The sequence below is a fragment of the Brassica napus genome, unplaced genomic scaffold, assembly GCF_020379485.1.
Source record: "Brassica napus cultivar Da-Ae unplaced genomic scaffold, Da-Ae ScsIHWf_567;HRSCAF=849, whole genome shotgun sequence".
In the NCBI taxonomy this organism is placed as follows: Eukaryota; Viridiplantae; Streptophyta; class Magnoliopsida; order Brassicales; family Brassicaceae; genus Brassica; species Brassica napus.
The window spans coordinates 97,940-170,028 of record NW_026016628.1 but is presented as its reverse complement, the minus strand read 5'-3'; the positions used below and the strand labels follow the sequence as shown (position 1 = coordinate 170,028).

The following is a 72,089-nucleotide window of genomic DNA, read 5'->3' as shown; positions in this document are numbered from 1 at the left end:
TGCCTTACCACAATGTAAGGGACACAAAGACTCTGGATCATGGCCCTCATGTGATGTAAGGTTGATCACATCTTCCCTTGCTCATCACTCTTCATCTTGTACTCTTCTCACGATCTGACCTTCTTCTAGCTTCATATGGAACCATCAGATCATACTCGCACTAAGAGTATCAAGAACTTGTGGAGCCTTGGCTGCTTCTTCTTCTAGAGTCTCCACCTAGTTCTAAAGCTTCATGATCGGATGGTTCAGTCTGTAGTATCAAGGCTGCCCTGCTTTGGCCGCCTTGGTGATTGCTTCACCATCCTCCATCTTGCTTCACAAACCAGTCTGCTCCTCTTCTTGATTAACCGCCAAGTGCTCTCATCAAGAAGCCTTCTCAACACTCCCCCTCAAGCTTGACCATGTGGAACAAGTCAAGCTTGGAAGGAGAGCTTCTTGATCATCCATCTTTGCTCACTGCTGTCCACCTTCGTAAACCAGCATCTTTGTGATCATTGAAGTCTTCTCAACACTCCCCCTCAAGCTTGACCATGTGGAACAAGTCAAGCTTGGGAGAGCAGCTTCATGATCACACCATCAGACCCTTGCAGCACCTTCTGAACTCGCCATCTCCATGGAATGCTTGTGGAACCTTCAGCTCCCTCTTCAGACTGCTCACACTGGAAGCCGCCTTGATAGAGTAGCTCCATCATCTTCACACAGCCGAGAGTGCTCTGAACACTCCCTTGTTCTTCCCACAGCCGGATGACTCCTTTTCCATCAGTTGCTTGCCATGGTCTTCCTTCTTTGCTCACTTAACTCCCCTCCTCAAGCTTGGATAGAATGAGGGTCCAAGCTTGGAAGTGAGCAGCCGTGAGTCTTCACTAACCAGTGGCACATCACCACTTCAGTAACCGCTCTCCATTGCTCATGACAATGGGCAATGCCTTCCTCTTTCTCTTGGATTGGTGATGAACTAAGAACACTTCTTGTATACCTGAAACACCACTCAAACTCCAGAGAAGATTAGACATAGGTGCATTGGGTCAGTCCTTGATTCCACATCAAGCTTGAACCCAATGTCTCACTAAAGCAATGCAAGATCAAACAAGACACCCAAGTTTCAAATCATTGCAAGCTAATCTCTCTAAGTACTAGCATGATCCTACAGATTCATTGCGAGATACTTAGGAATATCTTGACAGCCCCTTACTCAGCTACTAGACATGAATCTAGTGCCTCAGTGTAAGGTAACTCCAAGACCAAATGCACTAGCTTTCAGTCGGTTTCTATATATGTATGCAAGCAGATTCAATCAACCACACAAGCAACATTATGAACCGGAGCTAAGCCTATTAAACAATCTCAATCAACTTAACAAGTCTCTTTAAGCATCCTGGGATAGATTCTAAATTCATTTCATTTCATTTAGCAATCTTTAAACAATCCTCAGGTTTTCAATCACATCACAACACACAACCAGATTTTATCACAAGCTCATTATCACTTAAGTTTTAAAGAATCGCTTACTATCAAGGAACCAGGTTGGTCCTTGTATCACTCTCGGATGGTAAGCTCATGAACTTGAGGATATGTGAGTCTGGATCGTTACCCATCTCCTGCTCCTTCAGTTCATGACTTCCTCCTTGTTTCTCTAACTCAAAGACCCCTCCTTTCTCCTTCTCTTCTAGGCGCCATCTTCTTGGCAGCTTGCTTGATGAACCGGATGGTAAAGCTCTTGGACAAGGCACCTTGGATGAAGTTCGCGAGGCCTCTCCATACACCTCTGCTTCCAATGAGTCTCTCCATCAGTATGGACAGGAGAAAGGATAAGAGCCACGCCAGCTTCAGTCTTCTACTCCATGGAGAAACTGAACTCGGATGTGAAAGGCTTCAAGGGTTGGATTTGAGCTGAGGTGAGAGCAAGTGATTTGCGGAAGCTACAGCTCAGGTTCTGATGAACCTGGCTCTGATACCATGTGAGCTTTTTAGAGAGAACTACTCTGGTTGGATGTGTGACTGTGGATACACTCCAATGGAGTTAGATGAGACTTGTTCTTGGTGATTTGGTAAGAGATTGAGAAGAGAGTGTATGCGTGAGTGTATGAGTGGTTTTGAGATTAGGGAGACTAAGAGATTAAGAGAATATAAGACTAAGAACAGAACTGGATGTTATTAGTAACCAGAACAATGAAGTGGAGAGGGGAAATCCCCCTTTCTCCCTTAGTGTTTACAATCCGACATTAGCAAGCTTATATATGAGCTTTACTCATTGCACAAATCATAAACCCTAAGCTACAGATAAGACATGAAGGGTGGAGATGCTTTAATTTGAATTGGACGCTCAGGATCAGGTCTTGTGGTCTTTGCAAAGTGTTGGAACCGCCTGGTTGGTTAAGGGAAAGCCTTGGCTGGAAATGCTCCTCATTGGCTCATGTATCTGCCCTCTTCTTTGGCCAGATACATAGTCAAACCTTGCTCTTCCTTTCCAGCTATAGCCAGCCTGTCTTGGACTGCCACAGCCTATCACAAACCAGGCGCCAATCTCCTTTGCACACACAGCCTTCTTCTTTGTCTTCTACTCTTAAGAGTCTCTTTTGTCTTCTTCTCTTAAGAACTGACCTGTGCCCTATTTTTGCACCAACTCTAAATAGGCTCAGATGGTCGAGATACAAACTTTTGGGTCGGCTTGGTCCGTACGGATCCGTACGGTCCGTACACTTCCGTACCAACTCCGTACGGCCACGCCCTAAGTTTGCCCACTCGACCACACACCTCCAAACTCCTTCCATGCCTTCTTAAGATCAGTCTAAGCCATTCTTGGACTTGACTTCACCCATGATAGATGCTTCAAGACACTCCTGAAGCTTTGCTGAACTCTTCTCAAGGTCTTCAAGGGCTTGCCCTATTTATGAACAAGCTCCATTCTTCTCTTCAGTTCAACATAAAGTATGTAATCAGGACCAAATGGATCAAGGAAAATAAACACTTCCTCACTTCTCTCTTATGTTTTCGAAATCTCTCTCTCTCTCTCTCTCTCTCGGATTCTTAGTAAAACCCTAGCTATCTCTTCTCTTTGTTCTTGATAAATCACACAAGCCACTCTTATAACTCATTCATTTTATCATGGTATCAGAGCAACAAAGCTCTTGAAACCCTTATCTACTTCCGCAAAACAAATCTCTGTTTCTTTTCTTGCCGGTCTTTGAATCCTCAAGATGGAGAACAACAACAACAACAACAACAACAACCGCATCAGCATATCTGTGACTCTGAAGGGGATTAACTACCTCTTATGGGCCAGGATGGTGAAAATTGCCCTTGGAGGAAAGGGTTTGTGGAGTCATGTCTCAGCAGAAGCGGCTCCAAAACAAACCAACCAAGGAGAAGATGGACAGGAAATGGTGGTAGCTGATGAAGACAAGTGGGCTCAGGAAGACCTCATGGTTCTCACAGTGCTCCTCAGCTCTCTTGAACCCGCCATCATGGAGTCTTACTCTTACTGTGAGACTACCAAACAGCTGTGGGATACACTTTACAAAGTGTATGGAAATGTCTCCAACCTCACAAGAGTCTTTGAAGTGAAGAGAGCCATCAATGCGCTCAACCAAGGAGATGTGGAGTTTCAACCACACTTTGGCAAGTTTAGGTCTCTTTGGGCAGAGATGGAACTGCTAAGACCACACACCACTGACCATGCCACGCTTCTAACCAGGCGTGAGGAGGACAGAGTGTTTGGACTGCTGCTCACTCTTAACCCATCTTATGGGAGCTTGATCAAGCACATCCTAAGAGCTGACAAGCTACCTGACCTGGATGAAGTATGTGCTCAAATCCAGAAGGAAGAAGGCTCAGTGGGCTTGTTTGGTGGCAAGGGAGACTTAAGCATGGCGCATCAAGCAGAACAAGCAGTGGCAAACAAGGCGGCTTACAAACAAGATGAGAGGAAAGGCCTGACCTGTGACCACTGCAAGAAGAAGGGTCACTTGAAGGACAAATGCTGGATACTCCACCCCCACCTTAAGCCCAGCAAGTTTAGGGAGACTCGCTCCCAATACCAAGATGCAAGGGCCAACTTCTCAGCTGATGGTGCGGAGCCAACAACACCAATCACCATGGGCATAAGCAACCTAGGTGTGGGAAGTGCAACTGCCTCCACATCAGGCTATGCCACGCCAAGGGCCAACCTGGATGAGACCATCAAGAAGTCTGACTTAACTGCTCTCATCAAGGCTCTAAAAGAATCTGGTATATCTAAAAACCTTGGTGTTTCTCTTAATGCTTCACATACTGCTAATGACACTATAAGAGTTTTTAAATCGGCTAAGCCCTTAGTTATAGATTCTGGTGCTTCTCATCACATGATAAGTGACTTAGAACTGATTAAAAACATAGAACCGGCCTTAGGAAATGTGATGATAGCAAATGGAGATAAAATCCCAATAAAAGGTGTAGGTAACCTTAAACTGTTTGATAAAGAAACTAAGGCTTTCTATATGCCCACCTTTGCTTCAAATCTATTATCTGTTAAGAAAGTAACTAATGATCTCAATTGTCAAGTTACATTCACGCCTAACAGTGTGTACTTTCAGGATATTGATTCTAGTAAGTTGCTTGGCAAAGGTGTTACCAAGGGAGACTTGTACTTGCTTGAGGACACAAGATCCACAACTGATTTATTTCCTGCTTTTCATTCTGTTTCTGAATTCCCTAAAGATGTAATATGGCATGCTAGACTAGGACATCCTCATTCTCATGCCTTGAACATCCTGTTACCTAGCATTTCTTTTAAAAGTGATTGTGAGGCTTGTATCTTAGGAAAACATTGTAGAACTGTGTTTCCTAAATCAAAGACTCAATATGATAATTGCTTTGATCTCATACATTCTGACGTATGGACTGCCCCATGTGCATCTAGAGAGCAACATAAATATTTTGTGACATTCATTGATGAAAAATCTAAATACACATGGATCACCTTGTTGCAATCTAAGGATAGAGTGCTAGAAGCTTTTAAAAACTTTCAGAGCTATATAACTAACCATTTCAATGTTAAGATCAAAATTCTTAGATCAGATAATGGTGGTGAGTATACTAGCACAGCCTTCAAACAACACCTAGCCTCACATGGAATCATTCAACAAACTAGCTGCCCTTATACACCTCAACAAAATGGAGTTGCTGAGAGAAAGAATAGACACTTGATGGAAGTGGCGAGGAGTATGATGTTCCATGCCAATGTACCTAAACGTTTTTGGGGAGATGCAGTGGTCACGGCCACCTATCTAATCAACCGCACACCTACAAGAGTCCTCCTTGATGCCACTCCCTATGAGGTACTAAACAAATCTAGATCATCCATTGACCATTTGCGTGTGTTTGGGTGTGTGTGTTTTGTTTTGATTCCAGGAGAATTAAGGAACAAGCTAGAAGCAAAGAGCACAAAGGCTATGTTTATTGGGTACTCCACACATCAGAAAGGGTACAAATGCTACGTACCAGAAACAAGGAGAGTCCTAGTATCCAGAGATGTTAAGTTCATGGAATCCAAGGCCTACTATGATGAGAAGAGTTGGGGAGAACTCAAAGATCTATCTCATTCTGCCTCGGACAGAGCTAACAACCTGAAAGTTCTTATGGAAAGACTTGGCATCAGCTTACCAAGGGAACCAGAAAAGAGCCGGGATACTACCCCTCAGCATGATGGAGCTGAGGTACGAGATAATGAAGTCTCTCATCATGATCATGAGGGGGGAAATGGAGAAAAATCTGCGCAAGATCAACCTGAACAATCTGCGCAAGCTCAACCTGAAGAAAACTCAGTATTGTCTCATGATCAAGATGAGATGGAACAACCAGAAACTGAAGTTCAAGGTAGTGAACCTGAGCAGACACCAGCCCTAAGAAGAAGTACAAGGATCAGGAGACCGACTTCAGATTGGGTTAAGACAAGAATCTACTACAATGCTCAAGCCGTGGCACATCCAGTAAGTGGAGTATGCACCCTTGCTCAATATCCAGAAGAACATCAAGCCTTTGTGAGTTCATTGGACCAGGAATGGATACCAAAAACGTATGCAGAAGCTATGGAGGATGATGAATGGAGGAGCTCAGTGGATGATGAAAGGGGGGCCATGGAAAGGAATAACACCTGGTATGAGACAGAGCTTCCAAAAGGAAAGAAAGCCGTGACTAGCAGGCTCATACATACCATCAAGTACCTTGCAAATGGGAAGCCAGAAAGGAAAAAGACCAGACTAGTGGCAAGAGGTTACACACAAGTATATGGAGAAGACTACCTAGACACTTTTGCACCAGTAGCCAAGCTCCATACTATCCGGATCCTCCTCTCATTGGCAGTGAACCTAGAATGGGATCTTTGGCAAATGGATGTGAAGAATGCATTCTTGCAAGGTGAACTAGAGGATGAAGTATATATGAGGCCACCTCCCGGAATGGAAGAGATGGTGAAACCAGGGAATGTTCTCAGACTCAGGAAGGCTATCTATGGCCTGAAACAATCACCAAGAGCTTGGTACCACAAGCTAAGCACCACACTAAATGGGAGAGGCTTTGTGAAGTCTCAAGCGGATCACACACTGTTTACTCTCACCAGCCAGCAAGGGATCGTTGTGATTCTGGTCTATGTGGATGACATCATCATCACTGGTAGTGACAAGGAAGAGATCAGCTCAACTAAGACATTCCTCAAGACCGCATTTGACATCAAAGACCTAGGAGAACTGAAATATTTCCTTGGCATTGAGATGTGTAGATCAAGGGAGGGATTGTTCATGTCCCAAAGGAAGTATACTTTGGACATCCTAAAGGAGGCAGGAGACCTTGGAGGAAGAGTGGCCAAGACACCACTAGAAGAAGGCTACAAGGTTATGCGTGAGGGGGAGTTTGATGCAACTCCCTTTGAGGATGTCAAGAGGTATAGAAGATGTTGACATGAAAGCATGAATGACATAGAGGAAGAAGAAATCAAGTCAAGACATACATCCGGAGTGATCAAAGTAAGCTTGTCCGTACAAGTGTGATCTAACTTGGCGTGCAAGGCAAGAGGAGACTTATCTGTGATCAAGAAGGATGTTATACTTGCCTTAAGATATTTAAAAGATGTCGGCCAAGAGAAGGGATCCGTTGAAGAAGAAGACAAGGTGGTTCAAAGGAGAGAGAGCCGTTTGGTGCTGTCGCTTTCCACCTTGGCTGTGCGCAACCTGCCCTTGATCAGGCCTCTTTGTTTATTCTTTTCTTCTATGTCAACTTGCCATTAGTTTATTCATTGTTGCATCTATTTAAAGTATGTAATCAGGACCAAATGGATCAAGGAAAATAAACACTTCCTCACTTCTCTCTTATGTTTTCGAAATCTCTCTCTCTCTCTCTCTCTCTCTCTCGGATTCTTAGTAAAACCCTAGCTATCTCTTCTCTTTGTTCTTGATAAATCACACAAGCCACTCTTATAACTCATTCATTTTATCATGGTATCAGAGCAACAAAGCTCTTGAAACCCTTATCTACTTCCGCAAAACAAATCTCTGTTTCTTTTCTTGCCGGTCTTTGAATCCTCAAGATGGAGAACAACAACAACAACAACAACAACAACCGCATCAGCATACCTGTGACTCTGAAGGGGATTAACTACCTCTTATGGGCCAGGATGGTGAAAATTGCCCTTGGAGGAAAGGGTTTGTGGAGTCATGTCTCAGCAGAAGCGGCTCCAAAACAAACCAACCAAGGAGAAGATGGACAGGAAATGGTGGTAGCTGATGAAGACAAGTGGGCTCAGGAAGACCTCATGGTTCTCACAGTGCTCCTCAGCTCTCTTGAACCCGCCATCATGGAGTCTTACTCTTACTGTGAGACTACCAAACAGCTGTGGGATACACTTTACAAAGTGTATGGAAATGTCTCCAACCTCACAAGAGTCTTTGAAGTGAAGAGAGCCATCAATGCGCTCAACCAAGGAGATGTGGAGTTTCAACCACACTTTGGCAAGTTTAGGTCTCTTTGGGCAGAGATGGAACTGCTAAGACCACACACCACTGACCATGCCACGCTTCTAACCAGGCGTGAGGAGGACAGAGTGTTTGGACTGCTGCTCACTCTTAACCCATCTTATGGGAGCTTGATCAAGCACATCCTAAGAGCTGACAAGCTACCTGACCTGGATGAAGTATGTGCTCAAATCCAGAAGGAAGAAGGCTCAGTGGGCTTGTTTGGTGGCAAGGGAGACTTAAGCATGGCGCATCAAGCAGAACAAGCAGTGGCAAACAAGGCGGCTTACAAACAAGATGAGAGGAAAGGCCTGACCTGTGACCACTGCAAGAAGAAGGGTCACTTGAAGGACAAATGCTGGATACTCCACCCCCACCTTAAGCCCAGCAAGTTTAGGGAGACTCGCTCCCAATACCAAGATGCAAGGGCCAACTTCTCAGCTGATGGTGCGGAGCCAACAACACCAATCACCATGGGCATAAGCAACCTAGGTGTGGGAAGTGCAACTGCCTCCACATCAGGCTATGCCACGCCAAGGGCCAACCTGGATGAGACCATCAAGAAGTCTGACTTAACTGCTCTCATCAAGGCTCTAAAAGAATCTGGTATATCTAAAAACCTTGGTGTTTCTCTTAATGCTTCACATACTGCTAATGACACTATAAGAGTTTTTAAATCGGCTAAGCCCTTAGTTATAGATTCTGGTGCTTCTCATCACATGATAAGTGACTTAGAACTGATTAAAAACATAGAACCGGCCTTAGGAAATGTGATGATAGCAAATGGAGATAAAATCCCAATAAAAGGTGTAGGTAACCTTAAACTGTTTGATAAAGAAACTAAGGCTTTCTATATGCCCACCTTTGCTTCAAATCTATTATCTGTTAAGAAAGTAACTAATGATCTCAATTGTCAAGTTACATTCACGCCTAACAGTGTGTACTTTCAGGATATTGATTCTAGTAAGTTGCTTGGCAAAGGTGTTACCAAGGGAGACTTGTACTTGCTTGAGGACACAAGATCCACAACTGATTTATTTCCTGCTTTTCATTCTGTTTCTGAATTCCCTAAAGATGTAATATGGCATGCTAGACTAGGACATCCTCATTCTCATGCCTTGAACATCCTGTTACCTAGCATTTCTTTTAAAAGTGATTGTGAGGCTTGTATCTTAGGAAAACATTGTAGAACTGTGTTTCCTAAATCAAAGACTCAATATGATAATTGCTTTGATCTCATACATTCTGACGTATGGACTGCCCCATGTGCATCTAGAGAGCAACATAAATATTTTGTGACATTCATTGATGAAAAATCTAAATACACATGGATCACCTTGTTGCAATCTAAGGATAGAGTGCTAGAAGCTTTTAAAAACTTTCAGAGCTATATAACTAACCATTTCAATGTTAAGATCAAAATTCTTAGATCAGATAATGGTGGTGAGTATACTAGCACAGCCTTCAAACAACACCTAGCCTCACATGGAATCATTCAACAAACTAGCTGCCCTTATACACCTCAACAAAATGGAGTTGCTGAGAGAAAGAATAGACACTTGATGGAAGTGGCGAGGAGTATGATGTTCCATGCCAATGTACCTAAACGTTTTTGGGGAGATGCAGTGGTCACGGCCACCTATCTAATCAACCGCACACCTACAAGAGTCCTCCTTGATGCCACTCCCTATGAGGTACTAAACAAATCTAGATCATCCATTGACCATTTGCGTGTGTTTGGGTGTGTGTGTTTTGTTTTGATTCCAGGAGAATTAAGGAACAAGCTAGAAGCAAAGAGCACAAAGGCTATGTTTATTGGGTACTCCACACATCAGAAAGGGTACAAATGCTACGTACCAGAAACAAGGAGAGTCCTAGTATCCAGAGATGTTAAGTTCATGGAATCCAAGGCCTACTATGATGAGAAGAGTTGGGGAGAACTCAAAGATCTATCTCATTCTGCCTCGGACAGAGCTAACAACCTGAAAGTTCTTATGGAAAGACTTGGCATCAGCTTACCAAGGGAACCAGAAAAGAGCCGGGATACTACCCCTCAGCATGATGGAGCTGAGGTACGAGATAATGAAGTCTCTCATCATGATCATGAGGGGGGAAATGGAGAAAAATCTGCGCAAGATCAACCTGAACAATCTGCGCAAGCTCAACCTGAAGAAAACTCAGTATTGTCTCATGATCAAGATGAGATGGAACAACCAGAAACTGAAGTTCAAGGTAGTGAACCTGAGCAGACACCAGCCCTAAGAAGAAGTACAAGGATCAGGAGACCGACTTCAGATTGGGTTAAGACAAGAATCTACTACAATGCTCAAGCCGTGGCACATCCAGTAAGTGGAGTATGCACCCTTGCTCAATATCCAGAAGAACATCAAGCCTTTGTGAGTTCATTGGACCAGGAATGGATACCAAAAACGTATGCAGAAGCTATGGAGGATGATGAATGGAGGAGCTCAGTGGATGATGAAATGGGGGCCATGGAAAGGAATAACACCTGGTATGAGACAGAGCTTCCAAAAGGAAAGAAAGCCGTGACTAGCAGGCTCATACATACCATCAAGTACCTTGCAAATGGGAAGCCAGAAAGGAAAAAGACCAGACTAGTGGCAAGAGGTTACACACAAGTATATGGAGAAGACTACCTAGACACTTTTGCACCAGTAGCCAAGCTCCATACTATCCGGATCCTCCTCTCATTGGCAGTGAACCTAGAATGGGATCTTTGGCAAATGGATGTGAAGAATGCATTCTTGCAAGGTGAACTAGAGGATGAAGTATATATGAGGCCACCTCCCGGAATGGAAGAGATGGTGAAACCAGGGAATGTTCTCAGACTCAGGAAGGCTATCTATGGCCTGAAACAATCACCAAGAGCTTGGTACCACAAGCTAAGCACCACACTAAATGGGAGAGGCTTTGTGAAGTCTCAAGCGGATCACACACTGTTTACTCTCACCAGCCAGCAAGGGATCGTTGTGATTCTGGTCTATGTGGATGACATCATCATCACTGGTAGTGACAAGGAAGAGATCAGCTCAACTAAGACATTCCTCAAGACCGCATTTGACATCAAAGACCTAGGAGAACTGAAATATTTCCTTGGCATTGAGATGTGTAGATCAAGGGAGGGATTGTTCATGTCCCAAAGGAAGTATACTTTGGACATCCTAAAGGAGGCAGGAGACCTTGGAGGAAGAGTGGCCAAGACACCACTAGAAGAAGGCTACAAGGTTATGCGTGAGGGGGAGTTTGATGCAACTCCCTTTGAGGATGTCAAGAGGTATAGAAGAATGGTTGGGAAGCTTATCTATCTTACTATCACAAGGCCGGACGTGTGTTTTGCTGTGAACCAGGTGAGCCAACACATGCAAGCTCCTAAGGTACATCATTGGAACATGGTGGAAAGGATCTTGAGATACTTAAGAGAGGCGCCAGGTCAGGGAGTGTGGATGGCTTGCAATAAGAGTACTGAAGTTGTTGGGTATTGTGATGCTGATTGGGCTGGAGATAGAGTTGATAGGAGATCAACCACAGGCTATTGCACCTTTATTGGAGGAAACCTAGTCACATGGAAGAGCAAGAAGCAGAAGGTGGTCTCTTGCTCAAGTGCCGAGGCAGAGTACCGATCTATGAGGAAGCTTACTAGTGAACTCATATGGATCAAGGGACTGCTAAAGGACTTGGGCATAGAGATCTCCACGCCAATGACTATGCATTGTGACAATCAGGCAGCAATACACATTGCATCAAACTCTGTGTTCCATGAGAGGACTAAGCATATAGAAGTGGACTGTCACAAGGTGAGACAAGCAGTGGAGCAGCAAGTGATTCTTCCATGCTAGACAAGAAGTGAAGATCAACTAGCTGACATGATATGATCATGGACCGGCACAAGGATGGAGATAAAGAGTTCAAAGACCAATCAAGGGAAGAAGATGATGCCTTAGTCATTCCACCAGGTCCCATCACTCGCGCCAAAGCTAGAAGACTCAAAGAAGCTGTTGGAAGTCTACTTATGATCTCATGGAAGCAAGAAGACGGTCTTGATGGACGTTTGATCAATCAAGACACTCTTATCACCATTCAAGCAATGGTTTCAAACTGATCATCATCTAAGCAAGTGCTTGTGTGTGCTCTTTTCCTAGCCTTTGGTTTTGTCCCATTGGGTTTTCCAAAGGAAGGTTTTTAATGAGGCCACAAGTTACTTACATAAACCTTAGATGATGTATCACGGTTCCACCTTAGGTTATTTTTAAACTATGGTTTTTATTTCATGTTTTAAAAACTCTTTTCGAATTTGAATAAGTCTTTAGTCTTTGTTGTAGTTCCAAGGGAGCCTGTTCCCTTTAATGATCTCGAGAATATGGAGCCTGTTCCATACTTCTCTATATAAGTGTGTTTGCGTTCTCTCTTTTAATCACAATCCTTTTTCTACAAATCTATCAGATTTCTTTGTTCTCTCTTTACTTCTCATCAAGTCTTGAGTGAATCTCGTTGGTGTGTCATATCCAACAACTAAGGGTGTCTATTTTGGTGTGTAATATCCAAGCTAGTCATCTAGGAGTATCAAGGAGCCATTCCGCAACTCTTTGTGTCACCAAACGATCCATCACCTTGATAAACTTGAGTCTCTGATTCGTTTATACAAGGATCTATCCAATTCAATCCAAAGAAGCATCCTAGGAGTTCATTAAGTGGTATCAGAGCTGCTTTGGATTGGGAAGTTTTCGATTTCTCTTCTGTTTCAAATAAACTTTTCAACTTCTTTGATTACCATTGATAGATCTGCGATCTGTTGTTGTTTCTCGTATCATCTGAGTAGCATATCACCTGATTGCTAATCGTCTGTGTTGAATCCTATTAGATCTAAGTGTTCTTATCATATTTTGAATCAAACTCATCCGATCCGTGTGAAGGAAGTAATCGAATCGCTTGATCTGTCGAATCACTTGCTGAATAACTTGATTTGTGTTGTTTCTGTGATAGATCTGTTCTTATTTGTCTTGAATCTGATCTGCATAAATCCAAAATTGATAGATCTAATCTTAGTCTTGTCGATTTGAATTCTCTAATCCGTGATCTGCAAGTTTTCTATCTTTTGAATCTTTTGAAAGTTGTTTCCGCGTCGACTAATTGTTCTGATTTGATTCTTGTGAACATCTTACTTGTTTGAGTGTTTTCTGAATCAGGTACCATGGTGAGAGAGTCGGAAGATGAAGCAGAACTCGTGAGACAGAACAAGTTATTGAGAGATCAGATGACTGAGCAATTAAACCAAACGATGATCACTACCGTTGCTGATATGATCAAGAGCAGTATGAAGGAACTTCGCGATGAAATAAGGCAAGAGATAAGGCAAGCTACGGGCCAAGGTCATAGCAATGAGTCTAGACGAGAAAGACGTGATGAAACCCCGAGAGAGCATGCTGAATCACAAGAAACAGACCACTACTATGAGCGTAACCGAGCCACGCACAGCAGTTCCTCTTCTAGAGATAGTAGAAGGAGACATAGAAGAGATCATGATGAAAGGAGAACTTACAGAGATGATCTTGCTGGTTTAAAGCTGAAGATACCTCCTTTCCATGGCAAAGTTGATCCGGATGCTTACTTGGAATGGGAAAAGAAGATGGAGTTGGTGTTTAACTGTAAGCACTACACCAATGCCCAAAGGATTCAGATAGCAGCAACTGAGTTCCATGACTATGCGCTGAGTTGGTGGGACCAGCTTGTGACTACCAGGAGACTTAACCAAGAGTATCCCGTTGAAACATGGCACGAGATGAAGGCTCTCATGCGTAAAAGATTTGTGCCAAATCACTATCATCGCGACTTGCACCAGAAGTTAAGAAGACTCACCCAAGGATCTCGATCTGTTGAAGAATACTATCAAGACATGGAGCTGTTGATGCTGAGAGCTCGTGTTTCTGAAGATAAAGAAGCTACTATGGCTAGGTTCTTAGGAGGTCTCAACCGAGAGATACAAGATAATGTTGAGATGCAGCACTATGTGGAGATAGAAGAGATGCTTCACAAAGCTATACTAGTTGAGCAACAAGTTAAGAGGAAGGGCCATTCTCATTCTCGTTACAACACCAGACTTCAGGGAACTAAAGAAGAAAAGTCTAGCTATCAAAAGGAAAGCAAACCGCAACTGAAAGAAGACTCAAAGCCAAATTCCTTTTACAGCAAGGATAAAGGAAAGGCCGAGGTTTCAAGTGCAAGAGCTAGAGATGTTAAGTGCTTTAAGTGTCAGGGTAGAGGCCATTATGCAAATGAGTGCACCAATAAAAGAATCATGATTCTTCTTGAGAATGGAGAGTATGAATCTGAGGATGAGCTTTCAGAGTCTGAGTGTAAGGCGCTTATTGAAGAAGAATATGAAGAAGAACCCGTGAAAGGAAGGTTATTGGTGGCTAGAAGAACTTTGAGTTTGCAAAGTAAAGCTGAAGAGCAAGAACAGAGAGAGAATCTATTCTACACTCGGTGCCTTGTGCAAGGAAAGGTCTGTAGTCTTATCATTGATGGAGGAAGTTGTGTGAATGTAGCTAGTGAAACTATGGTAAAGAAGCTTGGCCTCCAAGTACAGAAACATCCAAAGCCCTACCGGCTTCAATGGTTGAATGAAGAAGGAGAAATGAGGGTTTCTAGTCAGGTTTCGGTTCCCATTGCAATTGGAAGGTATGAGGATGAGGTTCTCTGTGATGTATTGCCTATGGAAGCTGGACATATCCTTCTTGGTCGGCCATGGCAATCAGATAGACGAGTGATACATGATGGCTACACCAACAAGCACACGTTTGAGTTCAAAGGAAAGAAGACTGTGCTGGTTCCTCTAACACCAAAGGAAGTTCATCAAGATCAACTGCAGCTACAAAAGAAGAAAGAAATAGACCTCAAACCTGAATCAAAGAAGCAGCATAGTCTCTATGCCAAATCGGGTGAAATCAAAAGAACTCTCAATGCTCATCAATCTATTCTTTTACTTATCTTTAAAGAGTCTCTTTTGAATGTTACTGACCCAACACCGGTATATCCGAGTGAAATTAAGTGTCTTTTACAGGAATTTGAAGATGTATTTCCTGAAGATAATCCAATTGGTCTTCCACCTCTTAGAGGGATTGAGCATCAGATTGATTTTGTTCCTGGTTCTACACTTCCAAATAGGCCAGCTTATAGGACTAATCCCGTGGAGACTAAAGAACTGCAAAAACAAGTTGAGGAGTTGATGGCAAAGGGGCATATCCGTGAGAGCATGAGCCCATGTGCAGTACCAGTGCTTCTTGTGCCTAAGAAAGATGGAAGCTGGCGCATGTGTGTTGATTGTAGAGCCATCAACAACATCACTGTAAAGTATCGCCATCCTATTCCTAGATTAGATGATATGCTTGATGAATTGCATGGTTCCTGCATATTTTCTAAGATTGATTTGAAAAGTGGATACCATCAGATTAGGATGAAAGAAGGAGATGAATGGAAAACTGCATTCAAAACTAAACATGGTCTTTATGAGTGGTTAGTCATGCCATTTGGATTAACCAATGCACCTAGTACATTCATGAGATTAATGAATCATGTTCTTAGATCATTCATTGGCATATTTGTTGTGGTATACTTTGATGACATCCTTGTATACAGTAAGAGCTTTAATGATCATATAGGACATCTTAGAGCTGTTCTTGATGTGCTTAGAAAGGAATCTCTTTTTGCTAACCTTAAGAAGTGTACTTTTGGAACGGATCACTTGGTTTTTCTAGGCTTTGTTGTGAGTGCAGATGGAGTAAAGGTAGATCAAGAGAAGGTGAAAGCAATACAAGAGTGGCCGATTCCTAAAACCATCAGTGAAGTGCGAAGCTTCCATGGATTAGCTGGCTTCTACCGACGGTTTGTAAAAGATTTTAGCACCATAGCCGCTCCATTGACTGAGGTGATCAAGAAAGAAGTTGGATTCAAATGGGGAGAAGCACAAGAACTTGCCTTTCAATGCCTAAAAGAGAAGCTTACTAATGCCCCTCTTCTTATACTTCCTGATTTCAATAAAACTTTTGAAATTGAATGTGATGCTTCAGGAATTGGAATTGGTGCTGTTCTTATGCAGGAGAAGAGACCCATAGCATATTTCAGTGAGAAACTAGGAGGAGCGACTCTCAACTATGCTACTTATGACAAGGAACTCTACGCTTTGGTGAGGGCTTTGCAGACATGGCAGCATTACCTATGGCCCAAGGAGTTTGTCATTCACACTGATCATGAGTCTCTCAAGTACCTTAAAAGCCAAAACAAACTCAGCAAGAGACACGCAAGGTGGGTTGAGTTCATTGAGACATTTCCTTATGTCATCAAGTATAAACAAGGTAAGGAAAACATAGTTGCTGATGCACTATCCAGAAGGTATGTTCTCTTGAACACTCTTGATGTTAAGCTATTAGGATTTGAGCAGATTAAAGTAATGTATGAGAATGATCCTGAATTTAAAGATGCTTATAAGTCTTGTGAGAAATTTGCTGCTGGACATTACTTTAGGCAGGATGGATTTCTTTTCTATGATAATAGACTTTGTGTGCCTAATTGTTCTTTGAGAGATTTATTTGTTAGGGAATCTCATGGAGGAAGCCTCATGGGACATTTTGGTGTCGCAAAAACTCTCAAGACCTTGCAGGATCACTTCTACTGGCCGCGGATGAAAAGAGATGTGGAAAGACTCTGTGAAAGGTGTGCAACTTGTAAACAAGCTAAGTCCAAAGTCCAAAACCATGGTTTGTACACGCCTTTACCCATCCCTTATCATCCTTGGAATGATATCTCTATGGACTTCATTGTTGGATTGCCTAGAACTCGTACTGGTAAAGATTCAATCTTTGTGGTAGTTGATAGATTTTCTAAGATGGCACACTTCATTGCTTGTCATAAAACTGATGATGCATTGCATGTAGCTAACTTGTTCTTTAAGGAGATTGTGCGTTTACATGGCATGCCTAAGACTATTGTATCTGATAGAGATACTAAGTTCCTAAGCTACTTTTGGAAAACTCTCTGGTCTAAACTAGGCACTAAGCTATTATTTTCTACTACTTGTCACCCACAAACTGATGGTCAGACTGAAGTAGTTAATAGAACTCTTGGTACACTCTTGCGTGCAATTATAAAGAAGAACTTGAAATCATGGGAAGATTGTTTGCCTCATTGTGAATTTGCATATAATCATGCTGTGCATTCTGCTACTAAGTTTTCTCCATTTGAAATTGTTTATGGGTTCAATCCCATCTCTCCTTTGGATCTAATACCTTTACCTGAGTGTGAAAGAGTTAGTCTTGATGGCAAGAAGAAGGCAGAGAAGGTACAACAACTTCATGAACAAGCAAGGCGCAACATAGAAGAGAAGACTAAGCAATATGCCAAACAAGCAAACAAGGGGAGGCGTGAAAGAGTCTTTGAAGTGGGTGATCAAGTCTGGATTCACCTAAGGAAAGAAAGATTTCCTAATGAGAGGAAATCCAAGCTCATGCCAAGGATTGATGGACCATTTGAGATCATAAAGAAAATCGGCAACAATGCTTACAAGCTGGATCTCCAAGGAAGGTATGATGTGAGCAATAGTTTTAATATCACTGACTTGGTTCCTTATTTTGCAGATGAGCCAGATTTGAGGACAAATCCTTTTCAAGAGGGAGGGGATGATATGATCATGGACCGGCACAAGGATGGAGATAAAGAGTTCAAAGACCAATCAAGGGAAGAAGATGATGCCTTAGTCATTCCACCAGGTCCCATCACTCGCGCCAAAGCTAGAAGACTCAAAGAAGCTGTTGGAAGTCTACTTATGATCTCATGGAAGCAAGAAGACGGTCTTGATGGACGTTTGATCAATCAAGACACTCTTATCACCATTCAAGCAATGGTTTCAAACTGATCATCATCTAAGCAAGTGCTTGTGTGTGCTCTTTTCCTAGCCTTTGGTTTTGTCCCATTGGGTTTTCCAAAGGAAGGTTTTTAATGAGGCCACAAGTTACTTACATAAACCTTAGATGATGTATCACGGTTCCACCTTAGGTTATTTTTAAACTATGGTTTTTATTTCATGTTTTAAAAACTCTTTTCGAATTTGAATAAGTCTTTAGTCTTTGTTGTAGTTCCAAGGGAGCCTGTTCCCTTTAATGATCTCGAGAATATGGAGCCTGTTCCATACTTCTCTATATAAGTGTGTTTGCGTTCTCTCTTTTAATCACAATCCTTTTTCTACAAATCTATCAGATTTCTTTGTTCTCTCTTTACTTCTCATCAAGTCTTGAGTGAATCTCGTTGGTGTGTCATATCCAACAACTAAGGGTGTCTATTTTGGTGTGTAATATCCAAGCTAGTCATCTAGGAGTATCAAGGAGCCATTCCGCAACTCTTTGTGTCACCAAACGATCCATCACCTTGATAAACTTGAGTCTCTGATTCGTTTATACAAGGATCTATCCAATTCAATCCAAAGAAGCATCCTAGGAGTTCATTATGACATATTCACCAAGGCAGCCAGCAGCAAGGTTTGTGAGTTCATCCACCCTAAACTTGGACTCACGGATCTTCCATGTCACTGATCTCTCCTCCCATGAAGTGTTCTACTCTTTTTCCTTGGTTAGGGTTTTATCCCATGAGGTTTTTCCTAGCTAAGGTTTTAATGAGGGAATAGCTTCATGGTGTCCAAGCTTGACTTGTCCCACACGGTCAAGCTTGAGGGGGAGTGTTGACATGAAAGCATGAATGACATAGAGGAAGAAGAAATCAAGTCAAGACATACATCCGGAGTGATCAAAGTAAGCTTGTCCGTACAAGTGTGATCTAACTTGGCGTGCAAGGCAAGAGGAGACTTATCTGTGATCAAGAAGGATGTTATACTTGCCTTAAGATATTTAAAAGATGTCGGCCAAGAGAAGGGATCCGTTGAAGAAGAAGACAAGGTGGTTCAAAGGAGAGAGAGCCGTTTGGTGCTGTCGCTTTCCACCTTGGCTGTGCGCAACCTGCCCTTGATCAGGCCTCTTTGTTTATTCTTTTCTTCTATGTCAACTTGCCATTAGTTTATTCATTGTTGCATCTATTTAAAGTATGTAATCAGGACCAAATGGATCAAGGAAAATAAACACTTCCTCACTTCTCTCTTATGTTTTCGAAATCTCTCTCTCTCTCTCTCTCTCTCTCTCGGATTCTTAGTAAAACCCTAGCTATCTCTTCTCTTTGTTCTTGATAAATCACACAAGCCACTCTTATAACTCATTCATTTTATCAGAAGAATGGTTGGGAAGCTTATCTATCTTACTATCACAAGGCCGGACGTGTGTTTTGCTGTGAACCAGGTGAGCCAACACATGCAAGCTCCTAAGGTACATCATTGGAACATGGTGGAAAGGATCTTGAGATACTTAAGAGAGGCGCCAGGTCAGGGAGTGTGGATGGCTTGCAATAAGAGTACTGAAGTTGTTGGGTATTGTGATGCTGATTGGGCTGGAGATAGAGTTGATAGGAGATCAACCACAGGCTATTGCACCTTTATTGGAGGAAACCTAGTCACATGGAAGAGCAAGAAGCAGAAGGTGGTCTCTTGCTCAAGTGCCGAGGCAGAGTACCGATCTATGAGGAAGCTTACTAGTGAACTCATATGGATCAAGGGACTGCTAAATGACTTGGGCATAGAGATCTCCACGCCAATGACTATGCATTGTGACAATCAGGCAGCAATACACATTGCATCAAACTCTGTGTTCCATGAGAGGACTAAGCGTATAGAAGTGGACTGTCACAAGGTGAGACAAGCAGTGGAGCAGCAAGTGATTCTTCCATGCTACACAAGAAGTGAAGATCAACTAGCTGACATATTCACCAAGGCAGCCAGCAGCAAGGTTTGTGAGTTCATCCACCCTAAACTTGGACTCACGGATCTTCCATGTCACTGATCTCTCCTCCCATGAAGTGTTCTACTCTTTTTTCCTTGGTTAGGGTTTTATCCCATGAGGTTTTTCCTAGCTAAGGTTTTAATGAGGGAATAGCTTCATGGTGTCCAAGCTTGACTTGTCCCACACGGTCAAGCTTGAGGGGGAGTGTTGACATGAAAGCATGAATGACATAGAGGAAGAAGAAATCAAGTCAAGACATACATCCGGAGTGATCAAAGTAAGCTTGTCCGTACAAGTGTGATCTAACTTGGCGTGCAAGGCAAGAGGAGACTTATCTGTGATCAAGAAGGATGTTATACTTGCCTTAAGATATTTAAAAGATGTCGGCCAAGAGAAGGGATCCGTTGAAGAAGAAGACAAGGTGGTTCAAAGGAGAGAGAGCCGTTTGGTGCTGTCGCTTTCCACCTTGGCTGTGCGCAACCTGCCCTTGATCAGGCCTCTTTGTTTATTCTTTTCTTCTATGTCAACTTGCCATTAGTTTATTCATTGTTGCATCTATTTAAAGTATGTAATCAGGACCAAATGGATCAAGGAAAATAAACACTTCCTCACTTCTCTCTTATGTTTTCGAAATCTCTCTCTCTCTCTCTCTCTCTCTCTCGGATTCTTAGTAAAACCCTAGCTATCTCTTCTCTTTGTTCTTGATAAATCACACAAGCCACTCTTATAACTCATTCATTTTATCAGGGTATGCCAACAAGCACACCTTTGAGTTTAAAGGGAGAAAGACAGTTCTTGTGCCTATGACTCCTAAGGAAGTTCAGGTTGATCAGCTCCAGCTACAAAAGAAGAAAGAGATAGATCTTCCCGCTGAATCAACAAAGCAACTAAACTTCTATGCCAAGTCTGGTGATGTTAAAAGATCTCTCTGCTCTAACCTTCCTATTCTTTTGTTTATCTATAAGGAATCCCTCTTGACTACTACTAACATTGCACCGGAGTATCCGAGTGAACTTGTCAATCTTTTACAGGAATATCAAGATGTTTTTCCAGAAGATAGTCCCAATGGACTACCACCAGTGCGAGGGATTGAGCACCAAATTGATTTTGTGCCCGGTTCTACACTTCCCAATAGGCCAGCATACAGAACCAATCCGGTGGAGACCAAAGAACTACAAAGGCAAGTGGAGGAACTGATGGAGAAAGGGCATATCCGAGAGAGCATGAGCCCTTGTGCTGTTCCAGTGCTACTTGTGCCCAAGAAAGATGGGAGCTGGCGCATGTGTGTTGATTGCAGAGCCATCAACAATATCACTGTAAAGTATCGCCATCCTATTCCTAGATTAGATGATATGCTTGATGAATTGCATGGTTCTTGCATATTTTCTAAGATTGATTTGAAAAGTGGATACCATCAGATTAGGATGAAAGAAGGAGATGAATGGAAAACTGCATTCAAAACTAAACATGGTCTATATGAGTGGTTAGTCATGCCATTTGGATTAACCAATGCACCTAGTACATTCATGAGATTAATGAATCATGTTCTTAGATCATTCATTGGCATATTTGTTGTGGTATACTTTGATGACATCCTTGTATACAGTAAGAGCTTTAATGATCATATAGAACATCTTAGAACTGTTCTTGATGTGCTTAGAAAGGAATCTCTTTTTGCTAACCTTAAGAAGTGTACTTTTGGAACGGATCACTTGGTCTTTTTAGGCTTTATTGTGGGTGCAGATGGGGTTAAAGTTGATCCGGAGAAAGTAAGAGCTATACGAGAATGGCCAATTCCTAAGACAGTGAGTGAAGTGAGGAGCTTCCATGGACTTGCTGGTTTCTATAGGCGCTTTGTGAAAGACTTCAGCACCATAGCATCTCCCTTGACTGAAGTAATCAAGAAAGAAGTCGGATTCAAGTGGGGAGAAGCACAAGAACTTGCCTTTCAATGCCTAAAAGAGAAGCTTACTAATGCCCCTCTTCTTATACTTCCTGATTTTAATAAAACTTTTGAAATAGAATGTGATGCTTCAGGAATTGGAATTGGTGCTGTATTGATGCAGGAGAAGAGACCCATTGCATACTTCAGTGAGAAGCTTGGAGGAGCTACCCTCAACTATGCAACTTATGATAAAGAACTATATGCCTTGGTGAGAGCCTTGCAGACTTGGCAACACTACCTCTGGCCTAAAGAGTTCGTCATACACACAGATCATGAGTCTCTCAAATACCTCAAAGGACAGCACAAACTCAGCAAGAGACACGCAAGGTGGGTTGAGTTCATTGAGACATTTCCTTATGTCATCAAGTATAAACAAGGTAAGGAAAACATAGTTGCTGATGCACTATCCAGAAGGTATGTTCTCTTGAACACTCTTGATGCTAAGCTATTAGGATTTGAGCAGATTAAAGGAATGTATGAGAATGATCCTGATTTTAAAGAAGCTTACAACTCTTGTGAGAAATTTGCTGAGGGACACTACTTTAGGCATGATGGTTTTCTTTTCTATGATAATCGATTGTGTGTGCCTAACTGTTCTTTGAGAGACTTGTTTGTTAGGGAATCTCATGGAGGAAGTCTCATGGGTCACTTTGGTATTGCAAAGACTCTTAAAACTTTGCAGGATCATTTCTTTTGGCCTCGGATGAAAAGAGATGTGGAGAAACTATGTGAGAGATGTGCAACTTGCAAACAAGCCAAGTCTAAGGTTCAGTCTCACGGTTTGTATACTCCTCTCCCTATACCTTATCATCCTTGGAATGACATATCTATGGATTTCATTGTTGGCTTGCCTAGAACTAGGACTGGAAAGGATTCTATCTTTGTGGTTGTGGATAGGTTCTCAAAGATGGCACATTTCATAGCTTGTCACAAAACTGATGATGCATTGCATATTGCTAACTTGTTCTTTAAAGAGATTGTGCGCATACATGGCATGCCTAAGACTATTGTTTCTGATAGAGATACTAAGTTTCTTAGTTATTTTTGGAAGACTCTTTGGTCTAAGCTAGGTACTAAACTCTTGTTTTCTACTACCTGTCATCCACAAACTGATGGACAAACTGAAGTAGTTAATAGGACTCTTGGAACACTCTTGCGTGCATTCATAAAGAAAAACTTGAAATCATGGGAAGACTATTTGCCTCATTGTGAATTTGCATACAATCATGCTGTGCATTCTACTTCTAAGTTTTCTCCTTTTGAGATAGTTTATGGGTTCAATCCCAACTCTCCTTTGGATTTAATTCCTTTACCTGAGTGTGAAAGGGTCAGCGTTGATGGCAAAAAGAAGGCAGAGATGGTGAAACAACTCCACGAGCAGGCTAGGCTCAACATTGAGGCAACAACCAAACAGTATGTTAAGCATGCTAACAAAGGAAGGCGTGAGATGGTCTTTGAAGTGGGTGATCAGGTCTGGATTCACCTAAGGAAAGAGAGGTTTCCCAATGAAAGGAAGTCCAAGCTGATGCCGCGGATTGATGGACCTTTTGAGGTCATAAGGAAGATCAGCAACAATGCCTACAAACTGGATTTGCAAGGTAAGTATGATGTGAGTAATAGCTTCAATGTTACTGACTTGATCCCTTTTATTGCAGATGAGCCAGATTTGAGGACAAATCCTTTTCAAGTGGGAGGGGATGATATGATCATGGACCAGCTAGTTGATAAAGATGAAGAAGGAGAGACTGAAGATACACTAGCTGAAGAGGAAGCTGTCCTAGCCATTCCCACAGGTCCTATCACTCGTGCAATGACAAGGAGACTCAAGGAAGCTGTTGGAAACATACTGAAGATCTCTAAGGAGCAAGAAGACTGTCTTGGTAGAAGCTTGAGCCACCAAGACACACTCATCACCATTCATGTGATCTTACCATCAAGCTGATCATCATCTAGGCAAGTGGCTTGGTATACTCTTTTTCCCTTGATTAGTTTTGTCCCACTGGGTTTTCTAATCAAGGTTTTTAATGAGGTATCAAGTTCACTTACACATTCCTAGTTGATGTATCTTGGATGCAACTCGGCCTAAGGCATCTTGGACCGACTTCATCATCTATCTTATATTATGTTTTAGTCTAAGTGTTGTGTTATTACTTTGAAACCGTGTGGAGCCTTTTCCTTTAAGTTTTCTTATGTTTTCGAGACCTTGTGCATGTACAAGGATCTCTCTATTTAAGTGTATCACAAACCCTCATTCTAATCTAAGTTATCTTTTGTTTAAACCTTGTGTTTTCTTCTCCCTTGCTTTCACGAGTTAAGAGAGTGTCTGGTGTGTAGTATCCAGTCTGTTGGTGTGTAATATCCAACGCCCAAGGGCTTTAGAAAGGTGTGTCATATCCGATCTAAGCCTAGGAGTATCAAGGAGCCTTTCCGCAGCCTCTTGTGTCACCATTCGATCCACAGCCTTGATAAACTTGAGTCTTTGATTCGTTTATGCAAGGATCTATCCAAACCATCCAGAGAAGGGTCCTAGGATCTCATTAGTAAGAAGCTTGATTTTGATACATAAAATGGTGGGGAAACACCAGGAAGTTGAATAAATCTCATAGGAGTTGGGATGAAGAAGTTATCCCACTTTCAAATCAGGTGATTCCAGTTTCCCAGTTTGGGAATAGGACAGCTTCTTCGTCGTTCCAATCAAACCAGGATGAATCACTTTGTAAGAAGCTTGATTTGGATACATAAAGTGTTGGAGAATCACCAGGAAGTTGAATAAATCTCATAGGAGTTGGGATGAAGAAGTTATCCCACTTTCAAATCAGGTGATTCCAGTTTCCCAGTTTGGGAATAGGACAGCTTCTTCGTCGTTCCAATCAAACCAGGATGAATCACTTTGTAAGAAGCTTGATTTGGATACATAAAGTGTTGGAGAAACACCAGGAAGTTGAATAAATCTCATAGGAGTTGGGATGAAGAAGTTATCCCACTTTCAAATCAGGTGATTCCAGTTTCCCAGTTTGGGAATAGGACAGCTTCTTCGTCGTTCCAATCAAACCAGGATGAATCACTTTGTAAGAAGCTTGATTTTGATACATAAAATGGTGGAGAATCACCAGGAAGTTGAATAAATCTCATAGGAGTTGGGATGAAGAAGTTATCCCACTTTCAAATCAGGTGATTCCAGTTTCCCAGTTTGGGAATAGGACAGCTTCTTCGTCGTTCCAATCAAACCAGGATGAATCACTTTGTAAGAAGCTTGATTTGGATACATAAAGTGTTGGAGAATCACCAGGAAGTTGAATAAATCTCATAGGAGTTGGGATGAAGAAGTTATCCCACTTTCTAATCAGGTGATTCCAGTTTCCCAGTTTGGGAATAGGACAGCTTCTTCGTCGTTCCAATCAAACCAGGATGAATCACTTTGTAAGAAGCTTGATTTGGATACATAAAGGTTGGAGAAACACCAGGAAGTTGAATAAATCTCATAGGAGTTGGGATGAAGAAGTTATCCCACTTTCAAATCAGGTGATTCCAGTTTCCCAGTTTGGGAATAGGACAGCTTCTTCGTCGTTCCAATCAAACCAGGATGAATCACTTTGTAAGAAGCTTGATTTGGATACATAAAGTGGTGGAGAAACACCAGGAAGTTGAATAAATCTCATAGGAGTTGGGATGAAGAAGTTATCCCACTTTCTAATCAGGTGATTCCAGTTTCCCAGTTTGGGAATAGGACAGCTTCTTCGTCGTTCCAATCAAACCAGGATGAATCACTTTGTAAGAAGCTTGATTTGGATACATAAAGTGTTGGAGAATCACCAGGAAGTTGAATAAATCTCATAGGAGTTGGGATGAAGAAGTTATCCCACTTTCTAATCAGGTGATTCCAGTTTCCCAGTTTGGGAATAGGACAGCTTCTTCGTCGTTCCAATCAAACCAGGATGAATCACTTTGTAAGAAGCTTGATTTGGATACATAAAGTGGTGGAGAAACACCAGGAAGTTGAATAAATCTCATAGGAGTTGGGATGAAGAAGTTATCCCACTTTCTAATCAGGTGATTCCAGTTTCCCAGTTTGGGAATAGGACAGCTTCTTCGTCGTTCCAATCAAACCAGGATGAATCACTTTGTAAGAAGCTTGATTTGGATACATAAAGTGTTGGAGAATCACCAGGAAGTTGAATAAATCTCATAGGAGTTGGGATGAAGAAGTTATCCCACTTTCAAATCAGGTGATTCCAGTTTCCCAGTTTGGGAATAGGACAGCTTCTTCGTCGTTCCAATCAAACCAGGATGAATCACTTTGTAAGAAGCTTGATTTTGATACATAAAATGGTGGAGAAACACCAGGAAGTTGAATAAATCTCATAGGAGTTGGGATGAAGAAGTTATCCCACTTTCTAATCAGGTGATTCCAGTTTCCCAGTTTGGGAATAGGACAGCTTCTTCGTCGTTCCAATCAAACCAGGATGAATCACTTTGTAAGAAGCTTGATTTGGATACATAAAGTGTTGGAGAATCACCAGGAAGTTGAATAAATCTCATAGGAGTTGGGATGAAGAAGTTATCCCACTTTCAAATCAGGTGATTCCAGTTTCCCAGTTTGGGAATAGGACAGCTTCTTCGTCGTTCCAATCAAACCAGGATGAATCACTTTGTAAGAAGCTTGATTTGGATACATAAATGTTGGAGAAACACCAGGAAGTTGAATAAATCTCATAGGAGTTGGGATGAAGAAGTTATCCCACTTTCAAATCAGGTGATTCCAGTTTCCCAGTTTGGGAATAGGACAGCTTCTTCGTCGTTCCAATCAAACCAGGATGAATCACTTTGTAAGAAGCTTGATTTGGATACATAAAGTGGTGGAGAATCACCAGGAAGTTGAATAAATCTCATAGGAGTTGGGATGAAGAAGTTATCCCACTTTCTAATCAGGTGATTCCAGTTTCCCAGTTTGGGAATAGGACAGCTTCTTCGTCGTTCCAATCAAACCAGGATGAATCACTTTGTAAGAAGCTTGATTTGGATACATAAAGTGTTGGAGAATCACCAGGAAGTTGAATAAATCTCATAGGAGTTGGGATGAAGAAGTTATCCCACTTTCTAATCAGGTGATTCCAGTTTCCCAGTTTGGGAATAGGACAGCTTCTTCGTCGTTCCAATCAAACCAGGATGAATCACTTTGTAAGAAGCTTGATTTGGATACATAAAGGGTTGGAGAAACACCAGGAAGTTGAATAAATCTCATAGGAGTTGGGATGAAGAAGTTATCCCACTTTCAAATCAGGTGATTCCAGTTTCCCAGTTTGGGAATAGGACAGCTTCTTCGTCGTTCCAATCAAACCAGGATGAATCACTTTGTAAGAAGCTTGATTTGGATACATAAAGTGGTGGAGAAACACCAGGAAGTTGAATAAATCTCATAGGAGTTGGGATGAAGAAGTTATCCCACTTTCTAATCAGGTGATTCCAGTTTCCCAGTTTGGGAATAGGACAGCTTCTTCGTCGTTCCAATCAAACCAGGATGAATCACTTTGTAAGAAGCTTGATTTGGATACATAAAGTGTTGGAGAATCACCAGGAAGTTGAATAAATCTCATAGGAGTTGGGATGAAGAAGTTATCCCACTTTCTAATCAGGTGATTCCAGTTTCCCAGTTTGGGAATAGGACAGCTTCTTCGTCGTTCCAATCAAACCAGGATGAATCACTTTGTAAGAAGCTTGATTTGGATACATAAATGGTGGAGAAACACCAGGAAGTTGAATAAATCTCATAGGAGTTGGGATGAAGAAGTTATCCCACTTTCAAATCAGGTGATTCCAGTTTCCCAGTTTGGGAATAGGACAGCTTCTTCGTCGTTCCAATCAAACCAGGATGAATCACTTTGTAAGAAGCTTGATTTGGATACATAAATGGTGGAGAATCACCAGGAAGTTGAATAAATCTCATAGGAGTTGGGATGAAGAAGTTATCCCACTTTCTAATCAGGTGATTCCAGTTTCCCAGTTTGGGAATAGGACAGCTTCTTCGTCGTTCCAATCAAACCAGGATGAATCACTTTGTAAGAAGCTTGATTTGGATACATAAAGTGTTGGAGAATCACCAGGAAGTTGAATAAATCTCATAGGAGTTGGGATGAAGAAGTTATCCCACTTTCAAATCAGGTGATTCCAGTTTCCCAGTTTGGGAATAGGACAGCTTCTTCGTCGTTCCAATCAAACCAGGATGAATCACTTTGTAAGAAGCTTGATTTGGATACATAAAGTGTTGGAGAATCACCAGGAAGTTGAATAAATCTCATAGGAGTTGGGATGAAGAAGTTATCCCACTTTCTAATCAGGTGATTCCAGTTTCCCAGTTTGGGAATAGGACAGCTTCTTCGTCGTTCCAATCAAACCAGGATGAATCACTTTGTAAGAAGCTTGATTTGGATACATAAAGGGTTGGAGAAACACCAGGAAGTTGAATAAATCTCATAGGAGTTGGGATGAAGAAGTTATCCCACTTTCAAATCAGGTGATTCCAGTTTCCCAGTTTGGGAATAGGACAGCTTCTTCGTCGTTCCAATCAAACCAGGATGAATCACTTTGTAAGAAGCTTGATTTGGATACATAAAGTGGTGGAGAAACACCAGGAAGTTGAATAAATCTCATAGGAGTTGGGATGAAGAAGTTATCCCACTTTCTAATCAGGTGATTCCAGTTTCCCAGTTTGGGAATAGGACAGCTTCTTCGTCGTTCCAATCAAACCAGGATGAATCACTTTGTAAGAAGCTTGATTTGGATACATAAAGTGTTGGAGAATCACCAGGAAGTTGAATAAATCTCATAGGAGTTGGGATGAAGAAGTTATCCCACTTTCAAATCAGGTGATTCCAGTTTCCCAGTTTGGGAATAGGACAGCTTCTTCGTCGTTCCAATCAAACCAGGATGAATCACTTTGTAAGAAGCTTGATTTTGATACATAAAATGGTGGAGAAACACCAGGAAGTTGAATAAATCTCATAGGAGTTGGGATGAAGAAGTTATCCCACTTTCTAATCAGGTGATTCCAGTTTCCCAGTTTGGGAATAGGACAGCTTCTTCGTCGTTCCAATCAAACCAGGATGAATCACTTTGTAAGAAGCTTGATTTGGATACATAAAGTGTTGGAGAATCACCAGGAAGTTGAATAAATCTCATAGGAGTTGGGATGAAGAAGTTATCCCACTTTCAAATCAGGTGATTCCAGTTTCCCAGTTTGGGAATAGGACAGCTTCTTCGTCGTTCCAATCAAACCAGGATGAATCACTTTGTAAGAAGCTTGATTTGGATACATAAAATGGTGGAGAAACACCAGGAAGTTGAATAAATCTCATAGGAGTTGGGATGAAGAAGTTATCCCACTTTCTAATCAGGTGATTCCAGTTTCCCAGTTTGGGAATAGGACAGCTTCTTCGTCGTTCCAATCAAACCAGGATGAATCACTTTGTAAGAAGCTTGATTTGGATACATAAAGTGTTGGAGAATCACCAGGAAGTTGAATAAATCTCATAGGAGTTGGGATGAAGAAGTTATCCCACTTTCTAATCAGGTGATTCCAGTTTCCCAGTTTGGGAATAGGACAGCTTCTTCGTCGTTCCAATCAAACCAGGATGAATCACTTTGTAAGAAGCTTGATTTGGATACATAAAATGGTGGAGAAACACCAGGAAGTTGAATAAATCTCATAGGAGTTGGGATGAAGAAGTTATCCCACTTTCTAATCAGGTGATTCCAGTTTCCCAGTTTGGGAATAGGACAGCTTCTTCGTCGTTCCAATCAAACCAGGATGAATCACTTTGTAAGAAGCTTGATTTGGATACATAAAGTGTTGGAGAATCACCAGGAAGTTGAATAAATCTCATAGGAGTTGGGATGAAGAAGTTATCCCACTTTCAAATCAGGTGATTCCAGTTTCCCAGTTTGGGAATAGGACAGCTTCTTCGTCGTTCCAATCAAACCAGGATGAATCACTTTGTAAGAAGCTTGATTTGGATACATAAATGGTGGAGAAACACCAGGAAGTTGAATAAATCTCATAGGAGTTGGGATGAAGAAGTTATCCCACTTTCAAATCAGGTGATTCCAGTTTCCCAGTTTGGGAATAGGACAGCTTCTTCGTCGTTCCAATCAAACCAGGATGAATCACTTTGTAAGAAGCTTGATTTGGATACATAAAGTGTTGGAGAATCACCAGGAAGTTGAATAAATCTCATAGGAGTTGGGATGAAGAAGTTATCCCACTTTCAAATCAGGTGATTCCAGTTTCCCAGTTTGGGAATAGGACAGCTTCTTCGTCGTTCCAATCAAACCAGGATGAATCACTTTGTAAGAAGCTTGATTTGGATACATAAAGTGTTGGAGAAACACCAGGAAGTTGAATAAATCTCATAGGAGTTGGGATGAAGAAGTTATCCCACTTTCAAATCAGGTGATTCCAGTTTCCCAGTTTGGGAATAGGACAGCTTCTTCGTCGTTCCAATCAAACCAGGATGAATCACTTTGTAAGAAGCTTGATTTGGATACATAAAGTGGTGGAGAATCACCAGGAAGTTGAATAAATCTCATAGGAGTTGGGATGAAGAAGTTATCCCACTTTCTAATCAGGTGATTCCAGTTTCCCAGTTTGGGAATAGGACAGCTTCTTCGTCGTTCCAATCAAACCAGGATGAATCACTTTGTAAGAAGCTTGATTTGGATACATAAAGTGGTGGAGAAACACCAGGAAGTTGAATAAATCTCATAGGAGTTGGGATGAAGAAGTTATCCCACTTTCTAATCAGGTGATTCCAGTTTCCCAGTTTGGGAATAGGACAGCTTCTTCGTCGTTCCAATCAAACCAGGATGAATCACTTTGTAAGAAGCTTGATTTGGATACATAAAGTGTTGGAGAATCACCAGGAAGTTGAATAAATCTCATAGGAGTTGGGATGAAGAAGTTATCCCACTTTCTAATCAGGTGATTCCAGTTTCCCAGTTTGGGAATAGGACAGCTTCTTCGTCGTTCCAATCAAACCAGGATGAATCACTTTGTAAGAAGCTTGATTTGGATACATAAATGGTGGAGAAACACCAGGAAGTTGAATAAATCTCATAGGAGTTGGGATGAAGAAGTTATCCCACTTTCAAATCAGGTGATTCCAGTTTCCCAGTTTGGGAATAGGACAGCTTCTTCGTCGTTCCAATCAAACCAGGATGAATCACTTTGTAAGAAGCTTGATTTGGATACATAAAATGGTGGAGAATCACCAGGAAGTTGAATAAATCTCATAGGAGTTGGGATGAAGAAGTTATCCCACTTTCTAATCAGGTGATTCCAGTTTCCCAGTTTGGGAATAGGACAGCTTCTTCGTCGTTCCAATCAAACCAGGATGAATCACTTTGTAAGAAGCTTGATTTGGATACATAAAGTGTTGGAGAATCACCAGGAAGTTGAATAAATCTCATAGGAGTTGGGATGAAGAAGTTATCCCACTTTCAAATCAGGTGATTCCAGTTTCCCAGTTTGGGAATAGGACAGCTTCTTCGTCGTTCCAATCAAACCAGGATGAATCACTTTGTAAGAAGCTTGATTTGGATACATAAAGTGTTGGAGAATCACCAGGAAGTTGAATAAATCTCATAGGAGTTGGGATGAAGAAGTTATCCCACTTTCTAATCAGGTGATTCCAGTTTCCCAGTTTGGGAATAGGACAGCTTCTTCGTCGTTCCAATCAAACCAGGATGAATCACTTTGTAAGAAGCTTGATTTGGATACATAAAGGTTGGAGAATCACCAGGAAGTTGAATAAATCTCATAGGAGTTGGGATGAAGAAGTTATCCCACTTTCAAATCAGGTGATTCCAGTTTCCCAGTTTGGGAATAGGACAGCTTCTTCGTCGTTCCAATCAAACCAGGATGAATCACTTTGTAAGAAGCTTGATTTGGATACATAAAATGGTGGAGAAACACCAGGAAGTTGAATAAATCTCATAGGAGTTGGGATGAAGAAGTTATCCCACTTTCTAATCAGGTGATTCCAGTTTCCCAGTTTGGGAATAGGACAGCTTCTTCGTCGTTCCAATCAAACCAGGATGAATCACTTTGTAAGAAGCTTGATTTGGATACATAAAGTGTTGGAGAATCACCAGGAAGTTGAATAAATCTCATAGGAGTTGGGATGAAGAAGTTATCCCACTTTCAAATCAGGTGATTCCAGTTTCCCAGTTTGGGAATAGGACAGCTTCTTCGTCGTTCCAATCAAACCAGGATGAATCACTTTGTAAGAAGCTTGATTTGGATACATAAAGTGGTGGAGAAACACCAGGAAGTTGAATAAATCTCATAGGAGTTGGGATGAAGAAGTTATCCCACTTTCTAATCAGGTGATTCCAGTTTCCCAGTTTGGGAATAGGACAGCTTCTTCGTCGTTCCAATCAAACCAGGATGAATCACTTTGTAAGAAGCTTGATTTGGATACATAAAGTGTTGGAGAATCACCAGGAAGTTGAATAAATCTCATAGGAGTTGGGATGAAGAAGTTATCCCACTTTCAAATCAGGTGATTCCAGTTTCCCAGTTTGGGAATAGGACAGCTTCTTCGTCGTTCCAATCAAACCAGGATGAATCACTTTGTAAGAAGCTTGATTTGGATACATAAAGTGGTGGAGAAACACCAGGAAGTTGAATAAATCTCATAGGAGTTGGGATGAAGAAGTTATCCCACTTTCTAATCAGGTGATTCCAGTTTCCCAGTTTGGGAATAGGACAGCTTCTTCGTCGTTCCAATCAAACCAGGATGAATCACTTTGTAAGAAGCTTGATTTGGATACATAAAGTGTTGGAGAATCACCAGGAAGTTGAATAAATCTCATAGGAGTTGGGATGAAGAAGTTATCCCACTTTCAAATCAGGTGATTCCAGTTTCCCAGTTTGGGAATAGGACAGCTTCTTCGTCGTTCCAATCAAACCAGGATGAATCACTTTGTAAGAAGCTTGATTTGGATACATAAAGTGGTGGAGAAACACCAGGAAGTTGAATAAATCTCATAGGAGTTGGGATGAAGAAGTTATCCCACTTTCAAATCAGGTGATTCCAGTTTCCCAGTTTGGGAATAGGACAGCTTCTTCGTCGTTCCAATCAAACCAGGATGAATCACTTTGTAAGAAGCTTGATTTGGATACATAAAGTGTTGGAGAATCACCAGGAAGTTGAATAAATCTCATAGGAGTTGGGATGAAGAAGTTATCCCACTTTCAAATCAGGTGATTCCAGTTTCCCAGTTTGGGAATAGGACAGCTTCTTCGTCGTTCCAATCAAACCAGGATGAATCACTTTGTAAGAAGCTTGATTTGGATACATAAAGTGTTGGAGAAACACCAGGAAGTTGAATAAATCTCATAGGAGTTGGGATGAAGAAGTTATCCCACTTTCAAATCAGGTGATTCCAGTTTCCCAGTTTGGGAATAGGACAGCTTCTTCGTCGTTCCAATCAAACCAGGATGAATCACTTTGTAAGAAGCTTGATTTGGATACATAAAATGGTGGAGAATCACCAGGAAGTTGAATAAATCTCATAGGAGTTGGGATGAAGAAGTTATCCCACTTTCTAATCAGGTGATTCCAGTTTCCCAGTTTGGGAATAGGACAGCTTCTTCGTCGTTCCAATCAAACCAGGATGAATCACTTTGTAAGAAGCTTGATTTGGATACATAAAGTGTTGGAGAATCACCAGGAAGTTGAATAAATCTCATAGGAGTTGGGATGAAGAAGTTATCCCACTTTCTAATCAGGTGATTCCAGTTTCCCAGTTTGGGAATAGGACAGCTTCTTCGTCGTTCCAATCAAACCAGGATGAATCACTTTGTAAGAAGCTTGATTTGGATACATAAAGGGTTGGAGAAACACCAGGAAGTTGAATAAATCTCATAGGAGTTGGGATGAAGAAGTTATCCCACTTTCAAATCAGGTGATTCCAGTTTCCCAGTTTGGGAATAGGACAGCTTCTTCGTCGTTCCAATCAAACCAGGATGAATCACTTTGTAAGAAGCTTGATTTGGATACATAAAATGGTGGAGAAACACCAGGAAGTTGAATAAATCTCATAGGAGTTGGGATGAAGTTATCCCTTTCTAACAGGTGGAATAGCGTTTTTTTCAGTTGTGCTATTGTTGACATATCTCTTACTTTTAGATAGCGTTTGCGAAAATACAAACGCTTTGTTAGGTTGGTCGATTTTAATTTCTCCATAACACTTTTCGGACATAGTTACATAGCATTTTAGTTTGAAAAGTATGCATTTCTAAAGCGGAATAATTGAGTTTCCCAGTTTGTTTCACTTTCCTCTTCCTATAATTTTACATAACACTTTGGTGACAAAATGCTTTAATACATATGTTTGGAGACATAAATTTAATAACACATAATAAAAATGCTATATTTATTATCTTTTTAAAATCCCAGGTGAAGAATTTTTCCCCAGTTTGAAATATACATTTTTCGTCGTTCCTTTAAACCGATATTAAGTTTGTAAAACTATTTCTTTTCATAAATTTAATCTGATGTCATCCCCAAAGTTTTAAATCTCAAAGGATGGGATGAAGAATCAAACCCTAATCCTTAAACTAATTTCATTTAATAGGATTCTTTTTATTTAAAATCTTTAAACTTAATTTAGATCAGTTTAAAAATTATCTCAAATTGAATACCACAAGTTTTGATCCTCAAATTCTATTAATTTAAATTTTAATTATCATGTTAATTCTTTAAATTATCCAATTTTTTGAATGTGACATGAGAAGAACAATTTTATTTTTAGGAACCATTTGTTGAATTTGATCTAGTGGAACAATTCATTATGTGACTTTTGAAATCTAAACCCTAAAGTTGAAACACAAAGTTTAAATATAATCTATAAAGTTTGGATACATGAAAATTGAATTCATATCTTAGTTGTAAAATAGGAATTGAATATTTTTGAAATTATCAAATCATATACTTTTTTTATCAAATCAGTTTTTATCATTTAACCAGAAAGTCAAATGAAACTTAAATCCTCTAGTTCATAAAGTTTAATAAATTTCATAATCAAATTCTAAACCTTAATTTTAAATTTCAAATTAATCCTCAGTTCATACTTTAAACTTATTTCATATTCCAAATCAAATCACAAATCATAAATTTTAAAGTTTTCTTAAAATAATTTTTATTTTCAAAATAATATTCAAATATTTTATCTAACATCACAAATTAATAAAAACAAGTTATTAAGAAAAATAGGAATCAAATACAAAAATTTGATTGTGTCAATCACAAACTGGCCAATCACATACAAGGATGGAGATCACTTTTGTCCTCACAAGCATTGATTAAACTTTTGAAGGGTGGAGATTTTGATAGTTGTTTCTCCTCTCTTCAGTTTGATTGATCTCTCCTCTTTTTCTAATCCTTTTCCTTTCTCTTTTTCCCAGTTTCCCTCTCATCTCTCTCTCTCTCATCTTTCTCTCTCTTGTAAGAAGCTTGATTTGGATACATAAAGTTTGGAAGTCTCCAGAATTGAAAAGTCATCTTATTCCTCTCTGAATTTCAGTTTCTATAAATCAACAGTTCATCTTTTTAATCAGGTTTTTTTTTGTTTTTCAGTTGGGAATAATCACATGAATCCTCTTGTCGTCATATCCTTTCCTTACAATAATGGAGGTGTGAGAAACAACAGGAGGAGAATAAATCTAGTTATTATCTCTCTAGATGAAGTGATGAATCCTCTCTTCTTTGAGAAGTGACGTTTCCCAGTTTGGGATTCATTCTTCTCGTTTCCATCAAAGGATGAATCACTTTGAAGAAGCTTGATTTTGGATACTAAAAGGTTGAGAAACACCAGGAATTGAATAAGTTGAATCAGAGAGTTGGGGAGAAGAAGATCCCACACTTTCGGTGATTCCAGTTTCCCGTTTGGGATAGGACAGCTTCCGTCGTTCCAATAAACAGAGGATGTCACTTTAAGAGCTGGTTTGGATTCATAAAGGTTGGAAAGAAGAAGGAATAAATCTCATGAGTTGATAAGAAGAGATCATTGAATAACACACAAGAATTTGGTGGTGGGACAGGTGAGTTGGAAGTTGAATAAACCAGGTGATCATTTGGGTGAAGCTTAGTTGGTACTAATTAGGTGAAAAGCAGGTTTAGTTAATACTTAGGTTAAAGTTTTTGGTTTATTATTTAATCAGATGATTCCATTTTTTTTTTGGAATCCAATTTTGCTACAGATCAATTTAATATAGAAATTTTAAATATCTGAATTAATTTTAAATTTAATTATGTCTTTTAGTTTTAATATTAACTGAAAATAATTCTAAAATCAATAATTAACAAATATAATTTCCAATATTAGGAGAACAATTGCTTAGTAGTTTTAACATAACAAATCAAAACACTTTTAATAAATAAAAATAGCATTAAAGAATGTATTAAAATTTATTTAATGTCATATTGAAAATCTCATAGTAGTGGAAGAAGAAATAGGACACTAAAATCGCTTGTATTCGTTTCCAATTTGACGGGATGAACACTTTCAAAAAGCTTGTTTGGTTACATAAGTTATTTGGTCCGGAATAAAACCTCATAGGTCTTGGAGATGAAGAAGTTATCCCACTTTCTAATCAGGTGATTCCAGTTTCCCAGTTTGGGAATAGGACAGCTTCTTCGTCGTTCCAATCAAACCAGGATGAATCACTTTGTAAGAAGCTTGATTTGGATACATAAAGTGTTGGAGAATCACCAGGAAGTTGAATAAATCTCATAGGAGTTGGGATGAAGAAGTTATCCCACTTTCTAATCAGGTGATTCCAGTTTCCCAGTTTGGAATAGGACAGCTTCTTCGTCGTTCCAATCAAACCAGATGAATCACTTTGTAAGAAGCTTGATTTGGATACATAAATGGTGGAGAATCACCAGGAAGTTGAATAAATCTCATAGGAGTTGGGATGAAGAAGTTATCCCACTTTCTAATCAGGTGATTCCAGTTTCCCAGTTTGGGAATAGGACAGCTTCTTCGTCGTTCCAATCAAACCAGGATGAATCACTTTGTAAGAAGCTTGATTTGGATACATAAAGTGTTGGAGAATCACCAGGAAGTTGAATAAATCTCATAGGAGTTGGGATGAAGAAGTTATCCCACTTTCTAATCAGGTGATTCCAGTTTCCCAGTTTGGGAATAGGACAGCTTCTTCGTCGTTCCAATCAAACCAGGATGAATCACTTTGTAAGAAGCTTGATTTGGATACATAAAGTGTTGGAGAATCACCAGGAAGTTGAATAAATCTCATAGGAGTTGGGATGAAGAAGTTATCCCACTTTCTAATCAGGTGATTCCAGTTTCCCAGTTTGGGAATAGGACAGCTTCTTCGTCGTTCCAATCAAACCAGGATGAATCACTTTGTAAGAAGCTTGATTTGGATACATAAAGTGTTGGAGAATCACCAGGAAGTTGAATAAATCTCATAGGAGTTGGGATGAAGAAGTTATCCCACTTTCTAATCAGGTGATTCCAGTTTCCCAGTTTGGGAATAGGACAGCTTTCGTCGTTTTTCAATCAAACCAGGATGAATCACTTTGTAAGAAGCTTGATTTGGATACATAAAGTGGTGGAGAAACACCAGGAAGTTGAATAAATCTCATAGGAGTTGGGATGAAGAAGTTATCCCACTTTCTAATCAGGTGATTCCAGTTTCCCAGTTTGGGAATAGGACAGCTTCTTCGTCGTTCCAATCAAACCAGGATGAATCACTTTGTAAGAAGCTTGATTTTGATACATAAATGGTGGGGAAAACACCAGGAAGTTGAATAAATCTCATAGGAGTTGGGATGAAGAAGTTATCCCACTTTCTAATCAGGTGATTCCAGTTTCCCAGTTTGGAATAGGACAGCTTCTTCGTCGTTCCAATCAAACCAGGATGATCACTTTGTAAGAAGCTTGATTTGGATACAAAAAGTGTTGGAGAATCACCAGGAAGTTGAATAAAATCTCATAGGAGTTGGGATGAAGAAGTATCCCCCACTTTCAAATCAGGTGATTCCAGTTTCCCAGTTTGGGAATAGGACAGCTTCTTCGTCGTTCCAATCAAACCAGGATGAATCACTTTGTAAGAAGCTTGATTTGGATACATAAAGTGTTGGAGAATCACCAGGAAGTTGAATAAATCTCATAGGAGTTGGGATGAAGAAGTTATCCCACTTTCTAATCAGGTGATTCCAGTTTCCCAGTTTGGGAATAGGACAGCTTCTTCGTCGTTCCAATCAAACCAGGATGAATCACTTTGTAAGAAGCTTGATTTGGATACATAAAGTGGTGGAGAAACACCAGGAAGTTGAATAAATCTCATAGGAGTTGGGATGAAGAAGTTATCCCACTTTCTAATCAGGTGATTCCAGTTTCCCAGTTTGGGAATAGGACAGCTTCTTCGTCGTTCCAATCAAACCAGGATGAATCACTTTGTAAGAAGCTTGATTTGGATACATAAAGTGTTGGAGAATCACCAGGAAGTTGAATAAATCTCATAGGAGTTGGGATGAAGAAGTTATCCCACTTTCAAATCAGGTGATTCCAGTTTCCCAGTTTGGGAATAGGACAGCTTCTTCGTCGTTCCAATCAAACCAGGATGAATCACTTTGTAAGAAGCTTGATTTGGATACATAAAGTGTGGAGAATCACCAGGAAGTTGAATAAATCTCATAGGAGTTGGGATGAAGAAGTTATCCCACTTTCTAATCAGGTGATTCCAGTTTCCCAGTTTTGGGAATAGGACAGCTTCTTCGTCGTTCCAATCAAACCAGGATGAATCACTTTGTAAGAAGCTTGATTTGGATACATAAAGTGTTGGAGAATCACCAGGAAGTTGAATAAATCTCATAGGAGTTGGGATGAAGAAGTTATCCCACTTTCTAATCAGGTGATTCCAGTTTCCCAGTTTGGGAATAGGACAGCTTCTTCGTCGTTCCAATCAAACCAGGATGAATCACTTTGTAAGAAGCTTGATTTGGATACATAAATGGTGGAGAATCACCAGGAAGTTGAATAAATCTCATAGGAGTTGGGATGAAGAAGTTATCCCACTTTCTAATCAGGTGATTCCAGTTTCCCAGTTTGGGAATAGGACAGCTTCTTCGTCGTTCCAATCAAACCAGGATGAATCACTTTGTAAGAAGCTTGATTTGGATACATAAAGTGTTGGAGAATCACCAGGAAGTTGAATAAATCTCATAGGAGTTGGGATGAAGAAGTTATCCCACTTTCAATCAGGTGATTCCAGTTTCCCAGTTTGGGAATAGGACAGCTTCTTCGTCGTTCCAATCAAACCAGGATGAATCACTTTGTAAGAAGCTTGATTTGGATACATAAAGGTGGAGAAACACCAGGAAGTTGAATAAATCTCATAGGAGTTGGGATGAAGAAGTTATCCCACTTTCTAATCAGGTGATTCCAGTTTCCCAGTTTGGGAATAGGACAGCTTCTTCGTCGTTCCAATCAAACCAGGATGAATCACTTTGTAAGAAGCTTGATTTGGATACATAAAGTGTTGGAGAATCACCAGGAAGTTGAATAAATCTCATAGGAGTTGGGATGAAGAAGTTATCCCACTTTCAAATCAGGTGATTCCAGTTTCCCAGTTTGGGAATAGGACAGCTTCTTCGTCGTTCCAATCAAACCAGGATGAATCACTTTGTAAGAAGCTTGATTTGGATACATAAAATGGTGGAGAAACACCAGGAAGTTGAATAAATCTCATAGGAGTTGGGATGAAGAAGTTATCCCACTTTCTAATCAGGTGATTCCAGTTTCCCAGTTTGGGAATAGGACAGCTTCTTCGTCGTTCCAATCAAACCAGGATGAATCACTTTGTAAGAAGCTTGATTTGGATACATAAAGTGTGGAGAATCACCAGGAAGTTGAATAAATCTCATAGGAGTTGGGATGAAGAAGTTATCCCACTTTCTAATCAGGTGATTCCAGTTTCCCAGTTTGGGAATAGGACAGCTTCTTCGTCGTTCCAATCAAACCAGGATGAATCACTTTGTAAGAAGCTTGATTTTGATACATAAAAGTGGTGGAGAATCACCAGGAAGTTGAATAAATCTCATAGGAGTTGGGATGAAGAAGTTATCCCACTTTCTAATCAGGTGATTCCAGTTTCCCAGTTTGGGAATAGGACAGCTTCTTCGTCGTTCCAATCAAACCAGGATGAATCACTTTGTAAGAAGCTTGATTTGGATACATAAAGTGTTGGAGAATCACCAGGAAGTTGAATAAATCTCATAGGAGTTGGGATGAAGAAGTTATCCCACTTTCAAATCAGGTGATTCCAGTTTCCCAGTTTGGGAATAGGACAGCTTCTTCGTCGTTCCAATCAAACCAGGATGAATCACTTTGTAAGAAGCTTGATTTGGATACATAAAGTGGGGAGAATCACCAGGAAGTTGAATAAATCTCATAGGAGTTGGGATGAAGAAGTTATCCCACTTTCTAATCAGGTGATTCCAGTTTCCCAGTTTGGGAATAGGACAGCTTCTTCGTCGTTCCAATCAAACCAGGATGAATCACTTTGTAAGAAGCTTGATTTGGATACATAAAGTGTTGGAGAATCACCAGGAAGTTGAATAAATCTCATAGGAGTTGGGATGAAGAAGTTATCCCACTTTCAAATCAGGTGATTCCAGTTTCCCAGTTTGGGAATAGGACAGCTTCTTCGTCGTTCCAATCAAACCAGGATGAATCACTTTGTAAGAAGCTTGATTTGGATACATAAAGTGTTGGAGAATCACCAGGAAGTTGAATAAATCTCATAGGAGTTGGATGAAGAAGTTATCCCACTTTCAAATCAGGTGATTCCAGTTTCCCAGTTTGGGAATAGGACAGCTTCTTCGTCGTTCCAATCAAACCAGGATGAATCACTTTGTAAGAAGCTTGATTTGGATACATAAAGTGGTGGAGAAACACCAGGAAGTTGAATAAATCTCATAGGAGTTGGGATGAAGAAGTTATCCCACTTTCTAATCAGGTGATTCCAGTTTCCCAGTTTGGGAATAGGACAGCTTCTTCGTCGTTCCAATCAAACCAGGATGAATCACTTTGTAAGAAGCTTGATTTGGATACATAAAATGGTGGGGAAACACCAGGAAGTTGAATAAATCTCATAGGAGTTGGGATGAAGAAGTTATCCCACTTTCTAATCAGGTGATTCCAGTTTCCCAGTTTGGGAATAGGACAGCTTCTTCGTCGTTCCAATCAAACCAGGATGAATCACTTTGTAAGAAGCTTGATTTTGATACATAAATTGGTGGGAGAAACCACCAGGAAGTTGAAAAAATCTCATAGGAGTTGGGATGAAGAAGTTAACCCACTTTCTAATCAGGTGATTCCAGTTTCCAGTTTGGGAATAGGACAGCTTCTCCGTCGTTCCAATCAAACCAGGATGAATCACTTTGTAAGAAGCTTGATTTGGATACATAAAGTGGTGGAGAATCACCGGAAGTTGAATAAATCTCATAGGAGTTGGGATGAAGAAGAATTTTATCCCACTTTCAAATCAGGTGATTCCAGTTTTCCAGTTTGGGAAAGGACAGTAATGAGATCCTAGGACCCTTCTCTGGATGGTTTGGATAGATCCTTGCATAAACGAATCAAAGACTCAAGTTTATCAAGGCTGTGGATCGAATGGTGACACAAGAGGCTGCGGAAAGGCTCCTTGATACTCCTAGGCTTAGATCGGATATGACACACCTTTCTAAAGCCCTTGGGCGTTGGATATTACACACCAACAGACTGGATACTACACACCAGACACTCTTTAACTCGTGAAAGCAAAGGAGAAGAAACACAAGGTTTAAACAAAAGATAACTTAGATTAGAATGAGGGTTTGTGATACACTTAAATAGAGAGATCCTTGTACATGCACAAGGTCTCGAAAACATAAGAAAACTTAAAGGAAAAGGCTCCACACGGTTTCAAAAATAAACACAACACTTAGACTAAAACATAATATAAGATAGATGATGAAGTCGGTCCAAGATGCCTTAGGCCGAGTTGCATCCAAGATACATCAACTAGGAATGTGTAAGTGAACTTGATACCTCATTAAAAACCTTGATTAGAAAACCCAGTGGGACAAAACTAATCAAGGGAAAAAGAGTATACCAAGCCACTTGCCTAGATGATGATCAGCTTGATGGTAAGATCACATGAATGGTGATGAGTGTGTCTTGGTGGCTCAAGCTTCTACCAAGACAGTCTTCTTGCTCTTAGAGATCTTCAGTATGTTTCCAACGGCTTCCTTGAGTCTCCTTGTCATTGCACGAGTGATAGGACCTGTGGGAATGGCTAGGACAGCTTCCTCTTCAGCTAGTGTATCTTCAGTCTCTCCTTCTTCATCTTTATCAACTAGCTGGTCCATGATCATATCATCCCCTCCCACTTGAAAAGGATTTGTCCTCAAATCTGGCTCATCTGCAATAAAAGGGATCAAGTCAGTAACATTGAAGCTATTACTCACATCATACTTACCTTGCAAATCCAGTTTGTAGGCATTGTTGCTGATCTTCCTTATGACCTTAAAAGGTCCATCAATCCGCGGCATCAGCTTGGACTTCCTTTCATTGGGAAACCTCTCTTTCCTTAGGTGAATCCAGACCTGATCACCCACTTCAAAGACCATCTCACGCCTTCCTTTGTTAGCATGCTTAACATACTGTTTGGTTGTTGCCTCAATGTTGAGCCTAGCCTGCTCGTGGAGTTGTTTCACCATCTCTGCCTTCTTTTTGCCATCAATGCTGACCCTTTCACACTCAGGTAAAGGGATTAAATCCAAAGGAGAGTTGGGATTGAACCCATAAACAATCTCAAAAGGAGAAAACTTAGAAGTAGAATGCACAGCATGATTGTATGCAAATTCACAATGAGGCAAATAGTCTTCCCATGATTTCAAGTTTTTCTTTATGAATGCACGCAAGAGTGTTCCAAGAGTCCTATTAACTACTTCAGTTTGTCCATCAGTTTGTGGATGACAAGTAGTAGAAAACAAGAGTTTAGTACCTAGCTTAGACCAAAGAGTCTTCCAAAAATAACTAAGAAACTTAGTATCTCTATCAGAAACAATAGTCTTAGGCATGCCATGTATGCGCACAATCTCTTTAAAGAACAAGTTAGCAATATGCAATGCATCATCAGTTTTGTGACAAGCTATGAAATGTGCCATCTTTGAGAACCTATCCACAACCACAAAGATAGAATCCTTTCCAGTCCTAGTTCTAGGCAATCCAACAATGAAATCCATAGATATGTCATTCCAAGGATGATAAGGTATAGGGAGAGGAGTATACAAACCGTGAGACTGAACCTTAGACTTGGCTTGCTTGCAAGTTGCACATCTCTCACATAGTTTCTCCACATCTCTTTTCATCCGAGGCCAAAAGAAGTGATCCTGCAAAGTTTTAAGAGTCTTTGCAATACCAAAGTGACCCATGAGACTTCCTCCATGAGATTCCCTAACAAACAAGTCTCTCAAAGAACAGTTAGGCACACACAATCGATTATCATAGAAAAGAAAACCATCATGTCTAAAGTAGTGTCCCACAGCAAATTTCTCACAAGAGTTGTAAGCCTCTTTAAAATCAGGATCATTCTCATACATTCCTTTAATCTGCTCAAATCCTAATAGCTTAGCATCAAGAGTGTTCAAGAGAACATACCTTCTGGATAGTGCATCAGCAACTATGTTTTCCTTACCTTGTTTATACTTGATGACATAAGGAAATGTCTCAATGAACTCAACCCACCTTGCGTGTCTCTTGCTGAGTTTGTGCTGTCCTTTGAGGTATTTGAGAGACTCATGATCTGTGTGTATGACGAACTCTTTAGGCCAGAGGTAGTGTTGCCAAGTCTGCAAGGCTCTCACCAAGGCATATAGTTCTTTATCATAAGTTGCATAGTTGAGGGTAGCTCCTCCAAGCTTCTCACTGAAGTATGCAATGGGTCTCTTCTCCTGCATCAATACAGCACCAATTCCAATTCCTGAAGCATCACATTCTATTTCAAAAGTTTTATTAAAATCAGGAAGTATAAGAAGAGGGGCATTAGTAAGCTTCTCTTTTAGGCATTGAAAGGCAAGTTCTTGTGCTTCTCCCCACTTGAATCCGACTTCTTTCTTGATTACTTCAGTCAAGGGAGATGCTATGGTGCTGAAGTCTTTCACAAAGCGCCTATAGAAACCAGCAAGTCCATGGAAGCTCCTTACTTCACTCACTGTCTTAGGAATTGGCCATTCTTGTATAGCTCTTACTTTCTCCGGATCAACTTTAACCCCATCTGCACCCACAATAAAGCCTAAAAAGACCAAGTGATCCGTTCCAAAAGTACACTTCTTAAGGTTAGCAAAAAGAGATTCCTTTCTAAGCACATCAAGAACAGCTCTAAGATGTTCTATATGATCATTAAAGCTCTTACTGTATACAAGGATGTCATCAAAGTATACCACAACAAATATGCCAATGAATGATCTAAGAACATGATTCATTAATCTCATGAATGTACTAGGTGCATTGGTTAATCCAAATGGCATGACTAACCACTCATATAGACCATGTTTAGTTTGAATGCAGTTTTCCATTCATCTCCTTCTTTCATCCTAATCTGATGGTATCCACTTTTCAAATCAATCTTAGAAAATATGCAAGAACCATGCAATTCATCAAGCATATCATCTAATCTAGGAATAGGATGGCGATACTTTACAGTGATATTGTTGATGGCTCTGCAATCAACACACATGCGCCAGCTCCCATCTTTCTTGGGCACAAGTAGCACTGGAACAGCACAAGGACTCATGCTCTCTCGGATATGCCCTTTCTCCATCAGTTCCTCCACTTGCCTTTGTAGTTCTTTGGTCTCCACCGGATTGGTTCTGTATGCTGGCCTATTGGGAAGTGTAGAACCGGGCACAAAATCAATTTGGTGCTCAATCCCTCGCACTGGTGGTAGTCCATTGGGACTATCTTCTGGAAAAACATCTTGATATTCCTGTAAAAGATTACAAGTTCACTCGGATACTCCGGTGCAATGTTAGTAGTAGTCAAGAGGGATTCCTTATAGATAAACAAAAGAATAGGAAGGTTAGAGCAGAGAGATCTTTTAACATCACCAGACTTGGCATAGAAGTTTAGTTGCTTTGTTGATTCAGCGGGAAGATCAATCTCTTTCTTCTTTTGTAGCTGGAGCTGATCAACCTGAACTTCCTTAGGAGTCATAGGCACAAGAACTGTCTTTCTCCCTTTAAACTCAAAGGTGTGCTTGTTGGCATACCCATCATGTATCACACGTCTATCTGATTGCCACGGCCTTCCAAGGAGAATGTGTCCAGCTTCCATAGGCAACACATCACAAAGAATCTCATCTTCATATTTACCAATGGCTAAGGGAACCATAACCTGAGTAGATACTCTCATCTCGCCCTCTTCATTGAGCCATTGGAGCCTATATGGTTTAGGATGCTTCTGGACCCTCAAACCCAACTTTTTAACCATAGTCTCACTCGCAACGTTGACACAACTGCCTCCATCCACAATAAGACTACAGACCTTTCCTTGCACTAGACATCTAGTATAGAAGAGATTCTCTCTTTGCTCCATCTCTTCGGTCTTGCTTTGAAGACTCAAGGTTCTTCTAGCAACTAGCAATCTTCCAGCGACCGGGTTGGCAACATACTCCTCTTCTGAACTGTGATCTTCTTCGGCCTCTGTCTCCTCATCAGCAGATTCATATTCTCCATTGTCATGAAGGATCATCACGTTTGTTGGTGCACTCATTAGCGTAGTGTCCTCTTCCTTGGCACTTAAAACACTTAACATCTCTTGATCTTGTAGTAGAAGCTTCAGCTTTCCCTTTATCCTTGCTGAAAGAACTAATGGGTTTGTCCTCGTCTTTTTGATATGGCTTGCTCTCTTTCTGGTGGCTTGGTTTATCTTCCTTAGCACCTTGATACTTAGTTCCATAGTTGCCCCGAGAGTGACCCTTTCTCTTTACTTGTTGTTCCACTAGGATGGCTTTGTGTAGCATCTCCTCCATCTCCAAGTAGTGCTGCATCTCCACACTGTCTTGTATCTCACGGTTGAGTCCTCCAAGAAACCGTGCCATAGTAGCTTCTCTATCCTCAGATATGCAAGCTCTTAACATCAACAACTCCATCTCCTGATAGTATTCTTCGACTGTCCGTGAGCCTTGCGTGAGTTTCCTTAGCCTCTGATGGAGATCCCGGTGGTAATGGCTAGGTACAAATCTCTTGCGCATAAGAGCCTTCATTTCTGCCCAAGTCTCAACAGGAAATTCCCCATTGCGCCTTCTATTGGTGACTAGTTGATCCCACCAACTCAAAGCATAATCATAGAACTCAGTAACAGCAATTTGAATCTTCTTAGCTTCTGAATAACGCCGACAATTGAAGACTAGATCAATCTTCTTCTCCCATTCTAGATAAGCATCAGGATCGGCTTTGCCATGGAAAGGAGGTATCTTGATCTTAACTCCAGCAAGCTCATCTCTTTGATACCTACGTCCTTCATGGTCACGTCTAGATCTTCTACTGCTGTGTCTAGAGGGAGAGCTACGCCTAGAAGCCGAGCTGTGTCGTGCCCTATCTCTTTCATAAAAGTTATCAGTTTCTTGTGAACCAGCATGCTCTTGTCGTTCACGCCCATTTCTCCTTGGTGCTTGCTGATGATCAGACGTTTGGTCTTGTCTACCAGGGGCTCTCTGATCGTATCTCTCATCCAGCAACTTCACCAAGTCTTCCATTACTTGTTTGGTGATAGCTTCTTGTAAGAGTTTGTTTCTTCTCATATACGTTGCATCATCTTCCTCAGTTCCCATTGTTTCCTGTTACACACGAAAGACTGAAACAAGTAAGTAGTTCCAAGGGCAATTTGATTTATGATTCGAGAATCAAATAAAGAAACAATCGGAAACAATCAAGATCAACCAACAAATCTCAAGCAACGCGGCAAATCAATACCGTGATCAACAAGTAAGGAATTCAAATCGATTATATTGAAACAATCAACCCCGATTTATCAGAAAAGGATTCGAGATTCAACAGGTGATGATTTGAGATTAAACAAATCCTGATCTATGGTTCTAGTAACAGATCGAATCACACGAACACAAGGAACTTTCGGATCAAGCAAACTAGTAACGTAATCGACAAGAATGTGAAAGGTTTTGTTCAAAACTTGATCAGAATCTTCAGATCTATCAATATTGAACCACGAAACAATAGATCTATCAATCCTATCAATGATAATAATCAGATCGAGTGAGAAACAACACGCAAAACCCAAATGATCAATGATATAAAACGATGAACACAGATCTTATGAAATCGCAAAAGAGAAATCGAAACTCCCCTTCCAGAGTGCTCTGATACCACTTAATGAGATCCTAGGACCCTTCTCTGGATGGTTTGGATAGATCCTTGCATAAACGAATCAAAGACTCAAGTTTATCAAGGCTGTGGATCGATTGGTGACACAAGAGGCTGCGGAAAGGCTCCTTGATACTCCTAGGCTTAGATCGGATATGACACACCTTTCTAAAACCCTTGGGCGTTGGATATTACACACCAACAGACTGGATACTACACACCAGACACTCTTTTAACTCGTGAAAGCAAAGGAGAAGAAAACACAAGGTTTAAACAAAAGATCACTTAGATTAGAATAAGGGTTTGTGATACACTTAAATAGAGAGATCCTTGTACATGCACAAGGTCTCGAAAACATAAGAAAACTTAAAGGAAAAGGCTCCACACGGTTTTAAATTAATAACACAACACTTAGACTAAAACATAATATAAGATAGATGATGAAGTCGGTCCAAGATGCCTTAGGCCGAGTTGCATCCAAGATACATCAACTAGGAATGTGTAAGTGAACTTGATACCTCATTAAAAACCTTGATTAGAAAACCCAGTGGGACAAAACTAATCAAGGGAAAAAGAGTATACCAAGCCACTTGCCTAGATGATGATCAGCTTGATGTTAAGATCACATGAATGGTGATGAGTGTGTCTTGGTGGCTCAAGCTTCTACCAAGACAGTCTTCTTGCTCCTTAGAGATCTTCAGTATGTTTCCAACAGCTTCCTTGAGTCTCCTTGTCATTGCACGAGTGATAGGACCTGTGGGAATGGCTAGGACAGCTTCCTCTTCAGCTAGTGTATCTTCAGTCTCTCCTTCTTCATCTTTATCAACTAGCTGGTCCATGATCATATCAGACAGCTTCTTCGTCGTTCCAATCAAACCAGGATGAGTCACTTTGTAAGAAGCTTGATTTTGATACATAAAATGGTGGGGAAACACCAGGATGTTGAATAAATCTCATAGGAGTTGGGATGAAGAAGTTATCCCACTTTCTAATCAGGTGATTCCAGTTTCCCAGTTTGGGAATAGGACAGCTTCTTCGTCGTTCCAATCAAACCAGGATGAATCACTTTGTAAGAAGCTTGATTTGGATACATAAAGTGTTGGAGAATCACCAGGAAGTTGAATAATGTTGAACTGAAGAGAAGAATGGAGCTTGTGCATAAATAGGGGCAAGCTCTTGAAGATCTTAAGAAGAGTTCTATGAAGCTTCAGAAGAGATGAGAAGCTGATATAAGGTTGGGACAATGGCTAAGAAGAGTTCAGATAGAAGTGGAGTAGTCTTTGGATGAGTTAAGGAGAGAAAGGTAGATGGTGCAAAGATAGGGACAGCCATGTACGGCCATGTACGGATGGTACGGCCCGGGAAGGACATGGCTGATCCAAAAGAGTTTCTATCAAGTCTTGGGATGTTTTGGAGTTGTGCAAAGATAGGGCGCAATGTGAGAGAAGCAACCCTAATCCGTACATTCAGCTGATGAAGACTTGTGATACAAGGCATGAAGAAGGCTTAGGGCAAGAGAGCAAAGATCCTAAAGGCATATACTGTCCGAGATGCTTTAGGAAGTAACCAGGAAGGTGCTGAGCTCTCTTGACCGTTTATGGATAAGAAACCTTATCCATACAGCTTGTTCAAATTCAAATGTGCAAGCTGGCGTGAGCTGTAAAGTAAAGGCAAAGAAGAGATCATGTATCTGGCCAAAGGAGAGGGAAGATACATGGAGCTTTAAGTAAAGCAATCAGGCGCCAGCAAGGGAGAACCAATCACCATTCAGTCTACCTTGACCATATCCAAAGCTACATCCAAGCCATCCATTTCCCAAAGTCATTTAGAGCCATCAGATTTAGGTTTATGAGTTTCAGAGTGTGAAAACATATATAAACTGATGTATGGTCGATTGTAAACTCTTAAGAGAGTATGGGGGTTTTCCCCATCTCCTTCATAAATATAAAAGTGTGTTCTTGATCAGATTCCCTTAATCTACCCCTTTCTTAGTCTCTAATCTCTTAATCTCTCTAAGTCTCTTTGTTTCTGATTCAAGTTCATACTAGTTTCATCAGACCTCTTATTCAACTAGTTCAAGACCTTATTCTTTGCCTCTAATGGCTTCTCATACACATACACAGCCAGAGCTCTCAAATCTCATATGGTATCAGAGCCAGGTTCATCAGAACCTGAGCTGAAGCTTCCGCAAACACACTGCTCTCTCCTCAGCTCAAATCCAAACCATTGAAGCTCTCTCCATCCGGTTCAGCTCCTTATGAAGAAGAAGACTGAAGCTTGGCGAGTTCTCATGGTTCCTCATCCTGTTCTCTTCCTGTCCTGATGGTGATTCTCCTTGGAAGCAGAGGTGTATGGACAAGGCCTAGCTATCCTTGTACCAAGGCGCCTTGTCCAAGAGAAGAACACATCCGGTTCCAAAGAAGATGGTGTCAAGAGCTTGGCGCCTAGTGGAGATGAAGAAAGGAGGGGTCTTTGAAGCTGATGGTACAAGATGGAGGCCATGAACTGAAGGTGAAGGAGGTGGGTGACGATCCACACTCTCAAGTCCAACAAAGCATGGCGGTTTCATGAAAGGTTAAGGAACCAATCTGGTTCCTTGTGGTAAACGATTCTTAAAACCTTCTTGATGATGAGCAGATGATAAGATGAGTTGTGTATTGTGATGTGTAGTGATTGTTAAACCTGAGGATAATGTGATTGCTAAATATAATTAGTTGAATCTGTCCCAGGATGCTTTAAAGGCTTGTTTAGTGTTTAAAGAGTAAAATGCTTGCTCCTGTTAAGTAATGAGTTTGCTAAATGTGAAATGATATTGTTTGAAGCTCATGAACTGAAAACAGATTGAAAGTAATGCATTGTCTGATGTTAAGTGATGATAGTAATGCTTAGCCTAAGTTATAAATGAATGTGTGATGGATTGTATTGTTGCATTCATGAATTAAAACTGATTAAGGCTAGTGCATACTGTCAAATGGCTGTCTTACATTGAAGCATTAGATTCATGTCTAAATGCTGAGTAAAGAAGCTTTAAAAATTGCCTAAGTAGCTTGTATTGAATCTGTTAGGATCATGCTAGTGCTTAGAGAGTTTGCTTGCAAAGATTAGAACTTGAAAATGTCTAGTTTAATCTGTTGCATTGCTTAAAGACATTGGTGTTCAAACTTGATGATGCATCAAGGGTTGACCCAATGCACTTGTGTCTTATCTTTGCTGGAGTTTGAGTGATGTTTCAGGTTCACAAGAGGTGTTCTTGGTTCACCATCCATCCGAGTTGAAAGAGGAAGACTTTGCCCATTGTGTGGAGCAATGGAGAGTTGATACAAGAGTGGTGATGCGCCACTGGTGTGAAGTCTCACTGAAGCTCACTTGCAAGCTTGGACCTATACTCAATCCAAGCTTGAGGAGGGGAGTTGAGTGAGCTTCCAAGCGATCCAAGAAGTCCATTGCAAGCATCTGAAGAAGGAGCCATCCGGGCTTAGGCTGTGGCGAGTCTATTCAAGAGAGTACTCAAACTAAGACAGAGTACTCTTGGCTGTGAGAAGATGAAGGCAACTCTATCAAGGCGGCTTCTAGTGTGAAGTGATTGGAGAGATAGCTGAAGCTTCCACAAGCATTCCATGAAGATGGCAAGATCAGAAGAGGAGCGGCAATGGTGTGTGTGTGAGGATCATGAAGCAATCCATTCAAGCTTGTTCCTGTGAGAGTCTCAAGCTTGAGGGGGAGTGTTGAAGCTTACATGATCCAAGAGAGTAAGGTGGCGACTCTAGAAGAAGAAGAAGCAGCCAAGACTCAGTAAGAGAAGTTGTATCTCCAAGAAGAGGCTGATCTGGTGTGTCCGAGCACTTCAACCTAACAAGAGGTTAGGTGAAAGGGGGAGAGACCAAGATTAGGCAGTAAGGAGAGTACAAGGCGTGGGGTGATTGTAGAGGCCATGATCCAGAGTCTTTGTGTCCCTTACATTGTTGGTAAGGCACAAAGACTCACTGGCCAATCCCTAGGCCTTGGAGACTTTACTCTTTTTCCCTCATCAAGGTTTTGTCCCAAAGGGTTTTCCTTGGTGAGGTTTTTAATGAGGAAGTTCTTCAGGGTTCCAAGCTTGACTTAGGATCAACTAAAGTCAAGCTTGAGGGGGAGTGTTGAACTGAAGAGAAGAATGGAGCTTGTGCATAAATAGGGGCAAGCTCTTGAAGATCTTAAGAAGAGTTCTATGAAGCTTCAGAAGAGATGAGAAGCTGATATAAGGTTGGGACAATGGCTAAGAAGAGTTCAGATAGAAGTGGAGTAGTCTTTGGATGAGTTAAGGAGAGAAAGGTAGATGGTGCAAAGATAGGGACAGCCATGTACGGCCATGTACGGATGGTACGGCCCGGGAAGGACATGGCTGATCCAAAAGAGTTTCTATCAAGTCTTGGGATGTTTTGGAGTTGTGCAAAGATAGGGCGCAATGTGAGAGAAGCAACCCTAATCCGTACATTCAGCTGATGAAGACTTGTGATACAAGGCATGAAGAAGGCTTAGGGCAAGAGAGCAAAGATCCTAAAGGCATATACTGTCCGAGATGCTTTAGGAAGTAACCAGGAAGGTGCTGAGCTCTCTTGACCGTTTATGGATAAGAAACCTTATCCATACAGCTTGTTCAAATTCAAATGTGCAAGCTGGCGTGAGCTGTAAAGTAAAGGCAAAGAAGAGATCATGTATCTGGCCAAAGGAGAGGGAAGATACATGGAGCTTTAAGTAAAGCAATCAGGCGCCAGCAAGGGAGAACCAATCACCATTCAGTCTACCTTGACCATATCCAAAGCTACATCCAAGCCATCCATTTCCCAAAGTCATTTAGAGCCATCAGATTTAGGTTTATGAGTTTCAGAGTGTGAAAACATATATAAACTGATGTATGGTCGATTGTAAACTCTTAAGAGAGTATGGGGGTTTTCCCCATCTCCTTCATAAATATAAAAGTGTGTTCTTGATCAGATTCCCTTAATCTACCCCTTTCTTAGTCTCTAATCTCTTAATCTCTCTAAGTCTCTTTGTTTCTGATTCAAGTTCATACTAGTTTCATCAGACCTCTTATTCAACTAGTTCAAGACCTTATTCTTTGCCTCTAATGGCTTCTCATACACATACACAGCCAGAGCTCTCAAATCTCATAAATAAATCTCATAGGAGTTGGGATGAAGAAGTTATCCCACCTTCAAATCAGGTGATTCCAGTTTCCCAGTTTGGGAATAGGACAGCTTCTTCGTCGTTCCAATCAAACCAGGATGAATCACTTTGTAAGATGCTTGATTTGGATACATAAAGTGTTGGAGAATCACCAGGAAGTTTAATAAATCTCATAGGAGTTGGAATGAAAAAGTTATCCCACTTTCTAATCAGGTGATTCCAGTTTCCCAGTTTGGGAATAGGACAGCTTCTTCGTCGTTCCAATCAAACCAGGATGAATCACTTTGTAAGAAGCTTGATTTTGATACATAAAATGGTGGGGAAACACCAGAAAGTTGAATAAATCTCATAGGAGTTGGGATGAAGAAGTTATCCCACTTTCAAATCAGGTGATTCCAGTTTCCCAGTTTGGGAATAGGACAGCTTCTTCGTAGTTCCAATCAAACCAGGATGAGTCACTTTGTAAGAAGCTTGATTTTGATACATAAAATGGTGGAGAAACACCAGGAAGTTGAATAAATCTCATAGGAGTTGGGATGAAGAAGTTATCCCACTTTCAAATCAGGTGATTCCAGTTTCCCAGTTTGGGAATAGGACAGCTTCTTCGTCAATCCAATCAAACCGGGATGAATCACTTTGTAAGAAGCTTGATTTTGATACATAAAATGGTGGGGAAACACCAGGAAGTTGAAAAAATCTCATAGGAGTTGGGATGAAGAAGTTATCCCACTTTCTAATCAGGTGATTCCAGTTTCCCAGTTTGGGAATAGGACAGCTTTTCCGTCGTTCCAATCAAACCAGGATGAATCACTTTGTGAGAAGCTTGATTTGGATACATAAAGTGTTGGAGAATCACCAGGAAGTTGAATAAATCTCATAGGAGTTGGGATGAAGAAGTTATCCCACTTTCTAATCAGGTGATTCCAGTTTCCCAGTTTGGGAATAGGACAGCTTCTTCGTCGTTCCAATCAAACCAGGATGAATCACTTTGTAAGAAGCTTGATTTGGATACATAAAGTGTTGGAGAATCACCAGGAAGTTGAATAAATCTCATAGGAGTTGGGATGAAAAAGTTATCCCACTTTCAAATCAGGTGATTCCAGTTTCCCAGTTTGGGAATAGGACAGCTTCTTCGTCGTTCCAATCAAACCAGGATGAATCACTTTGTAAGAAGCTTGATTTTGATACATAAAATGGTGGAGAAACACCAGGAAGTTGAATAAATCTCATAGGAGTTGGGATGAAGAAGTTATCCCACTTTCTAATCAGGTGATTCCAGTTTCCCAGTTTGGGAATAGGACAGCTTCTCCATCGTTTCAATCAAACCAGGATGAATCACTTTGTAAGAAGCTTGATTTGGATACATAATGTGTTGGAGAATCACCAGGAAGTTGAATAAATCTCATAGGAGTTGGGATGAAGAAGTTATCCCACTTTCAAATCAGGTGATTCCAGTTTCCCAGTTTGGGAATAGGACAGCTTCTTCGTCGTTCCAATCAAACCAGGATGAATCACTTTGTAAGAAGCTTGATTTTGATACATAAAATGGTGGGGAAACACCAGGAAGTTGAATAAATCTCATAGGAGTTGGGATGAAGAAGTTATCCCACTTTCAAATCAGGTGATTCCAGTTTCCCAGTTTGGGAATAGGACAGCTTCTTCGTCGTTCCAATCAAACCAGGATGAATCACTTTGTAAGAAGCTTGATTTGATACATAAAATGGTGGGGAAACACCAGGAAGTTGAATAAATCTCATAGGAGTTGGGATGAAGAAGTTATCCCACTTTCTAATCAGGTGATTCCAGTTTCCCAGTTTGGGAATAGGACAGCTTCTTCGTCGTTCCAATCAAACCAGGATGAATCACTTTGTAAGAAGCTTGATTTGGATACATAAAGTGTTGGAGAATCACCAGGAAGTTGAATAAATCTCATAGGAGTTGGGATGAAGAAGTTATCCCACTTTCAAATCAGGTGATTCCAGTTTCCCAGTTTGGGAATAGGACAGCTTCTTCGTCGTTCCAATCAAACCAGGATGAATCACTTTGTAAGAAGCTTGATTTGGATACATAAAGTGTTGGAGAATCACCAGGAAGTTGAATAAATCTCATAGGAGTTGGGATGAAGAAGTTATCCCACTTTCTAATCAGGTGATTCCAGTTTCCCAGTTTGGGAATAGGACAGCTTCTTCGTCGTTCCAATCAAACCAGGATGAATCACTTTGTAAGAAGCTTGATTTGGATACATAAATGGTGGGAAACACCAGGAAGTTGAATAAATCTCATAGGAGTTGGGATGAAGAAGTTATCCCACTTTCAAATCAGGTGATTCCAGTTTCCCAGTTTGGGAATAGGACAGCTTCTTCGTCGTTCCAATCAAACCAGGATGAATCACTTTGTAAGAAGCTTGATTTGGATACATAAAATGGTGGAGAAACACCAGGAAGTTGAATAAATCTCATAGGAGTTGGGATGAAGAAGTTATCCCACTTTCTAATCAGGTGATTCCAGTTTCCCAGTTTGGGAATAGGACAGCTTCTTCGTCGTTCCAATCAAACCAGGATGAATCACTTTGTAAGAAGCTTGATTTGGATACATAAAGTGTTGGAGAATCACCAGGAAGTTGAATAAATCTCATAGGAGTTGGGATGAAGAAGTTATCCCACTTTCTAATCAGGTGATTCCAGTTTCCCAGTTTGGGAATAGGACAGCTTCTTCGTCGTTCCAATCAAACCAGGATGAATCACTTTGTAAGAAGCTTGATTTTGATACATAAAATGGTGGAGAAACACCAGGAAGTTGAATAAATCTCATAGGAGTTGGGATGAAGAAGTTATCCCACTTTCTAATCAGGTGATTCCAGTTTCCCAGTTTGGGAATAGGACAGCTTCTTCGTCGTTCCAATCAAACCAGGATGAATCACTTTGTAAGAAGCTTGATTTGGATACATAAAGTGTTGGAGAATCACCAGGAAGTTGAATAAATCTCATAGGAGTTGGGATGAAGAAGTTATCCCACTTTCAAATCAGGTGATTCCAGTTTCCCAGTTTGGGAATAGGACAGCTTCTTCGTCGTTCCAATCAAACCAGGATGAATCACTTTGTAAGAAGCTTGATTTTGATACATAAAATGGTGGGGAAACACCAGGAAGTTGAATAAATCTCATAGGAGTTGGGATGAAGAAGTTATCCCACTTTCAAATCAGGTGATTCCAGTTTCCCAGTTTGGGAATAGGACAGCTTCTTCGTCGTTCCAATCAAACCAGGATGAATCACTTTGTAAGAAGCTTGATTTGGATACATAAAATGGTGGGGAAACACCAGGAAGTTGAATAAATCTCATAGGAGTTGGGATGAAGAAGTTATCCCACTTTCTAATCAGGTGATTCCAGTTTCCCAGTTTGGGAATAGGACAGCTTCTTCGTCGTTCCAATCAAACCAGGATGAATCACTTTGTAAGAAGCTTGATTTGGATACATAAAGTGTTGGAGAATCACCAGGAAGTTGAATAAATCTCATAGGAGTTGGGATGAAGAAGTTATCCCACTTTCAAATCAGGTGATTCCAGTTTCCCAGTTTGGGAATAGGACAGCTTCTTCGTCGTTCCAATCAAACCAGGATGAATCACTTTGTAAGAAGCTTGATTTGGATACATAAAGTGTTGGAGAATCACCAGGAAGTTGAATAAATCTCATAGGAGTTGGAATGAAGAAGTTATCCCACTTTCTAATCAGGTGATTCCAGTTTCCCAGTTTGGGAATAGGACAGCTTCTTCGTCGTTCCAATCAAACCAGGATGAATCACTTTGTAAGTGAGAGTTTTAGAAGATTAAGGAGAGATTAAGAGAGAAGAGTAAGAGATGGAGAGAGTTTCCGTGAGAGTGTGACAAAGAGAATAGAAGGAGAATAAGTTTCCTTACTTGATTTGTTACACATGACAGGGTATTTAAAGACATACAAGAATGCATAAACAATGAGAAGATAGTACAAGGGAAAGAATAAACAAAGAGGAGGCAGATCCGCGGATGGCTCGTTCAGCAAGAGGGATAGTGACAGCTCCCAACGGTCAGCTCCCTCTCTCTTCTCTTAGACACACCCGTGACTCCTCCACTCACTTCTCTTCAACGGATACATGTCGACATTCCCACTCACTAGGAGATCTTTTAATCACTTGACCGAGTTGGTTAACTCATGACTTGCTTCCTTTCCTTGCAAGTCACTCTTAGGTTGTACGGACAGCCTTGTTCTCCAAGTTCCTATCTTCTTGCTTTATTCTTCATGTCAACACTCCCCCTCAAGCTTGACAGTAGTGAGTGTCAAGCTTGGAAATCCATGAAGCATTCCCTCATTAAAACCTTTACTTGGAAAAACCACTTGGGATAAAAACCAAGCAAAGGAAAAAGAGTAGAATACTCCATGGTGAGGGGATCATTGACATGGAAGGTTTATGAGTCCAAGTCTTGGAAGAATGGACTCACAAACTTTGCTGCTGGCTGCCTTGGTGAAGATGTCAGCCAGCTGATCCTCACTTCTTGTATAGCATGGGAGGATCACTTGCTGTTCTACTGCTTGTCTCACCTTGTGACAGTCCACTTCTATGTGTTTTGTCCTCTCATGGAAGACTGAGTTGGATGCAATGTGTATTGCAGCTTGATTGTCACAATGCATGGTCATGGGAGTGGTGATCTCAATTCCCAAGTCGCCTAGAAGCCCCTTTATCCAGATAAGCTCACTGGTTAGCTTCCTCATTGATCTGTACTCTGCTTCTGCACTTGAGCAAGACACCACCTTCTGCTTCTTGCTCTTCCAAGTGACCAGATTCCCTCCAATGAATGTACAATAGCCGGTGGTTGACCTTCTGTCTACTCTGTCCCCAGCCCAATCTGCATCACAGTATCCTATCACCTCAGTGTTCTTGTTGCAAGCCATCCATACACCCTGACCTGGCGCCTCTCTCAAGTATCTTAGGATCCTCTCCACCATGTTCCAGTGATGAACCTTGGGAGTTTGCATGTGCTGGCTTACTTGATTAACTGCAAAGCACACATCTGGCCGAGTGATGGTTAGATAGATCAGCTTCCCAACCATCCTTCTATACTGCTTGACATCTTCAAATGGAGTATCTTCATACTCCCCCTCTCGCAATACCTTGTAACCTTCTTCAAGTGGTGTCTTGGCTTGTCTTCCTCCAAGATCTCCTGCCTCCTTTAAGATGTCCAGGGTATACTTTCTTTGGGACATGAACAATCCTTCCTTTGATCTGCACATCTCAATGCCGAGGAAGTACTTCAGTTCTCCTAGGTCTTTGATATCAAATGCGGCTTTAAGAAAGGTCTTGGTTGAACTGATCCCCTCCTTGTCACAACCAGTGATGATGATATCATCCACATAGACTAGAATCACAACAATCCCTTGCTTGCTGGTGAGAGTGAAGAGTGTGTGATCCGCTTGAGACTTCACAAAGCCTCTCCCATTCAGTGTAGTGCTCAGCTTGTGATACCAAGCTCTTGGTGATTGCTTCAAACCATATATGGCTTTTCTGAGTCTGAGTACATTCCCTGGTTTCACCATCTCTTCCATTCCCGGCGGTGGTCTCATATATACCTCATCTTCTAGTTCACCTTGCAAGAAGGCATTCTTCACATCCATTTGCCAAAGATCCCACTCTTGATTTACTGCCAATGAAAGGATAATCCGGATTGTGTGGAGCTTGGCCACTGGTGCAAAGGTGTCTAGATAGTCTTCTCCATAAACTTGTGTGTATCCTCTTGCTACCAATCTGGTCTTCTTTCTTTCTGGCTTCCCATTTGCAAGATACTTGATGGTGTGTATGAGTCTGCTGGTCACGGCTTTCTTTCCTTTTGGAAGCTCTGTCTCATACCAGGTGTTGTTCCTCTCCATGGCTCCCATTTCATCATTCACTGATTCCCTCCATTCATCATCTTCCATAGCTTCTGCATATGTTCTTGGTATCCATTCCTGATCCAATGAACCCACAAAGGCTTGATGTTCTTCTGGATAGTGAGCTAGGGAGCACACGCCACTGGGTGGGTGAGCTACTGCCTCTGCATTGAAGTAGACTCTGGTGTTGTTCCAGTTTGAAGCCGGCTTCTTGATCCTAGTACTTCTCCTAAGTACTGGCTGATCATTTTCATTCTGAGTGCCTTCTCCACCTTCCAAGTTCTGATTCTGATCCTCTACTTCCTCCTCTTGGTCATGGTGCTCTTCTTGATCATGAACTTCCTCAGATACAGGTGGTTCACCCTGATTTCCCCCCTCAGGATCAAGGGGAGCAGCTTCTTGGATCTCAACTTCATCTGTAGTTGTCTCGGTTTGCTCTTCAGACCGGCTTGATCCTCCCACATTATCTGATCCTGCTTGTCCCGGCTCTTCCATAGGTAAGCTGACCCCAAGTCTCCTCATGACTTGTCTGAGATTGGCTGCTCTATCTGATGCGGATTGAGACAAGTTCTCCAGCTCATTCCAATCCTTGTTGTTGTAGTACCCTCTGGTTTCTACAAACTTCACATCTCTAGATACCAAGACTCTCCTAGTCTCTGGTTCATAGCACTTATAGCCCTTCTGGTTTGGTGAATACCCAATGAACATAGCTCTTGTGCTCTTAGCCTCCAGTTTGTTCCTCAGTTCTCCTGGTTTCAAAACAAAACACAGGCACCCAAACACACGCATATGATCAATAGATGGTTTAGCTTTGTTCAATACCTCAAATGGAGAGTAGTCTTTTAGAACTCTGGTAGGAATGCGGTTGATCAGGTAGCATGCAGTTAGGACCGCATCACCCCAAAAGCTCTTTGGGACACTAGTATGGAACATCATGCTCCTAGTGACCTCCATGAGATGCCTGTTCTTCCTCTCGGCCACACCATTTTGTTGGGGAGTGTATGGACAGCTGGTTTGATGGATCACACCTCGTTTGGCTAGATGGGCTTTGAATGCATTGCTGGTGTACTCTCCTCCATTATCTGATCTCAAAATCTTAACTTTGGCATTATAATGGTTAGAGACATATGTTTCAAAGTTTATAAATGCATCTAAGACCCTATCCTTTGATTGTAAGAGAGTGATCCATGTGTACTTGGATTTCTCATCAATAAAGGTCACAAAATACTTGTGATGTTCTCTAGAAAGACATGGAGCTGTCCATACATCCGAGTGAATTAAATCAAAGCAGTGTTCATAGATTGTACTAGACTTGGGAAATACAGTTTTGCAATGTTTTCCTAAGATACAAGCTTCACAATCTTGTTGGAATGAAATACTAGGCAACATGATGTTCAAGGCACGAGAATGAGGATGTCCTAATCTAGCATGCCACATTACATCTTTAGGGAAATTAAAACTTGAATTGAAAGCAACAGATAGATCGGATGCAAGCTTAGTGTCTTCTAGCAAGTACAGGTTTCCCTTGCTCACACCTTTGCCAAGCAACCTACATGAGTCAATATCCTGAAAGTAGACATCATCAGGCGTAAATATAACATTGCAATTCAAGTCATTGGTCACCCTTTTCACAGATAATAGATTAGAAGTGAAACTAGGCATGTAGAAGGCTTTGGATTCTTTCTCAAATAATTTAAGTTCCCCTATGCCTTTAATTGGAACCTTGTTACCATCAGCTATCATAACATTTCCTACTGCAGGAGTGATATTTTTAATCAAGTTTAAATCACTAATCATGTGATGAGAGGCTCCTGAGTCTATGACTAAGGGTTTAACTCTATCAGATTCATGAGCAACTTGAAATGCCGTGAATAAACTCCTAGGCAATTGATATGATGCACTAAGAGAGGAACCAAGAGTTTTACCAGACTCCTTGAGAGCTTTGATGAGTGCCTCAATGTCAGATTTCTTGATGGACTCATCCTGGTTTCCCTTGCCCTCATGAGTGCGGTAGGCCGTGGAAGCTTCTCCTACATCACCTGAGTAGTTTGCTCGACCATCAGTCTTGAACTTAGCCGGTTTGAGGTGTGGGTGAAGTATCCAGCACTTGTCCTTGCCGTGACCCTTCCTCTTGCAATGATCACACACCCACACTTTCTTTTCCTCCGGCTTGTAGTACCCTTTGTTGGCTACTCCGGCAGGTTTGCTCTCGGCTCCTTCAGCTTGATTGGCCATCACTAGCTCCCCCTTTCTCTTAAAGAGACCCACTGAGCCGTGCTCCTTCTGAATCTCAGCACACACTTCATCTAGAGATGGAAGCTCCTTGTTCCTCAGTATGTGCCTAATAAGGTCATCATACCCTGGGTTGAGAGTGAGCAGCAAGGCAAAGACCTTATCTTGCTCCCTTCTTTCATGTAGAACATCCGGATCAATTGTTGCGGGTCTGAGCATCTCTAGCTCAGCCCATAGAGACCGGAACTTCCCAAAATGAGCATCAAAGTCTGTGTCCTCTTGACTTAGAGAGTTGATTGCTCCTTTTACTTCATACACCTTGCTGATGTTGGATTTGTTGGCATACACCTTCTTGAGAGTATCCCACAGCTCCTTGGAAGTTTCACAGAATGCATAAGCCTCTTGGAGAGAAGGGGCGAGGCTATTCTGGATGATAGACAACACCATGAGGTCCTCCTGACCTTTCTTCTTATCCCCAGCATCCGCAACCACCACTTCTTTGCCATCCTCTCCTAGAACAGTCTTCTTGGTGGGGCGGCCTTCTTCAACAATCTCCCAAAGGCCTCTGCCTCCGAGAGCTGTTTTGGCAAGTCTTGCCCATGTCAGGTAGTTAGGACCCTTGAGAGTAACTGGTATCATCACCATCTTTGGGTTCTCGGAGGTATCCATCAAGAGAGAAAGAGGAACGAAAGTTTTGGATGAACTTTGCTATTTTTGGCAAATTCTGGAAATGAGATTGAAGAACACCTCAAGAACAGGATGAACTTTGCCAAAAATAGAAATAAAACACAGAGAGTTCGCGGAAGAAAAAGAGATTTAGGTCTCAAGAGCACAGCTGCTCTGATACCATGAGAGTTTTAGAAGATTAAGGAGAGATTAAGAGAGAAGAGTAAGAGATGGAGAGAGTTTCCGTGAGAGTGTGACAAAGAGAATAGAAGGAGAATAAGTTTCCTTACTTGATTTGTTACACATGACAGGGTATTTAAAGACATACAAGAATGCATAAACAATGAGAAGATAGTACAAGGGAAAGAATAAACAAAGAGGAGGCAGATCCGCGGATGGCTCGTTCAGCAAGAGGGATAGTGACAGCTCCCAACGGTCAGCTCCCTCTCTCTTCTCTTAGACACACCCGTGACTCCTCCACTCACTTCTCTTCAACGGATACATGTCGACATTCCCACTCACTAGGAGATCTTTTAATCACTTGACCGAGTTGGTTAACTCATGACTTGCTTCCTTTCCTTGCAAGTCACTCTTAGGTTGTACGGACAGCCTTGTTCTCCAAGTTCCTATCTTCTTGCTTTATTCTTCATGTCAACAAACACCAGGAAGTTGAATAAATCTCATAGGAGTTGGGATGAAGAAGTTATCCCACTTTCAAATCAGGTGATTCCAGTTTCCCAGTTTGGGAATAGGACAGCTTCTTCGTCGTTCCAATCAAACCATGATGAATCACTTTGTAAGAAGCTTGATTTTGATACATAAAATGGTGGGGAAACACCAGGAAGTTGAATAAATCTCATAGGAGTTGGGATGAAGAAGTTATCCCACTTTCTAATCAGGTGATTCCAGTTTCCCAGTTTGGGAATAAGACAGCTTCTCCGTCGTTCCAATCAAACCAGGATGAATCACTTTGTAAGAAGCTTGATTTGGATACATAAAGTGTTGGAGAATCACCAGGAAGTTGAATAAATCTCATAGGAGTTGGGATGAAGAAGTTATCCCACTTTCTAATCAGGTGATTCCAGTTTCCCAGTTTGGGAATAGGACAAGTTCTTCGTCGTTCCAATCAAACCAGGATGAATCACTTTGTAAGAAGCTGTATTTTGATACATAAAATGGTGGAGAAACACCAGGAAGTTGAATAAATCTCATAGGAGTTGGGATGAAGAAGTTATCCCACTTTCTAATCAGGTGATTCCAGTTTCCCAGTTTGGGAATAGGACAGCTTCTTCGTCGTTCCAATCAAACCAGGATGAATCACTTTGTAAGAAGCTTGATTTGGATACATAAAATGGTGGAGAAACACCAAGAAGTTATATAAATCTCATAGGAGTTGGGATGAAGAAGTTATCCCACTTTCTAATCAGGTGATTCCAGTTTCCCAGTTTGGGAATAGGACAGGTTCTTCGTCGTTCCAATCAAACCAGGATGAATCACTTTGTAAGAAGCTTGATTTTGATACATAAAATGGTGGAGAAACACCAGGAAGTTGAATAAATCTCATAGGAGTTGGGATGAAGAAGTTATCCCACTTTCTAATCAGGTGATTCCAGTTTCCCAGTTTGGGAATAGGACAACTTCTCCGTCGTTCCAATCAAACCAGGATGAATCACTTTGTAAGAAGCTTGATTTGGATACATAAAGTGTTGGAGAATCACCAGGAAGTTGAATAAATCTCATAGGAGTTGGGATGAAGAAGTTATCCCACTTTCAAATCAGGTGATTCCAGTTTCCCAGTTTGGGAATAGGACAGCTTCTTCGTCAATCCAATCAAACCAGGATGAATCACTTTGTAAGAAGCTTGATTTTGATACATAAAATGGTGGGGAAACACCAGGAAGTTGAATAAATCTCATAGGAGTTGGGATGAAGAAGTATCCCACTTTCAAATCAGGTGATTCCAGTTTCCCAGTTTGGGAATAGGACAGCTTCTTCGTCGTTCCAATCAAACCAGGATGAATCACTTTGTAAGAAGCTTGATTTGGATACATAAAGTGTTGGAGAATCACCAGGAAGTTGAATAAATCTCATAGGAGTTGGGATGAAGAAGTTATCCCACTTTCTAATCAGGTGATTCCAGTTTCCCAGTTTGGGAATAGGACAGGTTCTTCGTCGTTCCAATCAAACCAGGATGAATCACTTTGTAAGTATACACTTTTGTGTATTAGAGCATGATTCAACCAATCAGGGATAATCAGATGAAAAGATTAAAGAGATTAAGAGATTCTAGTGAGAGAATAAAGAGAGAGAGACTCAAAACTCCATTAATTAATAACTGATGAGGTTTACAAGTATTAATAGAGAGAGCAACAAGGAAATTCGAAATGGTTAAGCATGTGTAGTCAAAGGACAGGCTGGAACTCCTTTTGAATCACTTGGCTGTGCTTTCTCACATGCTTGCACTAGTATAAAGGTAACTTCTCCTTTCCAGCATCATACAGGCTGTCAAAGTGATCCCTTATCCTTCCTTAACCTCACTTATCCTCTTTGGTCGAGTTTCCTCTCTTCTCTTCACTAAGTTACCTTCTCATCCCATCAGATAACTTCCCCAAGTAGTTACTGTGGTTAAAATAAAGTTACCACAGTAAAACTCTAAAGTTACTGTCTCAGCCTCCTTGGTCTTCATCTCAATACTCCCCCTCAAGCTTGACCATGTAGAACAAGTCAAGCTTGGAAACCATGAAGACCTCCCTCGTTAAAAACCTCACCAAGTAAAACCCATTGGGATAAAACCTTGATGAGGGAAAAAGAGTGGAGACTCCATGGTTAAGGGGCTCAGCTCCTAGGAGTCAGATCAATGAGTCCAAGCCTTGACAGTATGGACTCCATTGTCTTCAATCTCGCTGCCTTAGTAAACACATCTGCAAGCTGATCTTCACTTCTTGTATAACATGGCAGAATCACTCCTAAGATGATCATCTGCCTCACCTTATGACAATCCACCTCTATGTGCTTTGTTCTCTCATGAAACACTGAATTGGAGGCAATGTGGATAGCTGCTTGATTGTCACAATGCATTGTCATAGGTGTGGCCTGCTCGATCTCCAAGTGCTTCAAGATCCCCTTGATCCACACCAACTCATTTGTAAGCTTCAACATAGCTCTATACTCAGCTTCAGCACTTGAACAGGAGATGACCTTCTGCTTCTTACTCTTCCAAGTAACCAGATTCCCTCCAATGAATGTACAATACCTAGTAGTTGATCTCCTGTCCACTCTATCTCCTGCCCAATCAGCATCACAATACCCAACCACTTCTGTACTGCCATTGCAACCCATCCAAACTCCTTGTCCATGTGAGCCACTCAAATACCTCAGTATCCTATCAACCATCTTCCAGTGATGTACCTTTGGCGCCTGCATATGTTGGCTCACTTGATTCACAGCAAAGCATATATCAGGTCTGGTGATAGTCAAGTAGATCAGCTTACCCACCATCCTCCTATACAGCTTAGCATCCTCAAACAACTGGTTCTCTTCAACCTCCCCCTCACGCAAGACCTTATACCCTTCCTCAAGAGGTGTCTTAGCTATCTTCCCTCCAAGCAATACTTCATCTCTCCCAAGTCTTTAATATCAAACACAGACTTGAGAAACTCTTTGGTGGCTTTAATCCCAGCCTTATCACTCCCTGTGATAATCAAATCATCCACATACACCAAAATCACTATGATCCCTGATGGTCCAACCAGTGTGAAGAGTGTATGATCTAGTTCAGACTTCCTGAACCCTCTCCCATTGAGAGTTGTACTAAGCTTTCTGTACCAAGCTCTAGGAGACTGCTTCAGCCCATATATAGCCTTCTTCAATCTCAAAACATTCCCTGGCTTTACTAGATGCTCAAGACCAGGAGGTGGATGCATGTATACTTCATCTTCAAGTTCACCTTGCAAGAAAGCATTCTTCACATCCATTTGCCACAAATCCCACTCCAAGTTTGTTGCAATAGATAACACAATTCGAATTGTGTGAAGCTTGGCCACTGGTGCAAAAGTATCAATGTAATCTTCCCCATAAGTCTGTGTAAATCCTCTTGCAACCAGCCTAGTCTTGCGCCTATCTATCTCCCCATTTGCAAGGTACTTGATGGTGAAGATCCATCTGCTTGAAACTGCCTTCTTCCCTTTAGGTAACTCACTCTCATACCAAGTATCATTCCTGATCATTGCATCCCTTTCATCTCCTACTGAATCTCTCCAAACCTTGTGCTTCATAGCTTCTTCATAAGATCTTGGTATCTCATTCTCATCCAAGTTACACATAAACACCATGTGCTCTTCTGGAAACTCTGCAAAGGAACACACGGCTTGAGAGGGATGCTCCACAGCCTGGGCATTGTAGTACACTCTCGTGTTTACCCAGTTGGAAGGATCCCTCCTTATCCTTGTGCTCCTCCGCAAGGTCTCAACCTGTTCTTCAGCCTGAACATTCTCTTGTGCTTCCTCTCTTAAACCAGTAGGTTCTCCCTGCTCATTTCCACCTGACTGAGCTTCACTCTCTACTTCCTGTGTCTCCTCCTGATCATGCTGACCTGAATCCTCTTGGTTATGCTCCTGCTCCCCTGATTCAGATCCATTCCCCCTCTCATGATCAAGAGGGGTTGTTCCTCCAGCTTCTCCAGTTTGATTAGAAGGTCCGGTTCTTCCTGGTTCCTGATCTTGGGATAATCCTATCCCTAGCCTCTCCAACAACACTCTCAATGTTGTTGCCTTCTCTGATGGAGCTCGGGACAGATCCTCTAGGTCTTCCCATTTCTTCTCCTCATAATACCCTTTAGACTCAACAAACTTCACTTCTCTAGATACCATAACCCTCCTAGTTATTGGATCATAACATTTGTAGCCTTTCTGAGTGATTGAGTACCCAATGAACATAGCTTTAGTACTCTTTGCTTCTAGCTTGTTCCTTCTTTCTCCGGGAATCATCACATAACATAAGCACCCAAAGACTCTCAAATGATCAATGTGTGGCTTGGCCTTGTTCAATACTTCAAAGGGAGACAGTTTCTTCAAGACACGGGTTGGCACTCTATTGATGAGATAGCAAGCAGTCTGAACAGCATCACTCCAAAACCTCTTAGGGACATTCATGTGGAACATGATTGATCTCGCAACCTCCATCAAATGTCTGTTCTTCCTCTCAGCCACCCCATTTTGTTGTGGTGTGTAAGGACAGCTAGTTTGTTGCACAATCCCATGCTTTGCAAGATGACTCTTGAAAGCATTGCTAGTGTATTCTCCTCCATTATCAGACCTCAGAATCCTCACAGTGGCATTGTACTGATTAGTAACATATGCTTGGAAGTTCATGAAGGCTTCTAGGACTCTGTCTTTGGAGGGAATCATGGTGATCCATGTGTACTTGGACTTCTCATCAATGAAAGTCACAAAGTACTTATGGCTGTCTCTAGACATACAGGAAGCTGTCCACACGTCTGAATGCACCAGATCAAAGCAATTCTCATATCTGGTTTCTGATGTTGGGAAGACAGTCCTACAGTGCTTTCCAAGTATACAAGCTTCACACTCCAAGTGATTGAACGCCATACTTGGTAGAATCAGTTCAATTGCCTTGGCATGAGGATGTCCCAGCCTTGCATGCCATGTGAGATTATCACACCTATCCGTTGTGCTGCTTAAACACACAGACTCCACAGGACTAGGCGCCTCAGTTGTTTGGAGATGATAGAGCTGATGCTTGCTGTCTCCTCTGCCAATAACCCTTCCAGTCTTCAAATCCTGGAACTCAACTTCATTTGGTCTGAAAACCACTTGACAATCCAGATCAACTGTAGCCTTCTTAACTGAGATTAGATTGGATGTAAACTGAGGTAGGTAGAAGGCAGTGGAGTTCTTCTCAAACAGCTTGAGGTTTCCCACTCCTTCTATTGGGATCCTGGTACCATTGGCTATCATGACACTCCCTGTTGCTGCTTTAACCTCACTGATTAGTCTCTTGTCACTGATCATGTGGTGTGTTGCTCCAGAGTCAATGATGATGTATGAACTTTAGAGAATCTGAGTTTGATATAAGGAAAGAAAGGGATTAGAGAAGTTTAGAGATGATTTAGAACGAATTTAGCTAAGAGTTTAGTGTAGAATCATGATTGAGAGTCTTTGAATCTAAGAAAGTGTTTTTGTGTCAAGAACTGTCTGATTATCATTAATGAAGAGATTACAAATATATAGGAGAAGATACAAGGGTTTTCCTCAAAGGTAAAGTAAGCAAAGCATGTGAAGTCAAGGATGGGATAAGCGCCTAATTCAAACTAAGCCAATGGGAGACTCCACATGTGTGGGATGAATGGATAAGGTTGCTTTCCCTTTCCAGCGGTATACAGCCTGTCAAGCCGCGGCCTTATCCTTCTCTCAACGGTCTGATCAAGTGCTGGTAACTCTCCATAGTTACCATCACCATTTTCACAAGTAACCATCCTGAATAGTGAAGAGTGTTACCCAAGACTTGTACGGCCACTCCTCATGTACGGAGTGTACGGATTGTACGGACTAAGCCTCCTCAATTCCTTCCTTCCTAATGCTTCACTACTTCATACCCTTTCCTCCCATTCATTACTCATCACTCCATTTCATGATCTCATCTCAAAATGATCTCATCTCAACACTCCCCCTCAAGCTTAGCTTTGTGAAAGTCTAAGCTTGGATAGCCATGAGATCTTCCTCATTAAAAACCTTACCAAAGAAAACCCATTGGGACAAAACTTTGATAAGGGAAAAAGAGTAAAGACCTCATAGCTAAGGGGCTTAGCTCCTTCTCGTGAGATCAATGAGTCCTAGCCGGCTATGAATGGACTCAATTGTCTTCTGCCTTGCTGCCTTTGTGAACACATCTGCTAGCTGATCTTCACTTCTTGTGTAACATGGTAAGATGACTCCAAGAAGTATCATCTGCCTCACCTTGTGACAATCTACCTCAATGTGCTTGGTTCTCTCATGGAAGACTGAGTTGGTGGCAATGTGTATAGCAGCCTGGTTGTCGCAATGCATTGTCATTGGAGTGGATTGAGTAATCTCCAAGTGCTTCAGTATCCCTTTGATCCACACAAGCTCATTAGTCAGCTTCAGCATAGCTCGGTATTCAGCTTCAGCACTTGAGCATGAGACCACCTTCTGCTTCTTACTCTTCCAAGTTACCAAGTTCCCTCCAATGAATGTGCAGTAGCCAGTTGTGGACCTTCTATCTGCTCTATCTCCTGCCCAATCCGCATCACAGTAGCCCACAACTTCAGTACTCCCATTACACCCCATCCACACTCCTTGATCCGCTGAGCCATTGAGATACATCAAGATCCGGTTCACCATTCCCCAATGATGTTCTTTTGGAACTTGCATATGCTGGCTTACCTGGTTCACAGCAAAACAAATATCAGGACGTGTGATGGTTAGGTATATAAGCTTACCCACTAGCTTTCTATAAAGCTTTGCATCCTTGAATGGTGGACTGTCTTCAATCTCCCCCTCACGTGGAACCTTGTATCCATCTTCCAAGGGAGTCTTGGCTGTCTTTCCATCAAGCTTACCTGCATCTTTCAACAGATCAAGTGTATACTTTCTTTGGGATAGAAACAACCCTTCCTTGGATCTACATATCTCAATCCCAAGGAAGTATTTCATCTCTCCCAAGTCTTTAATCTCAAAAACAGATTTAAGAAAGTCTTTGGTGGCTTGTATCTCTTCTTTATCACTACCTGTTATAATGATGTCATCTACATATACAAGTAGAACGACAATACCTGAAGGTGTGTTGAGTGTGAAGAGAGTATGATCAAGCTCTGACTTCCTAAAGCCTCTTCCATTCAGAGTTGTGCTCAACTTGTTGTACCATGCCCTTGGTGATTGTTTCAGACCATAGATAGCTTTCTTTAGTCTGAGAACATTCCCTTTCTTCACCAAGTGCTCTAGACCAGGAGGAGGTAACATATACACTTCATCTTCTAGTTCTCCTTGAAGGAATGCATTCTTTACATCCATTTGCCACAAGCCCCACTCAAGATTTACCGCAAGTGATAGGACAATCCTGATGGTATGTAGCTTAGCAACTGGTGCAAATGTGTCTATATAATCCTCTCCATATGTTTGAGTAAATCCTCTTGCAACCAACCGAGTCTTCTTTCTATCAATCTGTCCATTTGCTAGGTACTTGATTGTGAAGATCCATCTACTAGACACTGCTCTCTTCCCTTTAGGTAACTCACTCTCATACCAAGTGTCATTCTTGATCATTGCATTGGATTCAGCTCCTACTGATTCCCTCCATTCCTTGTCCTTCATGGCTTCCTCATATGACTTCGGTACATGGCTCTCATCTAAGCTTACCATAAAGGCACAATGTTCTTCTGGATAATGAGCAAAGGAACACACAGCTTGAGAGGGATGTTCCACAGCCTGGGCATTGTAGTACACTCTCGTGTTTACCCAGTTGGAACTATCCTTTCTCACTCTGGTGCTTCTTCTCAATGGCTGCACGGCCGGCTCTGGTTCAGGTTCAGTTGTAGTTGCATTAGTTTCCTCCTCTTGATCTTGGCTCGGTACCTCCCTATCTTCCTGTATCATACTTTGATCATGATCACCTGAGCCTTCTTGATCGTGGCTTTCAACATGTACTTCAGCCGGTTCAGGTGTTGTTTCCCCCCCATGATCTAAGTTTGATGCCTCGGTAGGTTGTGTGTTTGTTGTGCTGCGTCTTTCCTTCGGATCCTGGGTAGTATGTATCCCAAGCCCCTCTAGAATGCTTCTAAGGCTGGCCGCTCTATCTGACTCTCTTGTCAATTCTAGCAACTCATCTTGATTCTTTTCCTCATAGAACCCCTTAGCTTCAATGAACTTCACATCTCTAGAGACTAGAACCCTTCTAGTAGTAGGATCATAGCACTTGTAACCCTTTTGAGTAGTAGAGTAGCCAACAAACATAGCTCTTGTGCTGGTTGCTTCAAGCTTGTTTCTCAACTCCTTTGGCCTCAGAACAAAGCATAGACATCCAAAGATTCGCATATGCTCCAATGATGGCTTGTACTTGTTCAAGGCTTCAAAAGGGGACTGATCATGTAGAATCTTAGTTGGGATCCGGTTGATTAGATAACAAGATGTAGCCACAGCATCACTCCAAAACCTCTTAGGGACATTTGCTTGAAACATCATTGACCTTGCCACCTCCATGAGATGCCTATTCTTTCTCTCAGCCACTCCATTTTGCTGAGGAGTATAGGGACAACTCGTTTGGTGTAGTATCCCATGTTGAGCTAGATGTTGCTTGAAGGCTTGACCAGTGTATTCCCCACCATTATCTGATCTCAAAATTTTAATCTTGGCATTGTAATGGTTAGTCACATAGTTTTGAAAATTTTTAAAAGCTTCAAGCACCCTATCTTTGGTTTGAATAAGTGTTATCCAGGTGTATTTCGATTTTTCATCTATGAATGTGACAAAGTATTTAAAACTATCCCTAGACAAGCAAGGAGCAGTCCAAACATCAGAGTGAATTAAATCAAAGCACTTGTCATAAACAGTAGATGAAATGGGAAAAACAGTTTTACAATGCTTGCCTAAGATGCAAGCTTCACAATCCTTATTTTCAAATACCACACCTGGTAACATTAAGTTTAAAGCCCTAACATGGGGATGACCTAGTCTAGCATGCCACAATGCATTTTTATTCATCATAGAAGCAGAAGTAAATGAGCACAAGTAATCAGAAACAGGAGCTAGTTCTTCAAGTAAATATAAATCTCCCTTGGTAACTCCTTTTCCAATCAATTGGCTGCTCTCAATATCCTGAAACTTCACATCATTAGGACTGAATATAACATTGCAATTAAGATCTGTAGTGCATTTCTTTACAGATAATAGATTTGATGTGAAGTCAGGCATGTAAAATGCTTTAGATTCTTTATCAAACAATTTTAGCTTGCCAATTCCTCTAATTGGGATTTTATCTCCATTTGCAATCATGACATGTCCATTTGTAGGTTCAATGTCTCTAATCAAACTAGTATCACTAATCATGTGATGAGATGCTCCTGAATCAACTACCAATGGTTTAAACAGATTGTGTGCAATATGAGACTGTCCTAGTATGCTAGTAGGTTTATAAGCAATGCTTGAGTGATCAGGTTCTCTAGCAATACTATACGGTTCATATGATGCACCAAAAGAGTAACCAAGAGTACCAAGTGTGTTACCATTCTCCTTTAGCATTTTGATGAGGGAGTCAAGGTCTGATCTCCTCAGGTACTCGTTCTCACGGTTGTTCTGAAGGCTTGGTTGAGCTGTGTAAGTCACCAGGGCCTTGCTATCTCCAGGCTCACGTGTCCCGCCCTCTCCAGCTTGGCCTGAGCTCCCAGCAACACTTGAACTTCCCGGCTCACTTCCAGCATACGAGACATTGGCTCTCCCATCTTTCTCTCTTGAGAACTTGGCCGGCTTCAGATGAGGATGCAAGATCCAGCACTGGTTCTTCTTGTGACCTTGTCTCTTGCAATGATCACAATTTCCCGTGAACTTCTTTGCATCATACTGGTTAGAGCTTGCACGGTTTGCTTGCGGAACCTCAGCTTGGTTTGCAAGAGTGATCTCCCCTTTCCCTCCAAAGAGACCAATAGACCCTTCCTCCTTCTGAACTTGCGCACACACGTCCTCAAGATCAGGTAACTTTCCGGACCTCAGAATGTGTTTGATGAGGCTGTTGTAGCTTGGATTCAACGTGAGCAACAACCCAAACACCTTATCCTGCTCGCGTCTCTCAGCCAGCTCATCTAGGTTGGTTGTGCCTGGCCTCAGCATC

General features: G+C 41.3%; 1 pseudogene; it reads left to right on the top strand.

Moving 5' to 3' along the window:
• The first annotated feature begins 13,166 nt into the window (after positions 1-13,166).
• On the top strand, positions 13,167-35,470 carry LOC125604568 (annotated as a pseudogene).
• The last annotated feature ends 36,619 nt before the right edge of the window (positions 35,471-72,089 follow it).